General features: G+C 55.4%; 4 protein-coding genes and 3 long non-coding RNA genes across 8 annotated transcripts in view; 1 reads left to right on the forward strand and 6 right to left on the reverse strand.

Moving 5' to 3' along the window:
* LOC119095123 (protein-lysine N-methyltransferase EEF2KMT) overlaps positions 1-7 on the reverse strand; it is an 8,599-nt gene extending 8,592 nt beyond the window's left edge. The window contains exon 1 of the mRNA XM_037218010.1: positions 1-7. This exon is cut by the window's left edge and continues 41 nt beyond it. Coding sequence (XP_037073905.1) covers positions 1-7 — 7 coding nt within the window.
* Positions 8-3,229: 3,222 nt separating this feature from the next.
* LOC119094868 (uncharacterized) lies at positions 3,230-6,532 on the reverse strand. Its single transcript, XR_005093827.1, has 3 exons — positions 6,409-6,532; positions 6,219-6,278; positions 3,230-3,309 (listed from the first exon to the last, which is right to left on the reverse strand). It is a non-coding gene; the product is annotated as an uncharacterized LOC119094868 (long non-coding RNA).
* A 5,485-nt stretch (positions 6,533-12,017) lies between these two features.
* On the reverse strand, positions 12,018-16,328 carry LOC119094874 (uncharacterized). The gene is made up of 3 exons (XR_005093832.1): positions 16,258-16,328; positions 15,464-15,618; positions 12,018-12,051 (listed from the first exon to the last, which is right to left on the reverse strand). It is a non-coding gene; the product is annotated as an uncharacterized LOC119094874 (long non-coding RNA).
* Positions 16,329-16,332: 4 nt separating this feature from the next.
* On the reverse strand, positions 16,333-18,747 carry LOC119094875 (uncharacterized). The gene is made up of 3 exons (XR_005093833.1): positions 18,674-18,747; positions 17,955-18,155; positions 16,333-16,386 (listed from the first exon to the last, which is right to left on the reverse strand). It is a non-coding gene; the product is annotated as an uncharacterized LOC119094875 (long non-coding RNA).
* Positions 18,748-22,926: 4,179 nt separating this feature from the next.
* LOC119095124 (protein-lysine N-methyltransferase EEF2KMT-like) lies at positions 22,927-27,456 on the reverse strand. The gene is made up of 8 exons (XM_037218011.1): positions 27,412-27,456; positions 27,022-27,207; positions 26,149-26,242; positions 25,603-25,673; positions 24,836-25,106; positions 24,233-24,358; positions 23,419-23,588; positions 22,927-22,953 (listed from the first exon to the last, which is right to left on the reverse strand). The coding sequence occupies exons 1-8, from the start codon at positions 27,454-27,456 to the stop codon at positions 22,927-22,929; spliced, it is 990 nt and encodes a 329-aa protein (XP_037073906.1).
* A 3,623-nt stretch (positions 27,457-31,079) lies between these two features.
* Positions 31,080-41,234, forward strand: LOC119094864 (phospholipase ABHD3). Of its 2 annotated transcripts, none has more exons than XM_037217780.1 (9): positions 31,080-31,310; positions 34,568-34,737; positions 35,249-35,370; positions 36,766-36,872; positions 38,276-38,388; positions 38,883-39,062; positions 39,764-39,821; positions 40,178-40,343; positions 41,039-41,234. In XM_037217780.1, exons 1-9 carry the CDS (start codon positions 31,221-31,223, stop codon positions 41,212-41,214), a joined length of 1,182 nt encoding a protein of 393 aa, XP_037073675.1. In that variant the 5' UTR covers positions 31,080-31,220; the 3' UTR covers positions 41,215-41,234. The 2 variants fall into 2 exon arrangements, with proteins under 2 accessions (XP_037073675.1, XP_037073676.1); XM_037217781.1 differs by lacking the exon at positions 31,080-31,310 and adding an exon at positions 33,394-33,783.
* Positions 41,235-48,983: 7,749 nt separating this feature from the next.
* On the reverse strand, positions 48,984-56,305 carry LOC119094863 (lysophospholipid acyltransferase 7). The gene is made up of 8 exons (XM_037217779.1): positions 56,046-56,305; positions 55,143-55,266; positions 54,543-54,708; positions 53,882-54,033; positions 53,228-53,436; positions 52,303-52,485; positions 51,745-51,883; positions 48,984-49,764 (listed from the first exon to the last, which is right to left on the reverse strand). Exons 1-8 carry the CDS (start codon positions 56,273-56,275, stop codon positions 49,546-49,548), a joined length of 1,422 nt encoding a protein of 473 aa, XP_037073674.1. The 5' UTR covers positions 56,276-56,305; the 3' UTR covers positions 48,984-49,545.
* Positions 56,306-69,715: the final 13,410 nt, after the last annotated feature.

The following is a 69,715-nucleotide window of genomic DNA, read 5'->3' on the forward strand; positions in this document are numbered from 1 at the left end:
GCGTCATCAGGCGACGCTTGGTCTCGGCCGACAGATGCACGTAGGGAACTCGCGGCGCAGGTAGTCGAACACGTCCGCCTCTGTTGGACGACACGCCCGGCCGGGTCAGCCGTGCCGGGTCTGTCCCGACGCGCCACGAGCTGTGCCGCCGCCCAGCCGACCGCAGGACGCCATCCCCGGTTGACGTTGGCCGCGTCAGGTTTTAGATTTCAGAACAAATGAGATGTTCAGCACCGGTGTAAGGCGAAACTACATTCTGCTCCGTGCACTCTTGGGTAACAGTCATTCAATTGAAGAAAGAAAAAGAAACTTCTGACGGCTTACGAAGTTCCACAAGGACGCTCATCGTCGACACATTCTCTACCGGCGGAGGCGCTCGGCTGACCTTTGCCCTGACCTTGAGGTACGTGTCGTCGGCCCCGGACTCGAGCCAGTCGGTGACGCCATCACTGCACACGGACCGGCGCGACTTCTGCTTGGTGTACGACACTGAAACGTCAAAAAAAAAAAAACGCCGGCGGACGGTCAGGGGAGTGGCCATGGCGGCGCGGCTGTAGACGGCCGCCGTGGAGGCGCCGACCGCAACACATGGCAGCGGCGGCAACACCACTACCTGGCCCCAAATGTACTCAGTATACGTTTCAAGCACCCATGAACACGTCTGAAGACAATTCCCATCATGTATAGTAAAGTTCACTCAGCAACATACGGGCATGTTTACAAGAAATAGACTAAAGAGAGTCTCCTCGCGCCGGTCCGCCCGACTCGCTCTGTCGCGGTGGGGGGCGCTGCAGACCCTCCTCCGCCTGACCCACTCTGTCGGGGGTGGGGCGCGCTGCAGACCCTCCTCCGCCTGACTCGCTCTGTCGGGGGTGGCGCGCTGCAGACCCTCCTCCGCCTGACCCACTCTGTCGGGGTGGGGCGCGCTGCAGACCCTCCTCCACCTGACTCACTCTGTCGGGGTGGGGGCGCGCTGCTGACCCTCCTCCGCCTGACTCACTCTGTCGGAGGTGGGGCGCGCTGCAGACCCTCCTCCGCCTGACTCACTCTGTCGGGGTGGGGCGCGCTGCTGACCCTCCTCCGCCTGACTCACTCTGTCGGGGGTGGAGCGTGCTGCAGACCCTCCTCCGCCTTACTCCCGGTCGGGGTGGGGCGCGCTGCAGACCCTCCTCCGCCTGACTCACTCTGTCGGGGGTGGGGGCGCTGCAGACCCTCCTCCGCCTGACTCACTCTGTCGGGGGTGGCGCGTTGCAGACCCTCCTCCGCCTCACTCACTCTGTCGGGGGTGGGGCGCGCTGCAGAGCCCTCCTCCCCTCACTCACTCTGTCGGGGGTGGGGCGCGCTGCAGACCCCCTCCGCCTGACTCGGGCGCGCTGTGGACCCTCCTCCACCTCACTCACTCTGTCGGGGGTGGGGCGCGCTGCAGACCCTCCTCCGCCTGACTCGGGCGCGCTGTGGACCCTCCTCCACCTCACTCACTCTGTCGGGGGTGGGGCGCGCTGCAGACCCTCCTCCGCCTCACTCACTCTGTCGGGGGTGGGCGCGCTGCAGACCCTCCTCCACCTCACTCACTCTGTCGGGGGTGGGGCGCGCTGCTGACCCTCCCCACCTCACTCACTCTGTCGGGGGTGGGGCGCTGCAGACCCTCCTCCACCTCACTCACTCTGTCGGGGGTGGGGCGCGCTGCAGACCCTCCTCAGCCTCACTCACGCTGTCGGGGGTGGCGCGCTGCAGGCCTTCCTCCGCCTGACCCCCTCCGCCTGACTCACTCTGTCGGGGGTGGGCGCGCTGCAGACCTTCCCCGCCTGACCCTCCTCCGCCTGACTCACTCTGTCGGGGGTGGGGCGCGCTGCAGACCTTCCTGCGCACCTCGCGGCGCACCGTCTCCTTCTGCTGCAGCTGGTCGCCGGCCTCCTCCCGCGTCGTCTCCACGATCGCCCGCTCCTCGCCCGTTTCCCGGATCTGACCGGGCGCAGCGGCGGAGCGTTGGTCACGCGGACCCGGGTCGCGGCCGGTTACCGCCCGCTTCCGAGCGCACGTCGCCGTCCCCCGTTTAATCTGTTCCCGGCCGCGGAGTGCGGCTCTCAAGACTCGGACGAGTCCTTCCTTCCCGGCTTTTCGGGGGTTGACGACAGATCGGCGCGTTTAGTCAGAGCCGCGGCACTTCCAGTACCTTCCCCTACAGCCCTTCGACATGCTTTGTTAAAGTCGTAGCACGCGCTTGGGTGGTGGTGGGGTCAATTCGACCCCCAATATTTTTCCAGAGTACTTTCCCAAAGGCGCGGCACAGTCGTGTTAAACAGACAGGCATAATCCATAGTCTTCCTCAGGTCAGAGTAGGTCACTGACCTGACATGGCCCAGTTCAGCGTCATCTTTGATGCCACCGTAATGTTTGACGCTTATTCAAATTAAACAAAATTAAACAATCTCCTAGTATCCGGCCACCATGACCTTAAGGTCCAACAGGCCACTCACCTAGAATGAGAACCGATGGCCAACCAAATGGCCTTTTGCTTCAAACAAGCACCTACGTTTGGAGTTCGCAGGCGCCTAACCACCTAAGCGTTTATATGCATCATTTGAAACACCAATCTGAAGTTTGCCCTTCTCTAACATTATTTCATCCGAAGGTCATGACCTAGGAACCTCAAATGTTGACACAGATAAGTTCCCATACAGGCCAACCCACCCAGTGAATTGGTGCAATCAAGTCTCTTCGCTTTTGAAAACTCGGAGGTCACACTGACCCGCCACCGGCATATGGCAGTCAGCCGGTCACCCGGGCGCGTGCATAGATCCCATCAGGGCAATAGATATGCAACAGTTTAGCGAGTCTTCGAAGTCGCCGATATTTGGGTAACTTGCCCTCCTGGACTGTGCCTGCTAACACTCGGCGCCGAGCCCAGCCTCCGCCGCTGCACAGACACAGACAGGACCACAGACCACCCTGGCATAGAGTGCTGCCCGGACCGAACACACCAGCACAGACCGCTCTGCCCACACGGACCACGACAATCACAAGATTCAGACAGACCACGGACCACATCGGCACGGACCGCTGCCGGGACCAACCTCGGCGATGGTCTCGATGTTGCGCGGCGGCACGCGCGACACCCCGCGCCGGCCGATCGCCGGCTCGCTGGTGGTGCTGCGCTCGCTGGCGGAGCGGCACCGCGACGGCCGGCGCCGGGGCGCGCTCAGGTCGCGGCCGGCTGCCGCGCGCCATCGCCGCCTCCCACGTGCTGCGGCGCCGGCCGGCGTCGTCTCGCCGCTCGTCACGCGCCATCGAGGATGATGCTCCCGAGCGCTGCCGGCCAGCGGGCGCCACCGTCAGGTTTATGGTGTGGCGCGGGCTGGGTTGGAGCTGGGTCAGGTCACGGTGTAGGTCAGGTCAGAGACGAGGCCCAGTCAGGGTCAGGTGAGGTAGGGGCGGCAGAGGTCACGGTCGGGTCAGCTCAGGGTCAACCGGGGCTAAAATCAGTTCCGGTCACGGGGTCATGACAGGTCCACGGTCCGGGAGCGCCCAGGCTGGCGCAGGTCAGGTTGGACCGGCATGTGCGGAGAACGCCAGGCTCAGGGCCATCCCAGCCACCGATCCCCTTGACTATGACCTTGTTCGGACCCGACCCACAGCGGGACGATACTGGCACGAGGAATGAGGAGGCGGCACAGCACAGGGGGCTGGGGGCCAAGGGTCACGTCCAGCCGCCTATCCGTAACGGCAAAGAACATCGCGAACTATAGCCGGCCACAAAAAGCAGTATTTTCCTGTTAATTCCTGTAAACTTAAAAAACGCCACTCCAGGGATCACGTGCTTTTAAAGCTGCCAAATTCTAATAGTTTTCCATGTGACCTAGTCAGCTATTGTAAACACGGGGTTGGCGCACATAATAAACACGTCCATATTAAACACAGAAGCGGCATTGCATGTTAACTGTTAGACGTGAGTGCTGAAGACATCAGTAAAGGGGAGCAGAACCAAAACGAGTCAGAGTGCCATGAAATAAACGTCAGTCGATTTTGCGCAGCATGTGTACGTCAACAGTTTTTGGAGGAGCCTTGTCTTTCTTGATCATAGGTGTGTAACTGCATCCCTGATATTGCGGGGAGCAAACCAAGACTGGAAGGGTTCAAACGGGAATATAGAGGGAAACGCGGCCCTAACATGGCATTTCAAGTTTCAGTGAGTTCCAGAAGTACGGCTTCCTGAACATAAAGGGTACCCCTAACATAGAACAGGGGATTCCTAGGTCGTAGCCGGGGCCTCCCGACCCAGCGAAGAGGCTTCCTTGGCATAGCGTAGAACCTTCTAATCTAGAGTATGGTGCGCTTTATACACAAGGTGGCCTTATGGTCCAGACAAACGGTATCGCGGTTGTAAGAAATGATCTAAGTTCGATTTATTATTATCTGGCTCAGTTAAAGGGGCCTCCTTGAACCTCCTTTTGATTACCCACGGGACGCTACCTACCTTTGGTTGGGGAAAAGGGGTCTCCTAAAAATTTTTGAGGGGCCACAAAATACTATTGCCCCCTGCCAGCAAGTAAGTGGGGGGGGGGGGGGCAACTGCCCCCTCTACTCCCCCATTGCGTCGCCCCTGATAGCAGCGCTGTTTGGATACGGTAACCTTCCAGCCTTGGTATCCCATTTTGATACGGGCAGGAGCAGTGTTTAATGTTTTTTAAAAACCTTGCTGGCGTTCTCATTTCAAAAGCAGCGCGACCTTCGGCCCAAGGAAACCCATGTCATCTTCAGAGAGGGGGGGGGGGGCGGAAGCAGCATCCACAAATCCCCCTGGCTACACCACTGCCGGTCGCATACGTAATGTGATCAACGCCTAGGTATTAGGAAGTACACAACTACAGGGCTGGGCAGGGTTGGGCTGGGGCTGGGCTGGGCTGGGCTGGGCTGGGCTGGGCTGGGCTGGGCTAGGCAGGCTAGGCTAGGCTAGGCTAGGGCTAGGCTAGGGCTTAGGGCTAGGGCTAGGGCTAGGCTAGGGCTAGGGCTAGGGCTAGGGCTGCGACTAGGGCTAGAGCCAGGGCTGCGGCTAGGGCTAGGGTTAGGAATAGGCTAGGTCTAGGGCTGCGGCTAGGGCTGAGTCTATGGCTAGGCCTGGGGCTGGGGCTGGGGCTGGGTTTGGGGTAGGGCAGGACAGTGCAATTGCATCGCAGGGCATGAAATGACCCGGGGGAGCGGGCGGTGGGAGAATGGAGCAGAAAACATTAACCACCGCACCTCTGGACAACATCTAATATGGCAGCAAGCACATACTGCACCCGATGGTAAACATAAAGAACGGAGGATGGGAGGACGGGGGCATTGGGGGTCAGCCCCCCCCCCCTTCCCAATTCCAGCTCCAGCTCCCGAAATCTGAGAGGTGAGCTAGAGCCACGGATACATTCATCTCTCGCTTATTTAGAGCGTAGGTGTGGTCATTTCTCACTGGTCAGCCCACCCTACCCAACTCGTGTTGCTAAACGACATCCCTGCCCATTGCGGGCTTGCTTTTCACGAGTCATTTAGGAGTCGCCACGTGCGGCGTCTCCGCGCCACGTGCTGTGTCTCTGCGCCTGCTGTGTGTCTACTCTCGTCATTACTCATTACGATCAGTGCGAAGGCCGTGATAGGCCGGAATGAACACTTTTGTGTTCATTCCGGCCCTCCATTCCGGTGAACACTTAAACTCCGACTCGGTGTGCGGGTCCGGTGGTGGCAACCTGACCAGAGCCGTGCACTTATACGGACTTATGACCATGTCCATACCAATGACCATACACATAGTATGACCATGTAGTATGAACCATTCGCTCACCTTGCCAAGCATAGTTGCTTCTCGAGCTTGGGGTTGACAAGACCTATACCACTACGAGGCAACCCCGTCGCGCAGCCGCTGCGGCGTATGCTGTCTGCTTATATTTCGCGGGTCTAGCAGTTCACCGCTCCGCGAAAACTGTAGTTTGGTAGCTTTGTAACAGATTTTCTCCACGGGTGGGCATTTTTATCTACAGGAATATATTCGCTATCTGGACAGTTCGGGCTTTGGAACACCGGCGTGGACAGTCCAACCTCAAACTGAGTCAAGTTGCATCCTTTCTCTAAATCACATGGCGGGGCCACGTCTGGCCATGCCACTTATTCCGAAACACATTAATAAATTTCTTTCGACATACATAGCCGGACTATGTCTGGCCATGACACTACGTCGGGACACATACCGTTGAATCCAACTGTCTCGATAAAAAGCTTTCTCTCTTAGTGGCGCTGGGACGGCTCATCTGGATTGAGAGGGAAAAGGTTTTCGGTCACGAGGGTCATCACATACATCACTGCTTGCGTACACAAAAGCACTGGTTTCACATTTACTTTGCATCTAAGAAACCTCATTTCGGCACACGCACAACTTACCAAACAGTCGTGTCACAAAGGATATTGATGAGATTAATTACAATTGAAAGATAATTAATTTGTATTATTACGATAGCGATTTTCTTTCAACTAATGCAAAAAGGCAAGAAAGTGGAACACAACAAAAGAGGCATAAGGAACAGATAGAGTAGCAAACACGTAAAAACGCAAAAGGCTGAAGAAAATGAGCGTCCCACACGCGGACATTGTGTACGTATATCCCTCCCTAACGGAGGTACGTTAGTATACCGTGAAAAGTTGAGCAAGGGCTGCGCAGCACGTTCTCCGGGCCGATACCAAGCAGACGGGTATAACACCTAGGACCAATGTCATGGTGATGTACTAGCGACGCAGAAATGTTGCTTAAGCATGCGATTGACTTGCTCACCACCTCAGCAGTTGGATACTCACATCAGCATGAAAGGACAGGCACACACAATGAACTGACAGGAACGCAGCAACGTCAGCCGAAGAACCCTCGCGAAAAAGCGACAGGCCTCCCAATGATACAGGACAAACAGCCTCCTCCCAGATTTGTGAAGCAAGTGCCGTGGCTGCACCAAAAAATAATTCCCAACGAAGCGGATCCACCCACACCACTCCCAAGTGAAACCTCCCGTGAATCTTAAGCTGGGTCAATGAGGCAAAATTTTTTTCTAGAAATAAAGTGCCCGTTTACGTGCGTTTTTCATCGCGGATCCATCCGACCAGGGGATCAGACAGTACCAATAACCTTATTCCTCGAAGGAAAACCAGGAGAATAGACATATAGCCGCGTTTCTCGGCACAACAGGTTATTACTACCGTCTCATTTATGTGCACGTTCCCTGCAAATGCACTGAACAACTTACGATAATGGGATCGATCAATATGTACGAACGGGATTGATGTGTACATGGGATCGATAATGTACGAACGGTCAGCTGCGGCCAACAATTGTAACCAACCCGACCGCGCCCGAGTGCTATACGTTCAGAATTTTTAAGCCGAGCTGTCGACCTTTAAGACACCATAATTAGTGAATTCATTTAATCAGTGCCTCTTGATACCTTATGGGAGGTTGATAAGTCAGCATGGGAAATATGAATTCATAATGCTGAAAAGAGGAGCTAAAGGCCTTTCTTACTTATACTAACGGCGTGAATATTCTGTGTTCTACGAATTCTAGAGGGCCAGGTTTGTAACCCTGGACGCCGTCCACAAGCGTTTTCCGATCCTCACCCGTTTAGCTCCACACAAATGCACATTCCATAACGTTACAAGGCCTTACAGCACAGCAAGGTCGACAGCACTTCTGAAAGCGGGCCGCGCTTAAACCTTCGCATCAGTTCCGCAACTGATCAGTTAAGCAGCAAAACACCTGATAAAGCCATAAATATACCAGGGGTCGTCAAGTGGGTTACGTTGCATTTAGAGGCGCGAGGGGGAGGAGCAAAGCTGAGGCAGAGCAGTGAGGAGGAGAGAGGCTGGACAGCGAACATTGCCTCGGGCGTGAGTACAGACCGGGCAAAGATCTTCTTTTTTAATTCCAAACCTCAAAACCAAATGCCTTCTTTTCGTCTTACGCTACAACACGCGCGTGATTAGTTTCGCATTTTTAGCTTCATACGGACCATATGGACGTCCTCTTCACACAGCGTAGCTTGGGGAGGGGTTTTGCTATGCGCGGCCATAGAGTAACCAGGAGAGACTGGCAAAGGTCATCAAAGCTAAAATGCGCAACATTACCTGCGGACAGCCATCAATCAAGTAACGTAGCAAACGCATTCGCACTTGTACGGTGAATTAACTGTTCTATTTGTTCGTGCGTCGTACCAAGCAATTTGCCATTTGAACCATTACTCGAATCTATGCTATAATCGTTCCTAAATAAATAACTCTGACGAGAAGATCTATCGCTGCAGCATTTAAATCTCATGGCCACGACGTTGGCCACAACACCACGGGAGCGGCGCACATACTGGGACCGCCTGTCGGTGGACATCATGTGCGGACGGCTGTCAGTCGGCAGGCGAGCGCCGCCGCTCAGCTCCCCGCCGCGGCAGGGCCGAGCGCCGCGCGCCTCTGGCCGCCGGCGCGTCCCACCTTGGCACCGCTGGCTGCCGGCGCGTCCCACCTTGGCGCCGCTAGCCACCGGCGAAAGAACGCCAGCCGACTCGCGCGCTTGCTGCAGCTCTTCACTCAGCTGACGGCTGATGTCCACCCCGGCGTCTCCTCCTCCTCGTCGTCCTCAATCCTCCTCCTCCTCCTCGTCCGACTCGCACTCCTGGCTGTCCTCGTCGCCCCGGTAGTCCTCCCGACTCAGGTCCTCCTGGCCGGTGTCCTCGGTCCTCGTTGTTCGGTGTCAGCCAGGCTGCCGGTGGCCGCGTCCTCCTCGGCCGTCAGGCTCTGCATCGTCTGTCGGCCGCCACCGCCCGGTCTCTGGCCAACCTGTCCCGGCACGCTACGCCCGCCCGTCCCACCGGCAGCCGGCACCCGGCACAGCGGGGGTTAAGGGTGACGATCGTGAGACGCGGCCGGCGAGCAGGGGATGAGAGACAGGCGGTAGCGAAGGCAACACGGCTCCCCGCTTCCCTGCCAGGATCGGGACATGGCGAGGAACAATGCGGGATGCATTTGAATTCACAAATATTTGACTTGTGGGCCACAGATTATCAGGACGGACAAAGGGTGATCATAATGACAGGGCAGTTTCCTTCCCTCTGTGCAGAGATAAACTCTCACGAAGTCTGCCACCAACTAAGCAGAGTTCGCGGGCAGACCGAGCTTTCCACGGGCGTCCGTCCGGCGGCGGACGCGGGCCTGGGCGGCAGGCGAGCCGACCGACCTCCTCCTGTGTCGTCTGCTCGCTCGTCTCCTGCTCATCCTGCTCGTCCTCGTGCTCGTCCCCGTAGTAGCGTCCGCCGGCGGCGGGCGGCTCGTCCGTCATCTGGGGACGCGTCTCGCCTCAGGACCGCCTCCAGCACCGCCTCCCGTCCGCCGCGGCGCCGGACCGGCCGGGCGGCCGCCGCGCCGGCAGACGTTGCGCCCCGACCCCGTCCCACGCTGGGCGGCTGTCTACGGTCGAGGAAGCGATTACCACCACCGGTGTGAACTGACAATGAAGCCGGTGCCTGACGCCACACGTGCAACAGGGTGGAGCTTTGCTTCCCACCTGGTAAACAGCTGCAACCGACATGCGAAAGCCATCCCGCCGTCACCATGACGTTCGGACAGCCCGGTAAGACAGTCACACCAGCACCCGAAGCCGACGCTATGCACACACGGATACCCAGCGCGAACTGCCACTTATCCTACCTTCATCGTGCAGTGATGTACGGCCGCCGCCACCACCACTACCACCACCACAGAGCCCGTGACTCATACCTACCCCAGCCAGAACCAACAGCCATTGCCATAGCTTCCCAACAGGCGCCGACGTACCTCCGTGCCCTCGTCGTCGTCCTCCAGTTCACCCTCGTCCTCGTACTCGTCCTCATACTCGTACTCGTCCTCGCCCTCGCCGCCGTCCTCGTAGTGGTGGTAGTGGTGGTGGTCGATGCTGCCGGTGACGCGGACGCCGCCACCGCTGGCGCTGGGCCGCGCCGCCACCAGGCTGGGCCGCGCGGCTGAGGCGCGCCCCAGGTTGGCGAACTCGCCACCAGGGCCAGACGGCGCGCGCAGCGGCGAGCCGACGGCCCCCGACGACTCCGACTCGGCCACTGCGGGGATCACACGCCTGTCGACACCGGTCGTCCCAGTGCCGGCAGAGAACAGGCCTCTGCGCTCGGAAATCTGGAGCTACGCGTGCCGCGATCCGTCGTTAATGGGGCTTTCAGACGCACTCAGCTGCTGAGGCTACATGACGTTGCCTGCCTCTTACCCTGGCGGGAAGGGCGGACAACGCAGGGTATCGAACCCCGTACCTCTGGCTGCTCAGACGCGCGGTGGTTAACGCAGACGCGTTAATCACTACGCTATCGCCACCCCGATCCCGCTCCGTAACGCGTCATCTAAGTCAATGGGCCTGAGAGGTTACAGTGTACGTTAACTACGTGCAGCAACTCTACGTGCAGTAGGGAAGGCAACGAGCTATCACATAGTTTGTAAAAGATAAAACAACAGCACACAATCCGCAGTTCAGGCGCGTGCCTCGATTACGGATTCTGCCCCATAAGTGGCAACCAAACCACAAATACAGAACACCTTTACAACGCAACAACGTCCCAAACCCGAAAATGATTGGAATCCACGACCAAAAGAGCCCCCGTCGCAGCTCAAGCCTCCAGTCGAGCAGCAGATAGCCTCTCGCTGGCCGGTCGCCAGCCGGCTGCACTTACTGTCCGCGCCGACGTCCCCAGAACGGGAGGCCTTGGCGCTGGCGTGGCTGGAGCCGGCGCGCACGGCGCCCGAGCCGCTGCTGCCGGCGGCGCCGGCGGCGCCCCACCCGCCCGCTGGAGGAGCGCGCGGCGGCGGCCGGGCCCGACTCGCTACTGGGCAGCAGGGACGCCTCAGCCTCGGCGCCGGCCGAGGTGGCCGAGCTGGCCGGCATCGGGACCGGAGCCGCTCGACGTCTGCTTCAAGGAGGCCGCGCCAGCCGAGCCGACCTTGCCCACTCCCGAGCCGCTGGAGGGCACCCTGCCCACTCCCGAGCCGCTGGGAGGGCACCCTGCCCACCCCAGAGCCGCTGGAGGGCACCCTGCCCAACTCCCGAGCCGCTGGAAGGTACCTTGCCCACTCCAGAGCCGCTGGAGGGCACCCTGCCCACCCCCGAGCCACTGGAGGGCACCCTGCCCACTCCAGAGCCGCTGGAAGGTACCCTGCCCACTCCAGAGCGCTGGAGGGCACCCTGCCCACTCCCGAGCCGCTGGAGGGGAACCCTGCCCACCCCTGAGCCGCTGGAGGGCACCCTGCCCACTCCAGAGCCGCTGGAGGGAACCTTGCCCACTCCCGAGCCGCTGGAGGGGAACCCTGCCCACGCCCGAGCCGCTGGAGGCACCCTGCCCACTCCCGAGCCGCTGAGAAGGCACCCTGTCCACTCCAGAGCCGCTTGAGGGCACCCTGGCCACCCCAGAGCCACTGGAGGGGACCCTCGCTGCTGCTGACCCGCTGGAGGGCACTCTAGCCACCCCTGATCCGCTAGAAGGCACTCTCGCAGCCGAACCGCTGGACGGAACTTTGTCCACTCCGGATCCACCCGAAGGCACTCTGGCGGCTGATCCACTGGAAGGTACTTTAACCGCCCCAGAGCTAACGGATGGCATTCTCTCCACCCCTGATCCACTGGACGGAACTCTTGCAGCCGAACCGCTGGAAGGTACTCTGTCCACTCCCGCGTCACTGGATGGCACTCTTCCCGCTGATCCGCTGGAAGGCACTCTCGCTGCCGATCCACTGGAAGGCACTCTCGCCGCCGATCCACTGGATGGCACTCTTGGCACCGATCCACTGGAAGGCACTCCCGCCGCCGATCCGGAGGAGGGCACCCTCACGACGCCGGAGCTGGCGGCGGCGGGCGCGCCGCCCAGCGAGGCGGCGCTGGAGCGCACGCGCGCCACACCGGCGCCGTCGGACGGGACGGCGCCGGCCGCCGAGGCGCTGGTCGAGGCGCGCACGCCGGCGCCGCTGCCCGACGCACGGGCCGCCGCTGACAGCTGACGGGATCTGGCGGCACAGGGAAGACGATGATGACAGCGCTGCAAGCGCTGTTGGTTTTTCAGTCGTGAATAAGATACCGTGTCAGATCTGTGTGTGTCATTGGGGTTTTACGACGCACTGAGTGCTGAGGCTATATGGCGTCGCCTGCCTCTCACCCTGGCAGGAAGGGCGGGCACCGCGGGAGTCGAACTCTGGTTTCCTCTGGTTTCCCAGACGCGCAGCGGTTAACATGTCAGATTTGAGTCAAGGCGCTGCTTAGTCGCGAGATAACAAATGCTCACCTTGTGCTATCCAGCTGCCGTTCCCTGACCCCCGCCTCACCACCGGGATAACATCTACACAGACATGGTATCACGATTGGTGAAATACATCTGGGTTGAGACAGTGATAGGTCAAACATCGGACTCCTCGTCCACCGACAGGGCCATGTCGGCAGGGCCGTTACCGCCTCTGAGCAGATGTGGAAACTTTCTACTGAACGGTGGAACGGCACGGTTATAAACACCCAGTAAACTTGTATAGAAGTCTTTAGACACAAGAGGTACATTTGATCACTAAATTACATTCAGAGTACCTGGGGAATGACTAATGCTTACATTACGATATTGTTGAACGTCTTTGTCAATTAGCACTAGCTTCTCCTACTTACATGACGTAGTGGCACAAAAACTGACACGGCGACTTCCGAGGCCGATTGTGAGCAGGCCCTGCCCTCCCGACAGGAACCCATGCCAGGCTTCGGCCGTCCCAGCTCTGGCCGTCCCGGCTCCGGCCGTCCCAGCTCCGGCCGTCCCGGCTCCGGCCGTCCCAGCTCTGGCCGTCCCGGCTCCGGCCGTCCCAGCTCCGGCCGTCCCGGCTCCGGCCGTCCCGGCTCTGGCCGTCCCGGCCCGGCCGTCCCAGCTCTGGCCGTCCCAGCTCTGGCCGTCCCAGCTCTGGCCGTCCCGGCTCCGGCCGTCCTGGCTCCGGCCGTCCCGGCTCCGGCCGTTCCGGTCCCGGCCGTCTCAGCTCTGGCCGTCCCAGCCCCGGCCGTCCCAGCCCCGGCCGACCCAGCCCCGGCCGTCCCAGCCCCGGCCGTCCCAGCTCCGGCCGTCCCCACTCCGGCCGTCCCAGCTCCGAGCGTACCAGCTCCGACCGTACCAGCTCCGGCTGTTGCGGCTCCTCCGGCCGTCCCGGCTGCGGCCGTCCCGGCTCCGGCCGTCCCAGCTCCGTCCGTCCCGGCTCCGGCCGTCCCGCTCCGGCCGTCCCAGCTCCGTCCGTCCCGGCTCCAGCCGTCCCGGCCCCGGCCGTCCCGGCTCCGGCCGTCCTGGCTCCGACCGCGCGCAGGTGCGCGCCCCGCCGGCGGCCACGGTCACCACTCTGTCCACTAGCCAGCTCCACTTCGACGGACACTGCCTGCGGGCTGCCGCACTAACCATTCGCCGACGAACGACACCCGCTCTGTGTCAGCTATCATACAAATACGAGCCAGGACAAGTCGGTGCGGTGCTTTTGCCAGTTCGGCGTGCGGGGCCAGGCCGATAGCGCCCGGCGGCCGGGTCCAACACCGGGGCCCGCTCCGGCCCGGCAGCTCATACCGGTCGGGGCCGACTGAGCGGCGGTGGAACCCGAACTTGGCCCCGGGCAACCGGCCGGCCGCTCTGCCCCCGGCAGGGGCGCAGTCAGGGCGCGCCGGCGGCAGGCCTGCCCCGGCACCCTCGGCAGGGGCGCAGTCAGGGCGTGCCGGCGGCAGGCCCGCGCCGGCAGCCTCGGCAGGGGCGCAGTCAGGGCGCGCCGACGGCAGGCCTGCCCCGGCAGCCTCGGCAGGGGCGACGGCAGGCCCCAGCGGCGGCGGCAACTGTCACCGCGCCCGCCCTGCTACCAAGGACCAGCTCCATAGAGCGAGACCACAGCGTGGGTCTTCTTAACTTGCGCGGTAGCACTAACCAGTGCTCCTTGCTTTCACCGACTCTTCGTATGCAGCGGTGATACAATAATCGAAATATGCACGATTGTGCTTGCTTTCACAGGTTCGTCATATTCAGCGACAATAAAGCATCAAACTCTCTATGAAATAAAGCTATTCTCACTTATACGCTGTAAGATGTGATCTAAGGGCGGTGTGTCCAGGTTACCCCCAACAAATCGCAATACTGGTGGTGGCTTAACCCCCAATGCCGACACTTAGAGCCGAGTATTCGCAGCCTGTTGCGACTCCAATAGTGCGGTCCATGGATATGGATTCGGATTCTAATTCGAAATTCGAATAAATATAACCCACCACTCCTACTAAAACTCCTACTTTTAATTCGGGCTGTTCAGCCCGATGCGGCACCGCTATCTACAAGGTGTGTTTAACTGACCTTTCAACATTGCAGCCCGGGTTATACTTACCGTATTTGCCTGTACACCCAAATGGGGGTTTCAGGAGTTCGTGCACGTTTCAGGATTCGAATCTTGCTGTTCAGGGTTCCAATCGTCGGTCTTAAGACTTGAGAGTTCCCAAGATTTGAATAGATTTGAATCATTCTGAATGACCGCAAGTCCCAGTCATCGGTTCCAGAAAAGTCATTCATAACGGTAGTCGCGGCCGCACCTGGCCACTGGAGATGGCCGGGGTAGGACCGCATCTCACCACAAGAGACGGCCGGGATCGGACCGCACCTCGCGACCATAGGCGGTCGGGACTGGCAGCAGGTGAACAAAAAATGAACGACTTTTGTAAGAACTTCGTCCAAAGTACCGTAGCTTCCCCGTCGAGGCTGCTATCACAAATTTTCGCACTAACAGGCAAAAAGCTACAACTTTCCTCCCGGGAGGGTAATTTTCTCCGAACACTGGCGAGTTTGGACAGAGTTCCCGCAATAGTCCCCAGATCTAGTGTAAACCTCTCTGCTCATGAATTCCATGGCCCTGCAGTCCGTGACCACCTACGAGGAACCTGGACCAAGGTTCATAGTCAACAATCCATGTCCTCCCCTTCCCCTGGCAACTCCCTGCACACTGCACCACTTCAGCTTAACCCACCAGAGTAGCTTGAAGATGACTGATGTCACCGAAAGGCTGGCGGGAAAAGCACAACCTACACAGAGGCAGGTACTGATAACTTGCATTTCGATGAGCCTGATTCCCCGCATGCCCGACCCTTCCACCTACCCCACAGCATTACCTGACTACTGAGATCATCCCATCACACCTTGGTCCACGAGCCCGATACCAACCAGCTAACCTGCGTAGTGCATAACCGATCCGCACATCGTTACATAGTTGCCGTATGCGATTGTGAGAAGCCTGAAGTGCGCTGAACGCTCGATTGAGCTGAGGGACGGCGGAGGAAGTCAGGCTCCCTCTCACCGCATGGGCTGCGGTCAGGTCACGCGCCGCCCCCTCCCCTTGGCCCGACCCCTCCCCGCCCCACCCCGAAACGACCCCGCACGCTTACAGTGACACGACTGGCTCCTCGCCCTCCTCCTCTTCATCAAGTCCGGCCAGATCCGCGGCGTCCTCCCCAGCAGGAGGAGCGTCCTCAGAGGGAGGAGGATCGTCCTCAGAGGGAGGCAGACCGTCCTCAGAGGGAGGCGGCTGGTCCTCACTCTCCTGCAACACAAAGGCACCCGTCAGCCCAGGCTTGCCGGTAGTGGCTTAAGAGGCCCCTTTGAATGTGTGAGCTTGGCAAATAACTTCACGTACTAGCCTCCGCTGCTACATTCCACCACCAAAAGCACATCATTATTGCCTGCATTTTCTCGACTGCTTCGCGGCTACGTTCAGCAGAGTGCGTAGTTTGATAACGGAGAGGGTACTACATGTATCTTGCTACGAACAAAATAAATCTAAAAACGTCCAAGCAGCACAACTTAATCATAACACTAAAGAGTGTCTCTTGCGAGTGGACCAAAGCCGGCTTCGCACCAGGGACATCCGTTCACTGACAAGAATGTGACAATGCTAGCAGCAATAGCAGAGCACAAAAGGGTCATACGAGGGGGTTAGTGCCGTTACGTCATCAGGACAACTCGCTCACCGTCCTCCGTTCCGCACGTGGGCTGGACGTGGAGGAGCGCCTGTATGCCAGACATACCATTACATGCCAGAGCGCTTACACAGACCAGGTGCAGCCCGGCGTGGAACCTGATTAAATCAGTCAGTCCCTTTCTCCCTCTCTCCCTGACCTGCTCTGATGGCTGCTCCAGTTCTGACTGGCCCGCTCTGATGGCTCCTCCAGCTCCGACTGACCTGCTCTGATGGCTCCTCCAGCTCTGAGAGCTCCTCCTGGCCGGCGTCGGTAGTCACCTCGTCGGAGGAGGGCGCCACTGCTCAGCTCGTTGTCCGTCTCCGTCAGCGTCTCCTCCAGGTTCCATTGTCCTGGGCGACAACAGCGCGCGGCACCAGTCAGCGCTACTGGGCCGCCGATCCTTCACTGGCGCTTCTGATCGCTGATCTCCAACTCATGGATCGTCTTCTCGAACAGGAAGAGATCAGTGAAATTATTACATAAGATCTATACCTTGGGACTGCAGGAGCTAAGAGCAGAGAAGGTACCCCCCTAGCTAGCGCTTAGTTAGCTAAATAAAGTGCCTACAAGTACCACAGGGCTGTTGCGGTATGGTGATCATCTCGATCGCTCACGTGGCTAGAGCGGCTGCCTCCCGATCTACCCACCAGTGGCGGGCGGGTTGGTTGGGTCGTTTTCGGTGTTCGCTATTTGACCCCGACAGAAACGGCCCTGCGGTCGGTGGCAGCGCTCGTGCTAAAGGTCAGTTGACGTCCAAGGGCAGGACGCACCGTGCCGAGCATTGCGGAACGTTAAACTTTCGCCACCCAACTCTGTCCTTGACCTGGAATCGCGCGGTCGGATGGCGGGAGCCGGGGGCCCACACCAGCCTGTTCAGTTTGAGCTCTGATCCCGGAAATCCATCCGCTCAAAGACTTCGGATCAAATATTGTTAAAAAGTCGTTAAGATGCTGGGCCCTGACCCTCTCGTCGTCTCCAGTCCGAGCCCCTGCCACGCCACCTGCGCGTTCCGCGTAATGCGGAATACGGTGGTAAAAAGGCATCCGTCTCGAAATAGCCCTCGCAGTCGGTGAGACGTAAAGCCTCCCAGAAGAACTGTTCCCCGGGGATATCAGCACGCAGACGACTGATACCGTCAATGTACCCTGGCATTTTCCCGACAAGGCGCCATGTCCATGGAGGTGAAGACTGGCAAGCTCCTGTAAGGATCTCCCACAGCCAGTTGGCAAATACTTAGGACAGCGCCAGTCACTGCCACCTTAAAAACAAGCTGATGCATACCAGTGCGTGAGACAACAGCGTTACAGCTTAATGGAAGGATTAGGACGAGGCATCAATATCACGGATGGACTACATGCTCGGACTATTGTCCTCGTCTGGCCTGTCGGTTCACAACGTTTCGGCCAGTACCTCTCCGGCCATCGCCGTGTGTCACAGAGCCCTTAAAGGACTGGATGTTGTTTGGCTTTCCGTCAGGCGTCACAATCCCAACTCTCCCCTTGGAATTGCTCGGGTTCAAGCCAGGGATTTCTCAGCCCGAGTCCAGTTTTTCTACCAAACTGAGCTGACTGGGAAGGTTAGCTAACTAGGAAGGTAAGCTGGCTAACTGGGAAGGTCAGCTAGCTGACTGGAAGCGTTAGCTCAGTTAGCAGGTCACGGCCTTAAGAACGCCATGTCAGATCTATACAGCGATCTTGCTGGAGCTCGCTAACACTTACTTAGTTAAAGCAGAGAAATTCATCAACATGCACTTGGCTAACCTCATACGAGCTAACAAGAGCCAACTAAAGCCTTCTACACAAGTATCCAGCCAATAAAAACAAAACAGTCCACCACAACTTCACCGAAGGACACTGTCTGACTAGTCGTCTGTTTCCCCACATAAGGGCAGGGCCCGGCACGACTCGCCGCCACCCACCGATGGACGTGGAGCTGAGGTACTTGTGCAGGCCGCAGAAGATCTCCAGCAGGTTATAGATGGCGCGCGGATCGCCAGCGATGACGTCGGCGCCCGAGATGTGCGAGAGATCGATGTGGATCAGGTCGAGCGCCAGGTGGTTGATGATCGCCTGCACGTTGGCCACCTCCTCCTCGGTGTTGGTCGGCGTCTCGATGATGCCTGGCGGGTCAGGGACGCGGTCAGCACGGTCGGACGGCGCACGGCAAACACGCATTGACGTGATTACGTCAGCAGTCCTGCTTGCCGGCAACAGATGGCGCCACGGTCGACGGGCCAATCACACCTGTCACTGCTAGATGGCAGTGGCGGCGAGCAGTGATGTACCTGAGGTGGAACATCCCGATGCATTAAAACCCCGTTCGTACCCGGTAGCGCTCACTATTAGAAGACCGAGCGATGTATCATGCACACCTGCATACGTATCGGCCATGCATGCCCGCACCAGAGTGGCATGGCGCTTCACTTCAGCTACTGAGCACAGACAGCTGCCCCGAATACCGACGTGAGCGTGTTGGTACAGACCTTAGCTTTCCTTATTCAACCGCCCTGTTTACAGCGTGCGTCCTTCGGATCACGCAAGAGGATGTAGAATATCCCGTACACATGAGCTTAGGAGCCATGACTCGAGATAGCCGCGCAGCCTGCAAACAAGGAGTCGTGCGGGTTGTGAGCCTCACCTTCGGGTACCCGATGGTAGAGCACCTGCAGCAGGCTGGTGAACAGGTTGGAGCGGATGCCATCGATGCTGGTGGAAGCGGGGGATCGGCAACTCGCAACGTTCGATGATCTTGTTGGAGAGCTTGACGCAATCTTAGGAGGCACGCACGAGTGTCAGTGCCGTGTTTCGTAACTGGGATCTCTTAATTTTCTTAAGACCAGAGGAGCAAAGTACAGTATCCCTGAGGACCAGCATGGGCAATGAAAACTGGGCGATGAAACTGGGTATGGATAATTATTGATACTTCAAACATAGAAAATGTAACATGGTCTGTGTCTGATGCCTGCTGACATAGGTGGCTAATTTCTAAAAGCCACACATAATTCCAAAGGGAAGGTATGTGATAGTCCACCATATTACATTTCCTACCTATGCTTACCTACCACAACTGTTTTGGAAAAGGCAGTAATGGGATGAGCATTTGCAATCACCCAAGCCTGGTGTTATTTTATTTCAGCAGTCAAGTATTCCCTCAGACATCATGTGCATTGTCACATGTGAAGGCATGACTGGATTGGTGTCACTGGTTATGGTAGGTGCCAATGACAGGTTTGCCAATGCTTCCAAAAAATATAAAGCACACCACACCATTGTGCGGAAAAACGTTGCTTGGTTGACTACGTTTTAATGTGAGAAACTTAAACAGGTAATGAAACCAGGTGACACTGTGCATGGCCCCAATGACGCAAGTCACTTGCCAATACAACAGCACCAACATTCTGACTGCTGGACCACTGGGAAGGCAACTGCTAGTAATTGCTTGGATTCATGGTGAACAGAAGATAAAATACTCCTCTATGTTACTCACCTCTCTTCCTGATCTTCTTCTCAGCCATGACTACATCATAACAGGATCACTTATGATAAAAGATATAAATCTGGAAAATATCATGCCATGATGTGGTCATGGAGCATAAAAATACCAGCAAACTGAGTGAATGATGGACAGATTGTTGATCAAACACTTGGTGCAGGATAAATTTTGACAAGAGAAACACAGATAACACTGGTGTTTTAATTGTTATGTGCATCATCACATTTACGTCTAAAGCCAAAAATGTTCTTAACATTTAAGCTCAGTTACCATCAATTTCCATATTTAAACAAATCAAAGCAAATAATCTGGACCACAAACCAACTACCTTAAGTTACTTAACAGCTTTCGAACTTCACCAGATATGAAATGGAGGAAAGGATCTCAAACAGTCTGACATGTTCTGAGACAAAATCTAACATGGACCAAAAAGCAGAAAAACTGTTTTTTTTCAATATAGCTAATACTTGCTTGACAATAAAATTAAACCAGAACCTATTATTAGATGAAAGTCAAAACATTTTATCTTTGGGTATCATTGCTAGGACAGGAAAGACAAGGGCACTTGAGTGGGTTAGAGCACCCACCATATAGGTGGGTGGATTGGAAGGCAGGCTTTCTTACCAATTTAGCCATCAGAATAGGCCAATATGAGACAACCTATGTTAGCTCTTATCACATCATTTAAGTGTGTAGCCTTCCAACCAGGCTGCAAGAATACATGTCATGCAGAGCATGTATGGCATATCACCTGATATCACAGCAACCATTTCAGTGCATAGGCACCTGAGTGTGTGGACTGAACACCTAAAGTCTGGTGCATAATACACATACTTCGATAAAGAAACATCTTCAGCTCCTGACTTTTGACAGAGTTCAAGCTATGTTGAGCTTACAACTTTCAGTATACAGGGAGGTACTGGAAACAATCTTGCAGTAAATGAAACCAATAGGAAACATTTTAACAACATCACTATCTTGGATGCTGTCACCAGAGCAAGTTTTTTAGGCATGAAAATCTTTAAAACCCTAGTTCCTACAATGAGACTCAAAGATCCTTGAACAACATAAATTACTGGAGCTTATCATTATTAGTAACAGCATGAATGAGATGACTTAATTTCTACAAAACAATGATCCAAGCCAAATGCCCAAATGTTATGCAATTAAGCAGAAAGGTACCCAAACTGCAAATCCCGTGCCATAACAAGCAATACAAGAACCTGCATTTGAAAATCCCGCCCTTCTCTTTCAATTTCCACCCACATTCAGCGTACGAAATCGACTCCAGCGCAGGCCTGCACGTCCTCAGCCGTTACCCATTGAGAATTGAGAAAATTCCGAAACCACAACGGCGAATCAGATGATAAATGACTTGCTGTACCGACGGCCACTGACAAAAGTTGCTGACTGACGACCGGACTGAGGATGTCGTTAGCCTTGCCGAGGACAGTTTCTGAAACGACACATTTCTTGCGCGTTAGTTACATAACATGTATTTCCATGACAACCAACGACGCAGGGCTCAGGACATGTACTAAACGCTGCTGCCTCGAAATGATATCTGCATGGCGCGAGTGGCTCATCGAACAAGACCGCGTCTCCTTTCATCGGACAATATGCACGCTAAATATTGCCAAGCTGCGAAAGCTATCAACCCCTACGACACCTAACGCCTGTGAATGAACTGTTGCACTGTAACCATCCATCGTTCATCATGTCCGACCATCCCAACTGTGCGACTTTTGAAATTCGTGCCCGCTTACCACGCTCTGTTGCGGCAACAGAGCTGTCCGTGTTACAACTGAAAATGGTCTGTCTCCAAACTTTTTGAAAGCTGCTTTTCCCTGACTGCAGTTATAATAATCTAACCAGGTCTGCCCTCCTCTGGGCGAGTGCTCACAGGCGCTCTCAATCCACACAAAATGGCTTAAACCGCAGTCGTGTTCAAATCGCCCACCCAAGAGAAGAATGCGTGAGATAAGTGGCGAGCACACTACGACTTAATGTGAATGGTTTTCCACACGGCTTTCATAGGCACCGTGTTTGATTGTAGGCACTCGGGCCCAGTGTCGAACTTTCCCAAACGCCTGGAGGGTTCCACCCCTTGTTCGGCCTACAACTCCCATCTACCCAATTCCATACCATCCCACGTCTTTCCAAGTCCTATCAGCCTGCTAGGCTTACGCTTTTAGAGTATGCCGACGCAAGCATGTTTTCTTCCTTGACTCACGACGGCGGGTTCTCCCTTCGTTCTGTAGCAAGACGCGCCAGACAGCGACTGTTCGCTGCGCCGCCCCAGTGACGCGAAAGCCAGCGCCACCGCAACGGCACGTGCTCAGGAGGCGAATGTCCGCGGCGTACCCGTTCCAGTGGCGCAAGCGTAGCCGTATGCGGAGCGGAATAGTTTGAGCAAGTGACCGTTGTCCGCTGCGCCGTTCTAGCGGCCCATGAGGTTAAGTATTTGGGAGTATGATGTATGTATGAGTGTGATTATGAGGTTAACTATTTGACGGAAGGTCATTGTTGCTGGCGCACGATATGTGTAACAACAATATTTACAAATAACAAAAATACATGTATATAACTTTATGTAACTAACCCCCCTGTGTGTAATACGTATCATTATGAGTGTGTCAGCACGAGGTGAATCATCTCCCAGCAGACAATTGTGACCAGTGCCATAGCCCATATTTCAACATCATCTAGTCACTCAACTGTGTTGACATGTGTGCTTCTCTCCTTCGGGGGTAGATCACGATTGTGGTAATACCGCGATGAAAACAACAGATTCCAGAAGAACTGTTTGATATGCAGTTTTTTCATTATTGGGCAACACAGGATGAAAATTCCAGACGCACGCACGTGATGTCTTTCATTATCTCAGCACCAGCAATATGCAATACATTGCAAACACGCCACCAACGCTCAATAGCATTCACACAAGTGAGTGGAAAATTAACTAACGCATTGCACCACGTAACACATCGCTGCAGGGACTAGAGGCCCGCATCGTGGGAAGACCGTTTTAGTTGCAGGTTTCTGATACATATCAGACAGAGCATCCTTGTTTGTGGAGGACGGGGAGAAGGATTACATCACCAGCTTCGAGAGATGCCGTGGCCAAGAGCCTGTCGCACCATTGTTGCGCTAGTCAAGACGATAAAAGCACCAGCATTGAGCAAAACGCGTGCCCAGCTAGGTATCTGGCCAACACGTGGCCATACGGAGCAGCTGGAGAGAACCGGGGGCATGGGCGCTGACGTACAGCCTACAGCATCGGATGGCAGCGTCCAACATTCTAGTGTGTTAGGCAATGGTATCAACTGCCTGGTCCATCAAACAATGCTGTCCGACAGAACGGTCCGCCAGACAGTGATGACCAACAGTCCAGTCCGTCAGACGGTGGTACCCAACAGTCCAGTCTGTCAGACGGTGGTACCCAACAGTCCAGTCCGTCAGACGGTGGTCACCAACAGTCCAGTCCGTCAGATGGTGGTGGACAAAAGTCCGGTCTTTCAGACGGTGGTGACCAACGGTCCGGTCCGTCAGTCGGTGGTGACCAACAGTCCAGTGCGTCAGGCGATGGTGACCAACGGTGCAGTCCGTCAGACAGTAGTGACCAACAGCCCGGTCCATTAGATGGTGGTGACCAGCAATCCAGGGCATCAGACAGTGAACACCAACAGTCCAGTCCATCAGATGGTGGTGACCAACAGTTCGGTCCGTTAGACGCTGGTGACCAACAATCCGGCCCGTCAGCGACCAACAGTCCGGTCCGTCAGACGGTGGTGACCAACAGTCCAGTCCGTCAGATGGTGGTGACCAACAGCCCGGTCCATCAGACAGTGGTGGCTTGCAGTCCCGTCGGTCGGACGGTGGTGACCGACAGTCCGGTCCGTCAGACAGTGGTGACCAACAGTCCGGTCCGTCAGGCGGCCGGCAGATCCGGGATGCGGGTTGATCTGGAAGATCTTGACCTTGGAGACCTCATCCATGAGGAAGCTGGACTGATTGTTGGCTGGCGTGGCCAGCAGCCGCGGCTTCAGGCCTTGAACAGCTGGTGGCGACAAAAGCTGGTCGTCAATAACGCGCAACAATAACAATTGTCCGTAACAATAACACAACACATCGAACAATGAAACAAGCAGCTATTCCCATCCACCTTTGTTTAAATGATCCTGACAGGCACGGCTCGCGACGAATGACAGTGACCGCACTGAAAGTTAGCTGGCGTCGGAGGGCCCGATGGACCGTGCCGAGCATTGCGGCACGTTAAATCTTCGCCACCAAACTCTGCCGTTGATCTGGAAATGTACGACCCGATGGCAGTGGTCGGCTCTTACACAAGTTCTGATATGCTTTACTGTTGGTCACCACCGCCCGTCTTACAACGACTTTTTCTCCATATAAAAACATTTGCCGCGTTGTTTTTTTTGCACACATGACGTACCCCGCACATATAATATATAACATAGTCTAATTAGTTATTATTTGCTCCCAACCTTACAATACTAACATAACTTTTCCATTTGTTGAATATGTATCATATATATATATATATATATATATATATATATATATATATATATATAATAGATTGCCACCACAGCACAAGCACGGCTGCTTCCGGTCGGCTGCCATTTTCGGCGCCGGGCGGCCGAGTCGGCCAGGCGCGTCGCTGACCCAGCTCGGCCATCAGGCGGGCGGTGGTGCCCTCGTTCCGGTCGGTCAGCGCCATCAGCACCTCCGGCGGCCGCCGCACGTGATCCAGCAGCAGCCGCAGCGTGCGAACCAGCGGCTCGTGCAGTTCCGGGTTGTAGGTCACATCTGAAGCCAGTCGGATGGAGTCGGTGCTGTGGAGACATGACAGTGTAGTTCTGGGTTGTAGGTCACATCTGAATCAGTCAGATGGAGTCAATGCTGTGGAGACATGACAGTGTAGTTCCGGGTTGTAGGTCACATTTGAATCAGTCAGATGGAGTCAGTGCTGTGGAGACATGACGGTGCAGCTTCAGGTTGTAGGTCACACATGAAGCAGTGAGGTGGAGTCGGTGCTGTGGAGACATGACAGCGCAGCTCCAGGATGTAGGTCACCTCCTTGTTGACCCGAGACGCTCAGTTCTGAGGGGGGGGGGGGGGGGGGGGGCGTTACGTCGACACCGCACGAAATGTGGGAGAATAATGACACCATCATCATCAATGTAAATATCAAGTGTTATTGAATCCTTTTACTGAACAGTCATAAAGAATAATCTCTGCAATCATCGGCGTTATCACGACCATTCAGGTTCCCGTGCTACCCACCAGCAGTGAGCACCAGATCCACGTCCAGGTCACGAGCCTCCTCGGCGGTGAAGGTAAACCAGTCCAGGGTGCCGGCGCGCAGTTCCGTGCCGTCCAGGGCCATACGCAGATCGCCGACGCAGGTGGCGCCACCGTCAGCCGGACCGCCGCACGGTTTTAGCGGCGCGCTGGCCGGCGCGTCGGAGACAAACGCTGCGCACGCCGACTCGTCCACAACTGGCAAGTCGTCCTCCGCGAGTTCGAGATTTTTCAGGACGTTGTATTTCAGCATCTGAAATTATGAATGCACCATAAGCTATGCACAAAGTTAGCAATTACTCTGCGCAAGACTTCGGAATCGAAGATCCTCGGTGCAGATGCACCCCAGGATAACATGAAAGATGGTTGGAAATTCTGGAGTCCATTATTCAATTGTTAGGAATACTTTCTGCAAGCGGATCTAATTATCCCAATCACGAGAACAAAAGATACAGATACTTCAGATGTATCATGCATAACGCGTTGACCTCGGCATAGATCGACAACGATAACGATAACGAGAACGATAACAAATAACCGAAACCTAAGCTCAGTACCATAGATCCATGAGTGGTGATCAGGTGTGGTGATCAGGTGTGGTGATCAGGAGTGGTGATCGAGACAGTATCCGGAAGCAGTTAATAAATATCCAGCCAGTGCAGTACAGGACGTAGCAGCGCCGGAGGCGTCGGCGCCGCGCCCAGGCGTGCCACCCTGGCCCCCTGCGGTGACCGCGCCACTCCACTGACCTCCACTACCAGGGGATGGCCGTCCGTCACGTGGTAGGAGGCCGGTGAGCACGTCCTGCATAGCGCCAGACCTGCCGACGGTCGGACGGCGGGCGTCAGGTGGCGGCAGTGGTCGGGAGAGACAGGCACGCTCGCCGCTAGCGCCGCCCTCACGCCCCACTGCAGGGATGCGTGCGTGTGCACAAGCATGAACGGCGACCAGGTGAACGCAAGAGTAAGAAACATCACGTCGTCCAGCAGTTGCCAGCACTTGATTCAGGTTACCGACGCGCAGATTCCCGCCGACAGCACGACCTTCGTGCCCATGCATCACTGTTCGTTTGTGCGTGGCTATGCATGCTCGTTGCTATGCTCGTTGCTCGTTGCTATGCATGTTCGTTTGTGCGTGGCTGCACACACGTGTTGAATTGCGAGCATACACGTGCGCTGCTCTGGTATCTCGGCGCACATCGCACGCCTGCGTCAGCGTCTGCAACCCTGTGCTCGAGCGCGCGCGTCGGCGCGGTGCACCGGCGTGCCCGGGCGCGCGGCGGCGCCGGCACTGACCGGTCAGGCCGAGGCCGGCCCCCAGCTCGAGCACCCGCCTGCCCTGGATCGCCTCCGGCCGCAGCAGGTACCAGTCCAGCAGCGCTTTGCCCGCCTGTGGACGCCGCCGAGCGTCATGACGGCGCGGCCGGTGCGGGAGTGGCGTCACCGGCCAGCCGGAAGTGGAGATGCAGCCGAGGGCGCGCCATTTGGCTCAGGTAATTGGTGGCCAGTTAGAAAAGCTAAACATGTCGCCGATGATACCAAGAGATAGTTCACTGACCACCAACCAGTTAACAACACGACACATAAGACACATGTGAGCCTTATTGAAGCAATCACCGGCGACAGCTTGCTTGCGACAGCGTCGAGCACTGGTCGCGCTGTCCCGATGGCTGTTTGGCCGCGGCGCCGCTCTGTCGGCCCGTACCACCCTCACCTGCCACGTGCGCAGACCTGTAGTGTCGGCCGCGGCGCCGCTCTGCCGGCCGGTGCCACCCTCACCTGCCACGTGCGCAGGCCTGTAGTGTCGGCCGCGGCGCCGCTCTGTCGGCCCGTGCCACCCTCACCTGCCACGTGCGCAGGCCCGTAGTGTCGGCCGCGGCGCCGCTCTGCCGGCCGGTGCCACCCTCACCTGCCACGTGCGCAGGCCTGTAGTGTCGGCCGCGGCGCCGCTCTGCCGGCCGGTGCCACCCTCACCTGCCACGTGCGCAGACCCGTAGTGTCGGCCGCGGCGCCGCTCTGCCGGCCGGTGCCACCCTCACCTGCCACGTGCGCAGACCTGTAGTGTCGGCCGCGGCGCCGGTCTGTCGGCCGGTGCCACCCTCACCTGCCACGTGCGCAGGCCCGTAGTGTCGGCCGCGGCGCCGCTCTGTCGGCCGGTGCCACCCTCACCTGCCACGTGCGCAGGCCCGTAGTGTCGGCCGCCATCAGACGTCGGTCCTCCCAGAGCGCCACCACCGCCGTCTCGGTCATCTGATACACCACGTGGCCGTCGGTGCGGTCGGCGTCGGCCGCCGAGCTGAGCTGGCCGTGGATGTGGTACGCCAGCTCCGGTACCTCCCGGCCGCTGGCCTCCAGCTGCAAGCGCAAGCGGCCGACATGTTCTCGCAGGTGTCACACTATCACGACCAAGGTACAAGGTACACGGCGGTGCGGGCTTACGGGCTTCACCAAAGCACTGCACGTCTAACCTTCCTAGTAGACGAGTAAAAAAAGCTAGCATCTCTCGCATTATGTTAGACATCATGACAGCTCTTAGCTTTTCATCTCAGTGTCCTCAACATAGTACTGTATGGCCTTGACACACTTCCGAGTCCAGCAAATCATTCGAATAATATCCAACGATGAAACAACAAAAGCAACAAATATCCGAACTCATACACCTAGTCCAACATCTGCCGTGCATTCCTGCCACAGACAACCTTTTTAATGATATCGCCGATGATGCGAAAGCGGTATCTCGGAGGCGGCGGACAGCGCAGGGCGAAAGGCGACAGGAACAGGTGGAACAGCAGCCGGAGGACAGCATCGCGGAACTCGTCACCATCCAACCCGGCCACCAGCGACCCGACCTGCGGCAGCAGACCGCTGCATTACCGACAAGTATTGCAGTATGTCATCACATAACAAACCGAGTAATAAAGTAGGAAGTGCAATGAAATCGCAACACGTCATCATATACAACGTAATAAAGTAAAAAAAATATTTAACATAAAGTAGAAATGAAATCGAATACAGGTGTACAGACATGAAAGATTGAATGTTTGACTGCTGACAATAACTGACAACTGACTATGCACTTTTGACTGGTCACCTCAACTGATCCCGCTAACCCATTTGGCCCGTGGCCACCATGACCCGGCATTCCAATGGCGTGGCATGCATGATGAGATTCCAAAAGCATGGGTTAATTTATTGGAAGCGAATTTTCAACTCCTGGGTTCAGTCACGTTCCGTTGCCACCCTCGTCCTTCAACAAGCCCACTGTCGCTAAGGCATATTCCAGACCGCCGCATACCCCACGCATACGCATGGCCGAGACTGTACATCCGCTTTGCTCGTAACTCCATCTGAGACTGTACGACTATAGCTACACTTCAATTCCCCCACTCGGAAGTAAACAAACAGGACACTACACTTCCAAGTGAACTGAGCAAACAACCAATCACCGCGCTGACGGGGGGCCCGCGCGCCGTGCTGAGAACGCCGAAGGAGCGGGTTAGAAGACAGGGGCAGAAAACTCCCCACTCTCCGCCCCCCCCCCCCCCCATCCCCGGGGGTGCAGGATTAACACAGGAACAGGGGACAGGGAGCGACCGCAGGCACGGGTCGGCAGATACACTCCGGATCGGTGTTCGTGACGGTCGCAGGCGACGGTGGGACGTCCAGCACGGACGAGACCGACGGCAGGACGCGTCAGCCAGCTCGGACGCGGTGCCGACCCCAGTGTGCCGACGCGAGCTTGTCATCATAACATACAGGATAGTTTTTGGCTGACCTGTCTGGAAACTCGAGACAGGAGGGATTTTCATTGCTCTGTCTTTTAATGCATGCTACCAAAATGGGTTGTGCCTACATCCTGCCTGATCATTTACCACTTAAATTGAATTATAATGCCTTTTTTAAAGGCGAAGCCTGAACCTTTTCAATGGATAGAGTTGTGGGATCAGTGCTCATATTAGATAGCTTGTAGAAGACTCCCGCACTAAAGAGAGTGTTCCACATTCGTATTGGGGTTTTGAACTGAAAACGCCACACTGAACACCATTTGATGCAACTAGCAACCATACCCTTTTCAAGGCCTAAAACCCTCTGGTTTCTGAGCTTGCCGGCCACAAAGTTGCGGGAGAGTGTTTCAAGGTTGCTTTTGGCATTCATGACATCATAACAATGTCATTGAAATCCCGCCATTTCATAAGCCATGCAATTATCAAGGGCAACAAAGACACAATGGTTGAGTCATTCATATCTGGCATTCTGAGCCACATTTCCAGAGATAATGGTCATCAATTGTCTCTCAATCAATATTATGTAATGTATGATAGCTTAATCAAACAATGGCTTGTCAAGAACTATATTTACTACACACAGAAATTATGCTGTATAGAGCATACTCTTCCACCAAAAAATGTGAATATCTATAAGTGAGCTTGCTTTATCATATCTGTTATGTGCTGCAATATCTTCAGATTTGTAATATTCCCTTCAAGCAGTTCTTGTTGTGTGAGCACTTAACCCTACAGATATTCTTCAAGTACTTCACCTTTTTAAGAAGGACAAAAATCTCCACTGCAAGTGAATAAAGCTTGAAGAATACCTGGCATGGTGAATCCTGCTCAACATGACCTGATCTTTAGTGTGGCTGCCGCAGACCAAGCTAACATGACGTGTGGGTGGGGGGTGTAGGTGAACTTTCCTACCTAAGGTTAGACAAAATAATTGTACACCATTCATCTTGTTTAATGGGAACATATCATAAATAATCTCAAAACAGGTTTTCTGCATTGCCGTTGCGTAATTACAATATTTCTGCTTACCAAGAATATAAAAAATGTATGGGACCAAGGTAACAATAACAATGCAATGAAAATTGTTTCTTATTGCATTTAGGTACGTTTATGAAATGCACAAGCCAGAATAGTCCAGAACATAGCCTAACCTGACCTGACCTGACCTCTGACCTGACCTGACCTGACCTGACCTGACCTGACCTGACCTGACCTGACCTGACCTAACCTAACCTAACCTAACCTAACCTAACCTAACCTAACCTAACCTAACCTAACCTAACCTAACCTAACCTAACCTCCCCACCCTATATCCCCCTCAACCCAGCATCCCATTGGCATCCATGTTCCATGCCATATATAGGTACCATATAGTGAGCTTTTATTTAGCTGCCAGTCCTGTTGATGTCAAGGATCAAATTTCATGGATTCTTGTTACCTTGGCCCCCTACATTTTATGGTTCTTGATGCTGCTTGATACGCAGTAATGTTGTGACCGCATGCAGTAATGGAGCCGGTGTCACGGTTGCTGTGTGTTTGCTGCGGTCAGGTGTTCAGTATTGTAATTAGTTAAGTTCCAAGGTAAGAGTATAGATGGTCTGTTTTATGATTAATTATGATATGTTCTGCCCTAAAAACAATGATTGATGTACAATGCTCTTTTGTAATATGAGGTAGGAAAGTACACCCTGACTGGGTGGGGTGAATGAAGGGTGGATTTGAAGCAAGACACTCACAATCTAAGCCACAGGGACAGCCATTAGGACATCAGGTGGGTGGATTGGAAGGCAGGCACTCACACAATCTAAGCCCTACAGACAGACAGGACAAATATTTCATTACCTGCCAGGTACTGAAATATCAATCACTTCATTCCACATCAGCTCACTTTGCTTATAACATCCTGCCTTGGGTAGTTCTCAAAATAAAGTTGAATAGGATCTTTGTCGGCGTGCTGAGAATGCATTGGTTACTGTTTGCGATCCAGCGGTACCTAGCTGTGCAAATATACAGCATTCCTGTGTCCACAGCAACAGCTCAATTTCACTAGCATTGAAGCGCATTAATTTTTAATCATCTATCACAGCACGAACATTAACGCATGATAACCAACCTAAAACTACCAAACAAGATTCAACCACGATTCGCGTTTCAATAAAATCTTGCATGAGGCTCCTATTAAAAAATAAACACTTACGTCACCTGTTTAATAGTAATAAAAAGCAGCTAAAGCTAGCATTCCATTGGTTCTCAGGTCCAACTTGTCAGTTTTCATTGGGCAACAATTTTTATAGTGATGCAAGTACATCTGAGCGATCAGACCACAGAAGCACAGGTTTTATTCATATATAGCGCCATAGTGACATTGATTTTTGTGCGGTCATGCCAGCATAGCATTAATTACTCTGGGCAAGCGTATCGTGGTTCATTCCGCAGGGGCGTGTACTCCGGGGTCGTTGTGCGGGTAGGGTGGGAGTGAAGTTTTGGTTTTGGGATATAATTTACTTCCCAGCCTTTATCTGCATTCACAGCTATTCTTCTGTCTGAGCGCTAAGCCACCAACCTCGCTAGCATTCCTCAGCAATGTTCTATTTTTTCGGTGTGCCTGGTGGGGCTTGGGTGGCTTTATCTGCTGCTGGATTTATCACTTACTATTTTTCCAAATGTGTGAAGGTAAATCACTGATGCCTCTAAGCATGCCCACGGGACTGTGTGTGCACCACGACTTTTGAATTGTCCCTAGATTGTTAGTCTAAGGTAGCCTGTGACTGTGACATGCATGCATGAGGGTTGAGCATGCATATTTTGGATTTTTACATGATTGTGAATGCACTTTATTCCTTGATGCCAGTGATCAAAGGAGGGCACAGTTTCCTGATATTTTTTTACATTTGGGCATTCAGACTTGCTTTTGCACTGCCCAGGTGCAGAATAATGGGTGCTGCATGACTAGGGCAGTGATTGTGCTGTAAAGCCCAATTAATCCTCATAGCAGCACTATCCAGAATTATGAGAAAAAACTGGATGCATGGGCTAGATGAATCACTCTTCATAATAAGATGGCATTACATTGAAGACATTGCATAACATTCATTCATAATTACTCAAATTCTGTTATTGATTGTCTTTTCTGCTGTGGATGGAACATTCACAAAGTTGTTTTAACATGCTCTTTTGTTGTTTAGTATGCAGAAAACAGAAATTTAGTGCTATGGCTTAAATCAAGTGTGCACAATTCAGACAATTTTGATAATATGTTATATTTTGGTACAATTTAACACACACTCAGGTGGGGCATCAAATTGCCCCTTGATGGTTTTTAGGAACGGTTTCCAAATGGGCCAGCATAGCTGTGCCAAATTTTGCATAGTTGTAGAAAATTAAATAGCAGATTGTTTGATGTTAAAATTTTAGGTGTACCTTGTAAGGCTGCTGATCTATTGCAGGTCAAAGTAAGGCCATGGTTTCAGCAAGGCAATTTCTAGGGAATCATTCAATCTGATGCAACAGTAGAGCATTAGATGAAGCCATATATCTGAGATGCTTGCTTAGACAACAGAAAGATGGAATGAGCAAATTGCATTAACATAATATCAGGTATGAATGTCATATCAGGGTCAAAACCAACCTCTTTTAATACTCTAGTTTCTGGTACTCATTTTGCATTTATTGATACCAGGAACTGCATTATAATCTTCCATGGACTTTTTAGAGGTCAGAATAGGTCAATGACCTAAAAGGACTCAGGTCAACACTTTGTTTTTAGAAACATACTGTCTAGCATAATCTTTGTGACTTATCAAATGCAAAACTTAAAGCAGTCTTGTATGATTTTAGTCACCATAACCTTCAAAAGGTCAAACAAGGTCACTGACCTTGAATGAGCATATTAAATTTTGCTTAAAACAGTTATCTAGGTTTTGCATTCACTTTGGGAACCAGCCTGGAATTTGACCTTGTTTGACCTTATTTGACCCAAAGGTCATGCCCAAGAAACCTCAGACTTTGACCTAGTGAGTTCACATACAGGTCAGCACGCCCTGTGAATTTGGTGTCTCTAGCTCACTTAGTTTCTGATATCTCAGGGAGGTCAAATTGACCCCCACCCATAGGAAGGGTATCCAACTGGCCACCAGGGCATGTGTTGATACCTTCTATGTATTAGTGTTGGGAGTATGTTCACATGCATCATTTTTCTAAAAGCATATTGTGCTTCATGGTGTTAGGAAATATGCTAAGTAAACTGCACATGCAAAAAAGCTACAGTTCTGTGTTCAGAGTTTTTTTTTAGGCGTAGCTTGAGCCCATGACTTGCAGAGAGATACACCCCAGAATATGCAACATTCTCTTGGAATGTGTGGTATGCTGATATGATTACTGGCAGATGGTATCCATGGCCCAACACCTTTTCTATACCAAGTCATGCTGCCTGCCTGGTTGAGTCATGTGGTGATCATTGCTGATTACAGTTGTATGTGATATTGATGGAGATCGATAGTCCCAGGAGCATGAACATGGAATTTAGCCTGCTCAGATAAATTCAGTTAAACAAGTGTTAATAAGTAGCAATGAAGTACAATGGTGTTAAGCTAATTATGAAGTATCCAGCTTTCAGGTATCGTGTGATCATTACCAATTTGTAACTAAGAGCCAAAAACTGTAATACAGAATGTACACAGTGTCATCGGATGTAGCTGACAGTCCAACATTTTGTTGGAGAAAGCATATCTTTTAAGGTGCTTTGCCCCAAGATGATCTCTATTGATGAAGATCATTGTTCATATCCTCCTAAAAAAGATGCATGCAAACAGCAGCAACTGTGCTTATCTGGTTTTAGACAACAATATCAAGGCAACAGTGCTAGTCATATGGCATGACTGCCTAGTAATTATTTAATGTATGGTGGTTGGAAAACAATTATATTGTGCTGTTTTTCACAAGTTTTGATATTGGTTTTCAGGGATTATTCAGTGCTTTTGATGTAATCTAGAAGATAATGTGAGAATGGCGATCAGGGACCATGGATTTCTGGCTGCAGACATTGCATAAATGCTCATGAAAATACTTTTCATTAAATGATTTGGGCATTATTGGTTACAAATGTAGTATGAAATACAGGAAGTATCATCCATACTGCACAAGAATGGTAACTGCCTGCCATGGACTTCAGTGTTATCTTCATGGGTCTCAGTAAGGGTTAAAGGGTCGCAGGAAAATTTTGTAATTTGGGGCTGATCTAATGTAATGAATTTAATATTTCTGATATATATATATATATATATATATATATATATATATATATATATATATATATATATATATATATGTGTATATATATATATATATATATATATATATATATATATATATATATATATATATATATATATATATATATATGGCATTGATGGTCTATTGGTGAGGATCAAGTCATTCTGCGTCGGAATGATAAACCATTGCTGTAAAAATAGTAGATTCAAAGCTTTTTACCAGCTGTGCTTAAGTTCCTTCCCATAGTTGAGGTTATTGTTGTGGTGCTGATGATAATAGGAATGAATGCATCATGAAGTAAACCAATAGATATTTAGCACCTTCATGTGTCTTGTAATAATTGGAAAATTTGCATGTTCAACTCCCATCATTTCATTGGATGTGACATTGAAAGCTATTGAATTATGCATGCATGTATGTATATATTTTGCATTTGCATGCATGCATGTATGTATATATTTTTCAGTTGCATGCATGCATATGTATACTAGTATCTCGACATTCCTGCAACTTATGTAACACATGATACAATTTATTCTGAATACCCAAAAATCATCAAAGCAGCCCATGCTCTAAGACCCACCCATGGGTCCAGTGTCTCACTGAGCCCTGCACAGCAGCCTGGCCCTACATGCCAGCTGGCCTCTGCGCTGCCCCAGGTGCCGGTGACGGCGGTAAAGGCGGACAGCAAGTTCGGCCGCTTCCTGGAGTCGCACCTGTCCATCCTGCAGGAGAAGTACTGGCCGACGCCCTGGTGTCTGGAGGCGCGCCTGCAGACCATCCTGGGCAGCCTGTTCCGCAGTCAGCTGCCGGTCATCGACTATGAGAGGTGAGCGGCCTGGGACGCAGCGTTTGGGGGGTCGCGGAGGCCGGAGACCGCGGCAAGGGGTCGACGTACACCGGCAGGAATGACGCCGGGCTGGCAGGTGGCAGCCAGTTGGCGTGGATGACACCCATTTTTGTTTTTAAGCAGTGCAGGACTCACAGTTTTGTGGACTGCGAGAATTGGTGTGCAGCAACATGTCTGGACAGTTGTGCTTGCGGGTCTGCGATAAGTGTCCGCGATTGCTTGTATGCCAGATCTGACACGAAACTTGGTAACTGTGTGTTCTGAATGTGTCTGGGACATTGACACCTGACAACCAATCTTCAGTGAGAACCAAAGCGACGCAAAATTGCTTGTATGCCCATTATCTCCCGTATGATTTGTGACTACGTATCATTGCTACAATGTGAAGACACTCATGCTCAGATATGCCCGTGCGGACCACGATGCTGCTGACTTCTTCCAACACTTCCCGCCGCCGGCCTCTCGCTGACCGGCCGGCCGTCGCCGCCAGGGAGCTGGTGGACCTGCCGGACGGCGGCGTCGTGGCGCTGGACTGGCACCGGAGCGCCTTCAGGGCGACCCGGGGCCGCGAGGACGCCCACCCGATCGTGTTGCTGGTGCCCGGACTGACAGGTGGGCGAGCCGGCAGCGGCCCGCGGGCGGCCCGGTCGTGGCGGCGGGGGCGTTGCTCGTCTGCCGCCGGGTCACCGTGCCCGGTGCGTCTCTTGTGAAGAGCGGTCTCAGTCCGAGGTGGACAGTGTGGTGGTGTGATGACCGCCTGTGTGGCGGTGTGATGACCAGCTGTGTGGTGGTGTGATGACCAGCTGTGTGGCGATGTGATGACCAGCTGTGTGGTGGTGTGATGACCAGCTGTGTGGTGGTGTGATGACCAGCTGTGTGGCGATGTGATAACCGGCCTGTGTGGCAGTGTGATGACCGCCTGTGTGGCGGTGTGATGACCACCTGTGTGGTGGTGTGGTGACCGCCTGTGTGGCGGTGTGATGACCGCCTGTTTGGCAGTGTGATAACCGCCTGTGTGGCAGTGTGATGACCGCCGGTGTGGCGGTGTGATGACCGGACTGTGTGGCAGTGTGATGACAGGCCTGTGTGGCCGTGTGATGACCGGCGTGTGTGGCGGTGTGATGACCACCTGTGTGGTGGTGTGGTGACCGCCTGTGTGGCGGTGTGATGACCGCCTGTTTGGCAGTGTGATGACCGCCTGTGTGCAGTGTGATGACCGCCGGTGTGGCGGTGTGATGACCGGACTGTGTGGCAGTGTGATGACAGGCCTGTGTGGCCGTGTGATGACCGGCGTGTGTGGCATTGTGATGACCGCCTGTGTGGCGGTGTGATGACCACCTGTGTGGCAGTGTGATGACTGCCTGTGGGGCAGTGTGATGACCACCTGTGTGGCGGTGTGATGACCGGCCGCGGGGATTGGGACGGTGTGATGACCGGCTGCGGGAGGCCGGTGGTCGGGCGGTGTGGGCCGGGCGCTGCTGCAGCGCGGTGCCGTGTCTGACATCTGCCACTTCCGTCCCACCGGCCGAACGGGCCACATGTCGCGGTAATTGTTCTGTCACCTGTCCATCGAGCATTCCGGCCCCGACCTCTGACAGAGGCCCGACAAGTGTGGCCCTGCTCTCTGGGTGCGCTTTTTGTGTGCTGTTGGACAGGTAACGGTCAGGGTGCCGGGCTTGGTTTCGTTCTGTCGTTCTGTCGTTTCGTTCTTGGTTTCGTTCTGAGGATGCTGTCGGTATGCTACTCCACGGGTGGTGAGTCGGTGTGGACCATTCTCTGAGCGTATCTTCGGTGTGCTGCTCCACAGTCATTGTGGCCCGTTCTCTGAGTGTGTTTTCGGTATGCTGCCCCACAGACAGTGGGTCATTGTGGCCCGTTCTCTGAGCCTGTCTGCGGTGTGCTGCTCCACAGTTAGTGTGGTCCGTTCTCTGAGCGTGTCTTCGGTGTGCTGCTCCACAGTCAGTGTGGTCCGTTCTCTGAGCGTGTCTTCTGTGCACCGCTCCGCAGGCAGCAGTCAGTCGGACTACATCCGCAGCCTGATCCTGGTGTCGGAGCGCATCGGAGCCAGCTGTGTGGTGCTGAACCAGCGGGGACGCGGCGGCGTCCAGCTGAAGGTACCGCATCGGCGCCGCCCGGCCGACCCCCACCGCACCCGCCCGCTCGCTCCGTGTTGTTGTTGAGTCGCGACAGACTGAGGGTCTGTGTTCACCGGAGTAGTTCCTAACTGCGTATCGATGTGAAGTAATCCGCTTAAACTCACGAAACCGGTTTGCGTGTTTTCGGACGTCTTCCATTCGAATCACACATTCGCCTTTGTCGGGAATTCTCGCCTTGTGGGTGACTGCCGCCGGTCGGCTGCACGGCGTTGGCCCGTCTTGTCCGTCTGGGACTGATTCAGCCGTGGCTGAAACTAGGCCGGTGCGGAGTGTTTAATTAAACGTCAAATTATGGACCCAGTGCTGCTCCTGGAAGCCAGCGCCATTGGTGCACTTTGAAACCGGCAGAGCGCCCGTACAAACGTGACATCGCGTGACAAACGTGATTCAGATTTGAGTCTGGGCTGACTATGCACGCCCCGAACCCAGAACCATCGGATTCTCAAGATTCCGGCCAAAGGTCAACATGGCTGAATGACTCGCGCCTCGCGTGTGTTACTCGGCCTTTGCTTGCCTAGGTGGTTGTGTCATACACGTATCACTAAGATAGTCCTTTCGAGGCCACGACGCCACATACGGTGGCCGAACGACGGACGCTTTCTCGTATCTGAAACAGCTGATGATGGTGCGCCGAATGCACGTGCGTCATATGACACGTTTTACTAACCCGATAGTCCCATTTGATCCTTGCACCAAGTGGCGGTCTCCTCCGGTGGCGCAGTGATGAAAATTGGTTAGATACGGGCTGTCTGCGCCCGGTACAGAAGTAGTATATTTCGGCCGGCTGTTGTGACTTATAAGTTGTCGGGACCCGCTCACTAACGACAGCCTTAGGGGCCAGTGCACTGTGGACTTAAATAGACGAGTATGACTTATTATCTGCTGTATTTTTTAATAAATACAGGCATACATATATATATATATATATATATATATATATATATATATATATATATATGCCGGAGTATATTTCGTATCTCCATTTGAACAGACGTTCACACCTCGTAAATGTCAGTTGACTTGTCATGCTTAACATGCTTTGCTGTGTTTGGTGCCGTGCGTCCGCGGCGAACCCACGGTGTGGTTTTTTTCGGCTGGCCCTGTTGTTTCAGTGCCGTGTTATCAGCTAGTGTCGCCCGAGGTATGCGCTGTTCGGGCCGCTCCGACCTCGCCTGATGACGGAGGGGACCGAGCGCCGCTGGGCCCCCCCCCCCTCCCCCCCCCGCCGCCGCCCGCCGCGTGTGTTGCCCGGGCCGCTCCGACCTCGCCTGACTGGCAGGGCGGGCCGAGTGCCGCTAACCCCTCCTCGTCTCCGCCGCCGCCGCTAACGCCTTCCCTCTACGCCGCCGCTGTGTGTGCAGACGCCGCGGACGTACTGCGCGGCCAACAGCGATGACCTGGGATACGTGATCGACCGCCTGCACAGCGCGCACCCACGCGCCAGGATTGTGCTCACCGGCATCTCCCTCGGAGGGTAACCGTTCCCCGCCCCCCCCCCCCCCAATTACCAACCCAATAAGGTTAAAGTAAATGTTAAGGACTTGATATATAAATATATAAATATATAAATATATATATATATATATATATATATATATGTATGTATATATTATGGAGTGATAAGTTTATAAAAGTTTACAACCCGTCCGCCGTGTGTGCCGTGTGCGTAGTTATGTCACGTAGGAACTTCGCGGAGAAATTAAAACGTGGCATCGCGCTGTTACGTAACGACGGTTTATTAGGCGGCTTGTTTGGAGCCAGCCGCGTGTGTCCCACACACACTCGGCTCACTGCGACTGAAGATCTCAGCGAGATGTCAGCTTGTCAGGCTGCCGACCGCGCTTCTTGCCAGCAGTATTGTCATCGCCAAGCAGGCTGATCCTAGGGGACAACTATCCCGCGTAGCCTCCACATCACCGCGTTGAGCTGACTGTGGGGTCATCGCGTCTAACAGCTGACGCTCGCCAGGATGATCGTGGGCAACTACCTGCAGCAGCAGTCGGCTGCGGCCGTCGACAAGGTGCTGGCCGCCATGATCATCTCGGTGCCCTGGAACGTGTTCGTCGGCACCGCCAGTCTGGAGACGCCCGTCATCAATCTGATGCTCAACAAGCACCTGGCCGAGTGCCTGGTGGACTCGGTCAAACTGTGAGTCCGCCCTGTCCGTCATCTCCTGAGAGGTTTGTGTGCCGGGTTAAACCGTGCTGGTTCGTGGTGACTGGTAAACCGTACTGGTTCACGGTGGCGGATTAAACCGTGCTGGTTTGTGGTGGCTGGTTAAACTGTGCTGGTCCGCGATGGCGGCTGGAAGATCTCGCTGGTCCACGGTCATTGGTTAAACCGTGCTGGATTTTTTTCAGTTGGGGAGAGCTGTCATGCTCAACGATGTGGGTTGTGCGATGTTTGGTGCGCGATGTGGATAAGTTTGTGTCGAGCTAGCCAAGCTGCTGATGTGCCGGCGATTCTGAGGTCTGGCAAAACCGGTGGAGGCGTAAATACGCGACGAAGCCGGTGGTCTCCGGTCGCTCTTGTCAAACAAGGCCATGGCGAATGTCACACAAAGTACCAAAGTCAGCGAGATGTTTCGCCCGGCCTTTGAACCTCCCGATGACTCATAGCTCCGCGGTCCCGCTAACATGTACGCTGCCTCGACGGATTGCGCTGTACAGTTTATGTGTTGTGCGTCTGATCAGATCCAGAAATGACTGCATGAAACAAACACTGCCGTTGTTGGAATACCGCCATAAAAAGGCATTGATCTGGGCCATGATCCGCATGGTGACATTTCACTGGTTGCTGTAGGTTGTAACCGGACCTTTGTCAAGGTACGCTGCGTCCCTTCGTTTCAGGCATGAGAAAGTCATCAACACTGCTGGAGTACCGTGGGATTTCCAGGAGGTGGTGAAGGTGAGCCTGGGATACACAGGAAATATTTTAAGGTGCGATGACATGGTTCACGTCGTGCATCATTCTGAAGTGTGTTGGGGGTGCCTCGGCGTCGTGCAGTATGCGTTGAACGCTGCCATCGCCGCGGTGCGGGCGGGAGTTCGGCAAGTGCGCCGTCTCACGTCTGAGCTCCGTGATAAGAGGATCACACAGGCTGACCTGTCACCTGAAGCTTTGTGCAGCCCTGGGCTCATCGCAGCGCCACCACAGCCTCTGTTAGCGCCAGACGTTTGCCCGGCCTCGCGCTGGTGGGTCGCGCACTCCCGCCACGCCCGAACGCGCTGACGGACCTCTGACCCCCCGCCCCCGTCGGCCAGTCGCGCACGATCCGCGAGTTCGACGCGTCGTTCGTGGTGAAGCAGTTCGGCTTCCGCGACGTGGAGGACTACTACTCGGCGGCGACGCTGACCGACAAGCTGCACCGCATCAAGGTGCCGCTGCTCGGGCTCAACGCCGCCGACGACCCCTTCATCCCGTGCTCCGGTCAGTGGCGGCGGGCTCGGACGGCGCAGCGGCCGGACGGTGCCGCGCGAGGTCGGGCGCGGACGCGCAGCGCCTGGGGAATGGTTCCGTGCTGGGGTGTTGACGGAGCCGTCCTTCCATTGGCTTTGGTGACGCGGGTCGGCGTGCGTCGACATTAATGCCGTTGGTTTGGCGTCACCTGTGCGGAAATAGGCGCCGCATCTAACAGAGTCGATATTAGTTTACATGCGAAATGGATATTTTTATGCATGTATGTCAGCTTTGTCAATCAAGACCAGCTTTTAATTGAGACAGCATCATGTCCGCACCACAGTTCGTCGTCGCTACCAGCGTCACAATGAACCAGGGGGTTCCAATATGGTGTGATAACAGTGAATGGTGGCAGATTGGAGATTGTGTGTGTGGGTGTGGGTGTGGGTGTGGGTGTGTGCGCGTGTGTGCGTGTGTGCGTGCGTGTACGTGTGCGTGTGCGTGTGCGTGTGTGGCGTCTCCGTTCTTGGCACGGCTGCATCATACATCATGGGATGGCTTTGGAACATGGCGACCTCGCTCCGGGCTGTCATTGGGCGCTTGAGAGAATCTCCATGATGTGACGGTTGGCAGGCTCTGTTCGCGTGCTGTCGGGTTGGCGCCGGTGCGTCGTGTCCTTCCAGAGGAGCTGCTGGCCGCCTGTCACAGCCGTGCCCGCTCCGCAGGAGTACCCCTGGAGGCCGTGCAGAAGACGTCGCACGTGGCCATCGTGCTGACGTCGCACGGCGGCCATATCGGCTTCATGGAGGGCATGCTGCCGTTCGGACAGAACTACATCGATCGCATATTCGCGGAGTACTGCCGCGCCGCGCTGGCCAACCCGGAGCTGATCCAGCAGTAGAGTACTGCCGCGCCGCGCTGGCCAACCGGAGCTGATCCAGCAGTAGAGTGCTGCCGCGCGCGGGGCCAACCCGGAGCTGATCCAGCAGTAGAGTACTGCCGCGCCGCGCTGGCCAACCCGGAGCTGATCCAGCAGTAAGTAGCTGCCGCGCCGCGCTGGCCAACCCGGAGCTGATCCAGCAGTAGAGTGCTGCCGCGCCGCGCTGGGCCAACCCGGAGCTGATCCAGCAGTAGAGTGCTGCCGCGCCGCGCTGGCCAACCCGGAGCTGATCCAGCAGTAGAGTACTGCCGCGCCGCGCTGGCCAACCCGGAGCTGATCCAGCAGTAGAGTGCTGCCGCGCCGCGCTGGCCAACCCGGAGCTGATCCAGCAGTAGAGTACTGCCGCGCCGCGCTGGCCAACCCGGAGCTGATCCAGCAGTAGGGCACTGCCGCGCCGCGCTGGCCAACCCGGAGCTGGTCCAGCAGTAGAGTGCTGCCGCGCCGCGCTGGCCAATCCGCAGCTGATCCAGCTGAACCAGCAGCAGACTCGGCGCCCACAGCTGAACCAGCTGAATAAGCAGCAGACCCGGCGCCCGCAGCTGAACCAGCTGAACCAGCAGCAGACCCGGCGCCAGCAGGTGAACCAGCGGTGGGTCTTTCAGATGGACGCCCGGCTCCGTTCTCATCTTTGCCATTTGGTTGTGGCAGGGTATGCAGACGGAATGGGCAGGGTGGCCCATCAGCAGGCCCTGTCGTTGGTTTACACGGCGCTGATTAAGCGACAGACTGGTGACCCGAACCGTTAGAAATTATTGTTGCTATTAAGCAGGGCATTTAAGTAGTCAGCTTTATAGATCCGGTCTGTGCGAGGAGATTAGGCAGAGGGCCGTGTTCGGAGCTCCCCGAGGTGGCCCGGGGCTACACTGGCCGTTCGGTGAGCCGGACAGCCCGCCTGGACCCAGTCGGGGGTGTCTGGGGTGACGCGGGCGCGGGCTGAGTCAACGCCTGCGCAGACCCGCCTCTGTCTGGGTCAGACTAGCGCCTGCACAGACCCGCCTCTGTCTTGGTCAGCGCCGGTGCAGACCCGCCTCTGTCTGGGTTAGCGCCGGTGCAGACCCGCCTCTCTCTCTTGGTCAGCGCCGCTGCAGACCCGCCTCTGTCTTGGTCAGCGCTGGTGCAGCCGGCCTCTGTCTGGGTCAGCGCTGACGTAGACCCGCCTCTGCCCGGGTCAGCGCTGGTGCAGACCGGCCTCTGTCTGGGCCAGACTAGCGCCTGCGCAGACCCGCCTCTGTCCGGGTCAGCGCCGGTGCAGACCCGCCTCTGTCTGGGTCAGCGCCGGTGCAGACCCTCCTTTGTCTGGGTCAGACTAGCGCCTGCGCAGACCCGCCTCTGTCTGGGTCAGCGCTGGTGCAGACCCGCCTCTGTCTTGGTCAGCGCTGGTGCAGCCGGCCTCTGTCTAGGTCAGCGCCGGCGTAGACCCGCCTCTGCCCGAGTCAGCGCTGGTGCAGACCCGCCTCTGTCTGGGCCGGACTAGCGCCTGCGCAGATCCGCCTCTGTCCGGGTCAGCGCCGGTGCAGACCCGCCTCTGTCTAGGTCAGACTAGCGTCTGCGCAGACCCGCCTCTGTCCATGCGGCCTCTTGCACTCTCTTTCCTCACGCCCCGGCCGTTATCAGTCGCTTGAGGACGGCCGCAGCGCCCGTTACAGTCCACTCTTTGCAGTTTCTAGCTAGTTCACTTGTTCGCCGCGGCCGTCCCATCGGCAGGCCTTTGCGAGTTACTTGTAGTCCGCTGTTACGGAATGCGTTTTAAATGACTTGGATGCGTTGGTGTTGGGCGCGACTGGGGGTGGTTCCGGTTTTGCGTAACGCCGTCAGTCAGCCGGGAGTCCCCTTGCCTGTGTCGGCGCGTGCAACTGCGTGTGATAGAACTTAGTCAGGCCCCAGTGATATGCGTGTGATTTGAATGCGTGCGGTGCCCTGCTGTGCACCGAGATGAAAACAGATTCCAGTCAGGTGATGGGAAGTGACGTGTGCGACTGTGTTCCATGATCGTCTTACAGTGCACGAGCCGGGTACTTTGACTCATCACGGGCTGGACCCTCTGAGTTTCCCACGTGTTCGTCTGGTGGTGAGCCAGTTGACTAGACATGTGTTGTCTGCAGATCCTGCCGCCTGTCGTTGATGACTGTTCTGTGGGTCTGACGGCGAACAAGCTCAACACGTATTCAGGGGGGTGCCTCCCGGTGATTCCGCGATCTGCATTGTGCGTGCGCGAATAACGTGTTCTCTCGAGAGCCATCACGCACAACCGGAAGCCCGTATCATGGCAAACAGCCGAACTCAGGTACGCGTCAGCTCGACAACACCCCTCCGCTCGCGGTCGACACCTGATGGTGTCCGTCTCGTGTTCCTGTCGCTCGTATCCCGTGACGCCCGGAGGGCTCGCCGCCGGCCGGACCTCGGCCGCACGTGACGTGTCTGGATGCAGCGGCCCTCGATGGGCCATCTGGGCACTCCGCAAGGTCGGGTCCACGCCTGCTGCAGTCCGACGCCGGGCGAGCGTGAGGTCGCTTGTTGACCCTGGCGGACGCCGCCAAACCGCGGCAGAACAAACCGGCCGCCGCCGCCCGGACACCGGCGAGCGTTACAAAGGGACGTGTTCACGTCTGCTCAATATTGTTGATCCGGACTTTGCGCATGCGTGGGAGCGCCCCCAGCGCCGCAGTGAGAGCGTGCTGTATGACGTACTGATCCTGACCCCGCGGTAGGATGGGGAGGGGGGGGATTGCGTTAATTAGGTTGGGGGTGGTGCGGTAGTTTTGCGTCGTACCCACGGAAGCTGGTCGTGGAGTCGGCCAATGGGTGCGATTATTTGAATTACTTTGGGACGTTGTAGGAGGTGCTTTCCAAGGACTGAGTTCGGTTCTGTCCGTGGTAGGTATGGACCTTTAAATCTGGATTACACTTACATTTAAGGCTGTTCTTGCACATTGACAAAAAAAAGTTGGCAGCTCTCTCCTCCCTGATATTGGAAGTCGGATGATGATGTCGGAAGGAGACGTATTATGGTGATTTTAAACTAGTGCGCACTGAACAGATGCATTGCAAGCGTTTGTGAGCATGTGAAGCCGTGACAGTGTAGTGTAGTTACATCGAAATACTTTTGACTTATTCACTGTAGTGACAATATGCCAATAGGTGCCAGTAGGTCCGACTCGTTCACCCGGCAAACAGCGCATGCGCCTCTGTGGCGCGCCTCTGGTCCCGGTGCCGCCTCCGCTGTATTGCCACTCGTCCGCGAGGCGCTCACATTCCCTTCGCTTTGATCAGGTCAGCGCTAAAGGTGTGGTTAGAGAGTGTCTCGCGAGCCCGCGGCCTGGCAGCTCAGAGGTGCGCTGGCGGGGCTGGTGTCACTGTCAGAGGTGCGCTGGCGGGGCTCGTGTCACCGTCAGAGGTGCCCGGCGGGGCTCGTGTCAGCGGCAGAGGTGCCCGGCGGGGCTCGTGTCACCGTCAGAGGTGCCCGGCGGGGCTCGTGTCAGCGGCAGAGGTGCCCGGCGGGGCTCGTGTCACTGTCAGAGGTGCCCGGCGGGGCTCGTGTCAGCGGCAGAGGTGCCCTGGCGGGGCTCGTGTCACCGTCAGAGGTGCCCGGCGGGGCTCGTGTCACCGTCAGAGGTGCCCTGGCGGGGCTCGTGTCACCGTCAGAGGTGCCCTGGCGGGGCTCGTGTCAGCGGCAGAGGTGCCCTGGCGGGGCTCGTGTCACCGTCAGAGGTGCCCTGGCGGGGCTCGTGTCACCGTCAGAGGTGCTCTGGCGGAGCTCGTGTCAGCGGCAGAGGAGCCCTGGCGGGGCTCGTGTCACCGTCAGAGGTGTCCGGCGGGGCTCGTGTCACCGTCAGAGGTGCCCTGGCGGGGCTCGTGTCACCGTCAGAGGTGCTCTGGCGGGGCTCGTGTCACCGTCAGAGGTGCCCTGGCGGGGCTCGTGTCACCGTCAGAGGTGCCCTGGCGGGGCTCGTGTCACCGTCAGAGGTGCCCTGGCGGGGCTCGTGTCAGCGGCAGAGGTGCCCTGGCGGGGCTTGTGTCACCGTCAGAGGTGCCCGGCGGGGCTCGTGTCAGCGGCAGAGGTGCCCGGCGGGGCTCGTGTCACCGTAAGAGGTGCTCTGGCGGGGCTCGTGTCACCGTCAGAGGTGCCCTGGCGGGGCTCGTGTCACCGTCAGAGGTGCCCGGCGGGGCTCGTGTCACCGTCAGAGGTGCCCTGGCGGGGCTCGTGTCACCGTCAGAGGTGCTCTGGCAAGGCTCGTGTCACCGTCAGAGGTGCCCTGGCGGGGCTCGTGTCACCGTCAGAGGTGCTCTGGCGGGGCTCGTGTCAGCGTCAGAGGTGCTCTGGCGGGGCTCGTGTCAGCGTCAGAGGTGCCCTGGCGGGGCTCGTGTCAGCGTCAGAGGTGCTCTGGCAAGGCTCGTGTCAGCGTTAGAAGTTTCTCTGGCCTCTGGCGAGTTTGCTGTTACCGCAAAAGGTCGCCTGGCTCTGCCGCTGTCTCCACCGGGCTAGGATGAGTGGCTGTTGGAACCGCGTAGTGGGACGGCGTAAAGAGCATACGTCTGCCTGTGATGTTGATCAAACCCGGCATCCTCCCTCGCATGACGTATATGCATTCCCTCTCAAATACGATACGACCGAAAGCTGGCGATCGCGGCTGCCAGCTCTTCTCCGTTTTTTTTTTTCAGTGACGGCCACGCTAGGGAACACAGACAGCTAGCCTGTGGGTGCTGTAGCAACTGCCTGTCACTAGTCTGTTAGTTTAGATAGCCGGCCGCACGTCTTCAGAACAAATAGATTACTTAATCAGAGCTTTATTAGAAACTGGCGGTATTGTATTACGGGTGCTGACGAACACTCCATACGGTTGCGTGCGATGTGTCGTTCCCTCCCAGCCGGCGCTGTCTGCCCAGGCTCGTCCAGCTCCGTGCCCAGAGCGGCTGTCCGCAGACACCGTGCTGGTGCCCCATGAGAGCCGACATTCCCCGCGTCGGTTTAGCAGTTATAAGGCGCGATGGTCAGTCCTTCCCTGTATCCTAGCCGTAGTCCGGTAGTGCCATCCGCTAGTCAGGAGTGAACAGCGTTATTTCATGGGAACTCGGACATTAGAAGCCGTCGGGCCCGGTCGCGTCAGCTATGATTACGTGGTGCCATCGAGCGCTGTACACGCAATAAACGCTTTAACCAGTCGCTGCGTGTGATGAACCCGTGCCTTTCCGCTACCCCTGATGGAGGGAGGGCGACTGCCGCCACCTTTAATCAAGAAAACGGTGGAACTGGCGAACTGCCACCGTGCCGAACCCCTCGCTCAACTGACGACAGCAGGAACCATCGGATAATCAGCAGCAAAACACCGCCCACGCCCGTTTACCGCACCATACTGCTCGCTGGTCAGACGGCGTCGCCGATATCTATAAAATACAGCCACGACACTGATGCACGGTTATGTCTATTGCCACACAGCGACAGCACACCTACCGTCATGGAAGATATTTAACGAGACGTGCTCAGAATGATGCGCAGACCACGACGCGAGCTGTCAGACAGAAAGCAGCGCGCTATGTTCCACACGTGGCATTGCGAGCAGCTCGCAGGATATTGCGTGTGATGGCACATGCGATCCTCGACACCTAATGATTCGGACGGCTGAGAGGTCGTGACGCTACGGTCAAGCCCAGAGTACAGCCGGCTCCGCACATAGCCTGTGGCGCCGGGTCCTGAGGGGCTGCCCGCCGGCGGACGGGGACAGGTTGGGGGCCTTTGCGGAAAGCCTGACCTGCCGCTGCCCGCCGGCGGGCGGGGACAGGTGTGGGGGCCTCCGCGGGCAGCCTGACCTGCCGCTGCCCGCCGGCGGACAGGGACAGGTGTGGGGGCCTCCGTGGACAGCCTGATCTGCCGCTGCCCGCCGGCGGACGGGGACGGGTGTGGGGGCCTCCGCGGACAGCCTGACCTGCCGCTGCCTACCGGCGGACGGGGACAGGTGTGGGGGCCTCCGCGGACAGCCTGACCTGCCGCTGCCCACCGGCGGACGGGGACAGGTTGGGGGCCTCCGCGGACAGCCTGACCTGCCGCTGCCCGCCGGTGCGCGTGGACAGGTGCCGGGGTGTGGGGGAGACCCGTCCGCACACATCCTGACCTGCCACTGCCCGCCGGCGGCCGGCCGTGCAATGCTGGTCGGGAGCGTAGCCCGCGCCGCGCCGCCCGGTCTGACCGGGCGTGGGCGCCAGGTCCGGCGCGCTCCCGTGGTGCGCCAGGGGAGCGCCGAGCCAGAGATCCAATCGCCATCTGCCAACGGGGTCGGTCTCCGCGGCCGGCCACGGCGCCCCGCTCCCGTCAGCGCGTGGCAAGTCTGAACTCCCCGCACCACGCATCAACCGACAGGTGACAGGCGCTCCCCTGGGCCTCAGCGCTTGCCCTGCCGGTGCGGCCGGGGAGCGCGGAACCGGACACAGAGAGAAGCCGGCTGCCGCGGCCTGCCTGGAAGTGTGACAATCAAAGCTCGATACGCGCCTCCACCCTATGCGACGGGCCCAATCACCATGACGCAGCGGTCGAGGCGCCGCTGTGGATCACTTACCCTGCCGTCCGATACATGTTGGTCCAAGACAAGTGACAGGCGCGAGAGGCTATCGTCTGTTCGTGGCCCGACCAGACCTGAAGCCGCGAGATCAGACGGCAGCGCGGGCTGCCCGGGCCTAGCCGCCATCTCAAACCATCACTAAACTGCGCACATGACACTGACACGGCTGACACGACAATGACACGACAATGAACAGGCCTGGTCACAGTCGGCAGTCCGGGGTTTCCCAGCCGAGCCTGGTGCAGGCGGACGGGGCGAGGTCCCCCGCAGCGCGCGAGGGCATCGCCATCGCACGGCCCCGATTCGGTGGCGATTCGGCGAGCACGGGCCAATGAGGGGCACGCGAGCTGACTATGCTCCGTCCTGGTTCTATTCGGCACGGTAGACTGGCTGAACCGTGCTGCTATATTCATTCAGGATCGCTGGGTGTTCGCGAAAACAGACGATGCGTTTTGTAATGCGGCTGAAGCTGCTCCTATCGACCCCATAGCTGACACTGTGTCCACAGTAAGCAGGGCGCAACGGAACAGAAACCCACGTGGTGTCCATGCACCATAGAAAACACTCGTGGGATTGCGAATAGGGTACGGCAGCTGACCGCGGCGCCCACAGACATAGAATTCGGATCAGTTCAAAGCTCGGTGCAGCCGCGGGTCCGTCTGGACGTCACGTCCCACGTCTCACGTCTCGCCGGTCGACGTGGCGGCTCCAGCGCTCGGTCTCACACCTCGCCGGTCGACGTGGCGGCTCCAGCGCTCGGTCTCACACCTCACCGGTCGACGTGGCGGCTCCAGCGCTCGGTCTCACACCTCGCCGGTCGACGTGGCGGCTCCAGCGCTCGGTCTCACACCTCACCGGTCGACGTGGCGGCTCCAGCGCTCGGTCTCACACCTCGCCGGTCGACGTGGCGGCTCCAGCGCTCGGTCTCACACCTCGCCGGTCGACGTGGCGGCTCCAGCGCTCGGTCTCACACCTCGCCGGTCGACGTGGCGACTCCAGCGCTCGGTCTCACACCTCGCCGGTCGACGTGGCGGCTCCAGCGCTCGGTCTCACACCTCGCCGGTCGACGTGGCGGCTCCAGCGCTCGGTCTCACACCTCACCGGTCGACGTGGCGGCTCCAGCGCTCGGTCTCACACCTCGCCGGTCGACGTGGCGGCTCCAGCGCTCGGTCTCACACCTCGCCGGTCGACGTGGCGGCTCCAGCGCTCGGTCTCACACCTCGCCGGTCGACGTGGCGACTCCAGCGCTCGGTCTCACACCTCGCCGGTCGACGTGGTGGCTCCAGCACTCGGTCTCACACCTCACCGGCCGACGTGGCGACTCCAGCGCTCGGTCTCACACCTCGCCGGTTGACGTGGCGGCTCCAGCACCCGGTCTCACACCTCGTCGGTCGACGTGGCGGCTCCAGCGCTCGGTCTCACATCTCGCCGGCCGACGTGGTGGCTCCAGCGCTCGGTCTCACACCTCACCGGTCGTCGTGGCGCCTCCAGCGCTCGGTCTCACACCTCGCCGGTCGACGTGGCGGCTCCAGCGCTCGGTCTCACACCTCGCCGGCCGACGTGGTGGCTCCAGCGCTTGGTGTCACGTCACCGGCCGATGTGGCGGCTCCAGCGCTCGGTCTCACACCTCGCCGGTCGACGTGGCGGCTCCAGCGCTCGGTCTCACACCTCGGCGGCCGACGTGGTGACTCCGGCGCTCGGTCCGGCCGGAGTGTGGCCGAGCGGCGGCGCCGCGGCCGGCTCAGTCGACCTTGCCGCGCTGCGAGCGGACCGGTCCGAACACCCAGGCCAGCCCCAGGCCGACAGCGTACAGGGCGGCGCCGCCCGCGTGGCCGCACCAGAACACCGAGCGCCAGTAGGCCAGCGTCGGCTCGGCGCCCAGCAGCAGGAAGCCCATGCTCAGGTAGCTGAACATGGAGACGCGCAGCAGCCAGGTGACGGCGTCGTACAGCCAGACGCGCTGTCGGCGCCGGGCGGCAGTCAGCGCGGACCAGCGCGCGAGCATCCCGGGACGGACCGGCGCAGGGACCGGCACTGGCCAGCTCACACAGCTGGCACCAGCACGGCGCTGTGACCAGCACAGCGGCGGCGCGGCCGGTCACGGCCTGGTTGAGCGGCCGACTTCCAACCGCATCGGGGAGCGAAATGGCGGCGTGGGATCGGAGCAATTGCCGAGTGCTTGGCATGCGTTATAACACGTCCAAGCACGCACATAGAAAACCACCATGCCGAAGGCATGTCCAGGTCCCGGAGCAAGCTCAGTGTGAACACAAGTTATGATAATGCACTCCACAAAGACTCCACTGTTACACCGTGAGCCGTGTTGCATTACGACGTCTGTGGTCAACTTAGCCCGAAGAGCCGTTGCCAGAGACGTCACATGCTGCAGGAGTGGCTCCCAGCAATACTATGTACCAAGGAAGCGGCTGCGAGACACCCCAATCGAAACGGGGGTCACCCCCAAAGTTCTCATCCCGGATCAGGGCGGCTCTGAGGGGCGGGGAGGGGGTTCGCCTAAGATCGCGGCCGCTATAAGGGCTCTCGCCTCAGACCGGAGTCACTCTCTAGACCCTAACCACCGACGAGAGGCGTTCCCACAGATCCCACCCGGGACAGGAGCCGCTCTCTGGCATCCCGCCGGAGACGAGAGGCACTCCCACAGGTCCCACCCGAGACAGGAGCCGCTCTCTGGCATCCCACCGGAGATGAGAGGCACTCCCACAGGTCCCACCCGAGACAGGAGCCGCTCTCTGGCATCCCACCAGAGACGAGAGGCACTCCCACAGATCCCACCCGAGACAGGAGCCGCTCTCTGGCATCCCACCGGAGATGAGAGGCGCTCCCACAGATCCCACCCGGGACAGGAGCCGCTCTCTGGCATCCCACCGGGGACGAGAGGCACTCCCATAGATCCCACCCGAGATAGGAGCCGCTCTCTGGCATCCCACCAGAGACGAGAGGCACTCCCACAGGTCCCACCCGAGACAGGAGCCGCTCTCTGGCATCCCACCGGAGATGAGAGGCGCTCCCACAGATCCCACCCGGGACAGGAGCCGCTCTCTGGTATCCCACCGGGGACGAGAGGCACTCCCATAGATCCCACCCGAGATAGGAGCCGCTCTCTGGCATCCCACCAGAGACGAGAGGCACTCCCACAGGTCCCACCCGAGACAGGAGCCGCTCTCTGGCATCCCACCGGAGATGAGAGGCGCTCCCACAGATCCCACCCGGGACAGGAGCCGCTCTCTGGTATCCCACCGGGGACGAGAGGCACTCCCATAGATCCCACCCGAGATAGGAGCCGCTCTCTGGCATCCCACCAGAGACGAGAGGCACTCCCATAGATCCCACCCGAGACAGGAGCCGCTCCTGGCATCCCACCGGAGATGAGAGGCACTCCCACAGATCCCACCCGAGACAGGAGCCGCTCTCTGGCATCCCACCAGAGACGAGAGGCACTCCCATAGATCCCACCCGAGACAGGAGCCGCTCTCTGGCATCCCACCGGAGATGAGAGGCACTCCCACAGGTCCCATCCGAGACAGGAGCCGCTCTCTGGCATCCCACCGGAGACGAGAGGCACTCCCATAGATCCCACCCGAGATAGGAGCCGCCCTCTGGCATCCCACCAGAGACGAGAGGCACTCCCATAGATCCCACCCGAGACAGGAGCCGCTCTCTGGCATCCCACCGGAGATGAGAGGCACCCCCACAGATCCCACCCGGGACAGGAGCCGCTCTCTGCATCCCACCAGAGACGAGAGGCACTCCCATAGATCCCACCCGAGACAGGAGCCGCTCTCTGCATCCCACCGGAGATGAGAGGCGCTCCCACAGATCCCACCCGGGACAGGAGCCGCTCTCTGCATCCCACCAGAGACGAGAGGCACTCCCATAGATCCCACCCGAGACAGGAGCCGCTTGCTCTGCGAGATCTTACCTGAGGCGACAGCCGCCGGCGCAGCAGACGGTCCCACACATCCTCGACGGCCATGTACAGGGGGCAGACCAGCAGCGACAGGTAGTACCCGGACCGGATGCCGTGCCAGAACGCCGACACCAGCATCGTCAGCGATGCCCTGGGGTCACGCCAGGCCCGGCCGGGGTCACAGGGCAGCGGGGTCAGTGGAGCGTGGGTCATTATCAGTGACGCGTTGTAGGTAACTCAGGTTGAAAAGGTGTGAATAGAAAATAGGAATGAAATAACACGTCAAGAAATGGCATGTCGCTACTGATGCGATAGCATGCGAAATATCGCAAGTCGTGTACGAGAGCAAGACATTTGTTCGATACGGACATCAGCTCCAAACATAGGCGTGGGAACGGAGGAACGCGGGTGCCCTGGTATCCCCACTTCCCTGCTGCTCTCTGGTCCCTATCTCAGAACGTATTTGTCTGTCCCTGCTCTACTTCCACTTCCATTTAAATCTAATACCTTGTTGCCCTGCCCTGCCCTGCCATCATCCTCAGCTCTCCAGCCTCGCTCTGGCCGCCTCACCTGACCACCTTGGAGCCGGGCACGCTGCGGTACACCACCGTGTACAGCCAGTACTGCACCGTGGTGTTCCACTGCTTCAGCACGGACGTCATGGTCACGTCCAGCTCCACCCTGTCCTCCCGGATGTTGTGCACCGTCTCGAAGTCGTACCGGGCCGCCGCCAGCGCCGCGCGGTCCTCCATGCTGCCGGCGACCGGGCGCCGTCAGACGACAGGCGTCACGTCACGTCACGTCACGTCACGGCACGGCACGGCACGTCACGTCACGGCACGGCACGGCACGGCACGGCACGGCACGGCACGGCACGGCACGGCACGGCACGGCACCGGCACGGCACGGCACGGCACGGCACGGCACGGCACGGCACGGCACGGCACGGCACGGCACGGCACGGCACGGCACGGCACGGCACGGCACGGCACGGCACGGCACGGCACGGCACGGCACGGCACGGCACGGCACGGCACGGCACGGCACGGCACGGCACGGCACGGCACGGCACGGCACGTCACGTCACGTCCCGTCACATCAGGTCACGTCAAGTCACGTCATGGCACAGCACGGCACGTCACGGCACGTCGCGTCACGTGCCATGGAAGAAAGTGGGCCATAGGGAACATAGCCTTTCTATTGTTGTCTATAGAACAGAATCTTTCACAATTACAGAGTGGATCATGGAAAACATGGCCCTTTTATCGTGTCTATAGAAAAAAATCTATCACGATTACACGCATTAGTAATTATAGCAGCGCGAGCAGTGTCGACGTCAGCAACATGAGCAAAGCCGTCACAATCATCAGCGTCAAGACATCCGTCACCACCACTGGCACCTAATCCATACATCGATCATTCTATACCGTACTACTTCGACATGATCCTTCAGCAAAGTACATCGCGTTACATAGTGTCAAGTGCATACACTCACAGCTGAAGCAGAGCCGCGTGTCGAGTCGGTCCCCGGCCGGGCCGGGCCTCGCTGGCCGCCGGGAACGCGCCCAGTCCGTGCGCCATGCACGCGAGCTCCGAGAGCACGAACCCGATGTACATGCGCATGCGGAAGTGTGCGAACACCGGATACATGTACCAGACGCGGTACCAGACGGGGCGGGCGGCCATGGCGTCCGAGCTGACGTACTGCCGGCGAGAGGCGGCAGGCGGGTCAGCGCGCACCGCCGCCGCGGCCCCACCGCGCACGCGCGCGCCGGCCGGGAGCCGCGGCGCGCGGCGCAGCACGCCAGGGCGAGGAGTGTCGCAGAAGCTGCCATCGCCGATGACGAGGGCGCTAAAATACGGTCTCTGGCAGTCGAGGCGCCCGCCAAACATCATCACTGTCATCACCACACACCCTCTCACCACACACAATCATGGCCCCGCACCATCACACGACACGACGGACCGCAAACGGACGGTCCAGACGGCAAATCTGACAGCCGCCCCGCCGTATCAGACTGGTACCGCCTGCACCACTTGTGACTGTCCGACTAACGCAACCATTGCGACTGTCATTATGACTACCGCGCCGGTCAGCCGCAGCGCGCCGGCCGGAGCCGGAGCCGGAGCCGGAGCCGGGCCGCCTCACCTCGATGGCCCAGAGGTGACCCAGTAGGAGGAAGAGCGCCGCGTACAGCGGCAGCAGGCGGGCGCGCCGCAGCGCCGGCCGCCAGCAGTCGGCGAACGGCCAGAACGTGCCGGCCACACAGTGGCGATACGTCACGAACGTGTAGTACGGGCCTGCGGCACGGCAGACGCGCGTGTGGTGCGGCCTCGCGGCGCTGCGAACGCAGCTCGAGTGGACCACATGGAGAGCACACCCGTGCTTTAATGCAGATCTGCGGCACAGCCGACCCCCGTGCCACGGTGGGACACGTACGCTTTCGCCCCGAGGAACAAGGTAACAGAACAGATCTTGCTGGCTTTTCCGCACGTGCCTTGGTGACGGATTTGGTAGCGAGCTGGGGATGCGGGGGACTCGTGATATTTCATCGCCACGTGTCCCTGATGCGCACCCAGTCATCACGCGGGAGGGCCACAGGCGCGGCAATTTCATGGCTATCTGAAGCAACATTTGCTGCATCGTGGTTCTGTTGGATAACGCCAAAGTCTGTCGAAATCAGCGATGGTTAGAATGTGAACAGATACCGGGTCGCGGCGTTTGCACAAAACCAAACCGACGATGGCATTGCTTACAACGCGCAGAGAAGGCGGCAGACGACTATAACACGCTCGGACAGTGCGCCCACCAGTCATGATGCCCACGTAGAAGAACGTGTAGTACAGCTGGTCGGCGGCAGACGGCGCCACCGCCGTGAAGGTCATCTCAGCTCGGGCCTCGTCCGAGAGGTCGGGCCTCTTGGCCTCGCGGGCCAGCCGCCAGCTGTTGTGCACCTCGAAGGCCAGTCCCACCAGCTGGGGCACGCGCAGCGGCTCGGTTGGACGGAGGCAGTCCGCGCGCGTGTGACGGCACAAGGAAAGCGGCGCCACTCAGCAAGCCAATCGACATGCTCCAAAAATGTGCACTCGACGAAAAACACTGTCAATGTGTACGATATTTAGTGTTAGTTCCTTGCATTTGCCGAAACTTTTCTGGAAAGAATGCGCCAAGGGAGCGCACTCCATGACTAGTTGTTCGCTTCAGACTTTCATCACCATCGCCAGCCCAGGCGCGGCTACATTCCAACACTGAATACATCTTAGAATACCTGCACTGCTCATAATTCACTACACTACCCGACCGCAAACAACGGTGACATCAAAACCTCACAGAATTGCGGAGCGGGCAGGACCAGCATGACGCCAGACGAAGGGTCGGAGGTCCAGCCGAGCCCAGGCAGCTCACTCACCCGGAGACTGGTGAGCATCTGGACCAGGTTCAGGAGCGGCGACACGGGGTGGACGAAGGCGTCCAGCAGGCGCACAAACGCCAGGTAGCCAAAGCAGAAGCAGAAGCTCATCAGGTGAACATACCTGAAGAATGGACAAGTGGTTGGCAGAGGTGCTGCTTTGCTACTGAAGGCTCTGCCTGAAACCTGCAGCTGTTCTTCAGCTGGCGTCAAAATAGTGGATCATGGAATAGTCAGCAAATGGAAGAATATGTATTAATACACCTTGTTAGACATCATACACATGGACATACATGCATACATGCCCACCAATACATATAAAAACACTTCCATACACACACATGCAAAGATATGCACAACTTAATGACACAACTTAAGTGCAGAGTCCCCCAGATTCATGTGGGCACTCAGAGAAAGCCAACTATGGTGAGCGGTGTGGATGCGTAGCTGCGGGTGAACAGATGAAGATTCCCACCTGATCAAAAGGATTGAGTCACCAGTGACTGGGGTGAGTTCTTTTAGACAGTAGACAGCTTAAGCAGTCAGATGTGACCAGGGAGAGACCCGTCACAATGAACAGTCACAGATGAGCGCCCACGGGTAAACAGTCATTGCAGGCGGCAAGTCAGAGGCGAGTAGCCAGCTCACGTGTGGCTAACCAGCCACAGCTGCTGGTTCACCTCTAGCTGACCAGCTGCAGCTGCCATCTCACCTGTGGCTGACCAGCTACACAGCAGGCTCCCCTGCAGCTGACCAGCCACAGCCCCTGTCTGACCTGTGGCTGACCAGCTGCAGCCACCATCTCACCTGTGGCTGACCAGCTGAATTCACCATCTCACCTGTGGCTGACCAGCTGCAGCCACCATCTCACCTGTGGCTGACCAGCTGCAGCCACCATCTCACCTGTGGCTGACCAGCCGCAGCAGCAGCACGTTGCCGAGCGCCGCCACCACCGGGTGCAGGGCGCCTTCGCGGCAGGTGAGCGCCAGCAGCGTCAGGCCGAACAGGGCCCCGAGCCGGCGCCGCACGTCGGCGGAGGGCAGCCGGCGAAAGAGCGGCCCGGCTGCCGCCGTCACCGCCAGCCAGCTCACGTAGGCAGCGTCCGGCGACCAGAGCACCTCTGGCCACCACATGGTGGTGCTGCCCCCAGCCGGCCTTGGCAAGCTCGCTGGGAAGGCGCAAACTGTCAGGTGGGCCGGGTCAGGACCATAATTTCATGCAGAGGATGCTGAATGGTTGTTCAAAGTTTGGTGCTGTGATGTGAAACAACACATCTACTGATCACAGACCAGTGATCAAGGACCAAAGGCTCAGTTCAGCAAGGCTGGAGTGGGTCACAGGCGGCATATCATGTAACACAGCATAATCTGATACCCTCACAATGGTTGTGATCTGTGGTTGGCAACACGAGAAACATGCTGCAACAGGACTGGTGCACATAAACATTCACAACATAAGCTGTTTTAAACATGAGGAGGTGCCAAAATATCTCGTATCTTCCAGGTCCTCTCCATGCCCTTTCCCTGAGCAATGTTTGAAAACAATGCAAGACATGCTAAAAAAAATTGCCATGCCCATAAAAGTACTTGCATCAATACCTGTCAGTTCTATACTGGCTCTGACTACTAATATCCCAATTCTATCAAAATCTCAATGTTATATAACACCAATCCTTCCCACATTGCTGGATATCCCACCTTTTCCCCACTATCTAGTTCACACCAATCAACATCTAAATGACTTTATGTCAATATGCCAACCCTACCCCTTAATGATCATTCCAATTAGGGGTATGGTGTACTAATGTCCGCTCTCACAGCCCGACCAAACACTAAGTCAGGTGTTTCCGTGAGTATTTGCCCAACACCTCCAAATAACAACAATAGCGATCATATAATGTGGGAGGCAACCCAACATATCATGCCCCTGTCACCACCCCAGGCCAATTCTCTGATGTGACTACCACCCGCCTGGCACGTAGGCACCCTAAACAACCGCCATATGCCACATGTGGCCACAATTTTTTTAGTTGGGGATTGCACAAATGTTAAAGGGCCTCCCAAATTACATAGGGACTTCCTACAGGGGCCTCCTGGACAGTGTTATGTTCAAAAAAGGGGGGCTACCAAGGGCATGTGCTCCTTCGTCAAACTGTTTACTTCATCATATCCATGTTAGGTTTGTCAACAATTAAAAACACACAATTGGAGCCTTCTAACCATCCACCAAACAATTCAAATGACAAACACTGCCTCCTGATGCAAAGAAGGGCCTCCTATACCAGAATGGCATGCCACCCCATTCATGAAGGGGTCTTCACATCTAGCCAAGGGGCCTAGATATCACAAAACAGGGCATCCTGATGCAGAGCTGCAGCCATCTAAGGCACAAAATGGGGCCTCATACTCCAGAAACGAGGCCTCCTAAATATAGAGGGCGCTTCCTAACCCAGTGCAGCGCATCCCAGTTCACTACAAGGGATTCCCGAGCCATCAGTTGCCTCCTTAAAACAACAATGGACCTCCTGACATACATAAAACAGGTCTCTTGCTGTAGAACAAGTTCTCCCGAGCCTAACTACTGTCTAGCCCGGCTATGGGACCTCCTTTACCTGGACTCGTGTAACCCAAGAGGGTGCTTCCCAAGCAGACGTCTCACTTTTCTGGTATCAAAAAATGGGTCCTAATCACACCATTTCTTCATATCTGGACGATATGTTATTTCAAGAGTAGTGCGTCGGAAAACATGCTGCTCATACCGCAAGTCCGTTCATTTGCTGGTATAAATCGGTAATGCAATCGCCTGTCCCGGGGCCCCCCTCCTCACCGGCAGTGCTGTTGATATTTGCGGCAGGTCTTCTCGAGGAAGTATGACTAGCGCATGTACGCGCCAGCTGTTGATGACGTCATTGTTGAGCGAACTGGGTTTCTGTACCCTTTATCGTGTGGTATCTGAATTGAACACGTAGGTGTCACATTTTCATTTGTCTGTTTGATCGGATGGCCGGCCGGCCCCGCCTCTCATAACCTGCGGCGTGGACGCCCGGCCGAGGTCGGCCGAGCAGAGGCGGTGCCAGGCACCGCGTTGTGACATCCGCCATCTCGGATTCTTACAAGTTCATGAAGCGCCTGAGCAAAACACAACTGCAAAGGGACAACGCACCCGGCCTCCATAACAAACGTGACATGCTACCCGGTGCAATGCAATATTAAATACGTGAGAACACCGCACCCTGCCCGACTGACCCAACGTTTCCTGCTGGCGCGGGATGTAACGCGATACACGCGGGGGATCACCAGAGGCTGGTCGCGCGTTCACCGAAGCATCGGTCGCTTCTGGGTCCGATTGGCTGACAATGTGTGGTGGTACCTTAACTTCAGTTACATCTAGGCGAGGACGCATATGGTCCAGATAGCGAAAACAGATTATCCATCTCTACCATGTTCTCAAAATTATTCGGAATTCTCCCCCGCTTCGCAAAATTATCGGGGACAATTTTCCGCGTCAGAATTGCCGAATATCATTCCGGGAAATTTTCCAACATTCCGGATAATTTTCCAAGATTTTCTGCGGCCCGAACGCGTCCAAATGAACGAGTTTCGCCACGATGTCTGTCATGATGCAACTTCAGAATTTTTCCCCTTTCCTGAGGTGGACAACCGGGCGAGATCGCCACGAAGGCGGCGATCCTGGACATCCAGCTCAGACAATCGATATTTACATGGCCGAAAAGACGGCGACAGCGCGTCGCTGGTTGTCGGCCAGCCATTTCTGACATGCTGCACCACAACTGGCGGGAAAGAATCACGAGAGGTCCAGTGGCGAATCTGATCTGCTATAACTGGAGGAGTATCCAGGAAGCCCATCAGACGGACCGTCTCAGCAGGCATGGGGCGCGATGGGCTAGCCGGCCGGCACCGAAAACGGCCGGCCGGCCGGATAGGTATGGGGCTTTTAATTCCTGCCCTCACTGCTAAGCCTTCTTTGTCAGCCTGACGATAGTGCTTCTCGGTTTGATTCAGCGAACGCGAGTAAAAAGCCACCGGCCGCTTCCCTGCCTCGTTTGCCGGCTAGGAACACAGCTCAGCCCGGCTAAGCTAGCGTCACAGGCCAAAGTGAGCCAGGACGGACGGATTCGTGAGAAGACGCTTTGCATCCTCAAATGCCTTCTGCGGTCGTCCATTGCCACGGTGGTTCTTCTGGGGTAATACCTACAACGGTGAGAGCGTGGTTGCCAGCCTGTGCAAAAATTTGCCATAGTTGTTGGTTAGCCCCAACTAGCAACAAAGTTCGGGGCACCTCGCGGCTCTGGAGCACCCATTATGGCCGCGACCTTATCATCCGTGGTCTCCACACCTCTCCCACTGACTTCGTGACCCAAGTATGTCACACTTTCGATCCGAAAGCAATATTTTCTTCTGTTTGCCTTGAGACCTGCATCACTCAGCCGGCGCAAAACATGACGCAACGCCACATCGTGTTTTTCCAGCGTCTTGCCCGCTACAACCACGTCATCCAAGAACACGCAGACGCCAGCCATGTCTGTTAACAGCGTGCCCACAGTTCTCTGAAATGGAGACGGCGCTGAGGCGTTGCCGAGGCTTAGGTGCTTGGGCTGCGGCAGACCTTTCGACGTGTTTGACGCCAAGTACTCACATGACTTTTCATCCAGCCGTCTGATCGTAAGCGGATTTTAGGACAAGCTTAGAGAACACTGCCCCCAGCTAATCCGGATAGCAGCTCTTCGACACACGGTAACGGATGTGCTCAACTTTGGCGACCGTGTTCACCTTGAACCTGTGGTCGCCACGCAAGCGAATCTTGCCCTGGGGTTTGGGTACGGCAACTTAAGGAGCCACCCAACTACTGTACTCCACGGGCCCGCAAAGCCCGTGCTGGTTCTGTTTGTTCAGCCTCACTTCCACCTAGTCGCAGTAGGCCAGTGGAACATCGCGAGCCTTGGAGAAAGTCGGTTTTATGTTCGGGTCCACAGAAATGCTTACCTCTGCTCCCTGGTAACGGCCTAAACCCCCGCTGAAAACTTCTGGAAACTTGGTCAAGACGTTCTCGGTCTGACAGTGACTTGTCAGCCAACATATGAACACCCAATCAGGCTTCAAATGTGACCCCCAGTTACGACCAAACAGAAACGGGCCTTCGCCCTTGACCACAATCAACGGCAGCTGTGCGCGCTGCTTCCGATAACAGACATCAACCATCATCTAGCCGCACAACAACACTTCCCCGTTAAAGTTTTAAGAGTTTTGTCACCTGGCTTAATGTCGAATTCACTCAGCGGTCATACGAGCTTAAACTCCTGCTCAGATCAAACGGACAGCTCCGCCCCCGTGTCCAACTCCGTCTGTATAAGCTGACCGTCAAGCACCACGTTAACCATCAAAGGCGGTTTACGATCACCACCCGCCTGGACTGGCCGAGCTCTAAACAGGGAATACGGATCTCTCTCACCACCACGATTGTCCGCACCGTCGGCAGGGTGCCCCTCAGCAGCCGCGGCAGCAGCAGACTGCAACAGCTCCTCTTCCTCCATCACTTTCCTGATGCGGTGAAGGCCGGCCCGACGGCTGCAGGCCACTCTCGCATGGCCGGAGGCGCCGCACTAGAAACAGCTCCGCGAGAGGAACGGACAAGCCGTCGAGAGGCGTCGCCGGCAAGGTAAATGCATTCAATTTTTAACATACATTGCATATGTGACCGAAATTCCGTTAAAATTTCAACGAAAGCGGAATGTGGTACTACATAGGTAAATGTAGAGGAGTCCATCCGGTGGTATACATTAAGCTTATGTTATCTCTTAATGAGGTGCAAGCAGTGACGTGTAACATTTCCTAAAGAATCTATCCCACTGTAGCGGTGGACCATGCCCCGGGACAGTGAGTCAGCATGTAAGGCGAGTGGGGCGGTGACTCATGTCTGAGGGAGGAGAATAATCACGGCTCGGGGCGGTGCGTCACGGTGGCGCCGGCCAGTCGCTCGCAGATCGTGTTGCGGGTATGAGCCTTGGAAGCAGTATAACAGGTGCTGCTCGGGCGCGTAGGTTGAGTCTCTCCCTGTCGGCGTCGTGCGCGGCAGTTAACCGCTGCATGTAAGGCAGTCCGTCCGAGAATTCTTTTAATCATCGAATGCATCGACACTTCGTAAAACCTGTTGCCCATATCACGTGGACACCAATGGGGTTTCCCAACCCGCAGTCCTCTAGCCCACACCAACCCGTCACCCATTCCTATTCAGTTCTACCTACGCCCTACATACCCGTTTGATTGTTTTCCTGTACGTAACCTCTACATTATGGGACAGATATAGGAAAGCTTCCGCCCATCCTGATAGCTCACTTGGTTTTAGCTCCACCTTTTGACTCGTTCATCAGCGGCGAGTTGGGCTTGAGCCACTTTAAGCACGTGCCGTTTGCCTCTAACTGGGATGTCCTGTGGCATGTGGCAGCAGCGGCGCTTAAGTTCTAGTGACGTCGGAGGACAGGACTGAGCATGCCGGGTGTTGCGGCACGTACAATTTTTTTCCGCATGTATGTTTCAAGTACGCTTCAAGCATATACGTTCCACAGCCTTGGAAAGCTCTTTGGTAGGAGAAATGGAATGACAGGAAGGACATGCATTGCTTTATGAAGGAAAGTCGCAACTGCAGTGAACTATTCAACATGACGAAGCCGAAGACAGCAGCTCGAAATCGCATAAAGCTGGAGCTATCAGGGGTGCAGGCGGTTTTCATCCTATCCTACCTACCTACCTACCTACCTACCTACCTACCTACCTACCTACCTACATACATATGCTATCCTATTACGGACCTATCGGGGGTAGGTCGGGTTTTAAGCTAGGCCCATAATTCGAACAACACTCAGAGTCAAAGTCAAATCGGGATCTTAGAAATGACACAAGTCGAAGCCGAACTCGAAGCCACTGAAGAAAAACTGCGGATCGGCAAAGCCGAAGCTGGAGCCGGGCTTATCCCCATGCATTCCCCGATTCCACATAACCCGACGTTGCAAATCGAACGTGAATGTTGATCGTAATCTAAAGCGCGTGCATGGCGCGGAGCATTCGGTTGCTGTCACTTTAGGTACAACGCCTCAATACCACCTAGTTACCAGGAAGATTTGGAAGCACTTTATGGCGAAAAGAAAACCTATGTAAGAACAAAAAACTTAACAACCTCTCAAAACGCAAGTGCGACAAGTGATACAAGGTTTGCAATTTATAACAAGCTTGGCATGACCCAAGTGCTGAATCCAACGTTTTCCGTCACGATTGTTACAGATCTACGCACAAGGAAGGGTTCCATCCAATCGTCGTACAGCCCCTACACCTTAATTACGGGGGCTGCACGGAACGAGGCGGGGGGGGGGGGGGGGGGGGGGGGGAGGAGCACATCTAGGGGATGCACAGACAACCAGCGTGCCAGCCTGGTTGTCTGTACACATACCAAACATGGTCTTCTGCAAGAGATAGAAGGCAGCGGGTTTGAATGAAATAGATACTTACGTTAAGCCTGACATTCTTCAATTATATTTCAAATCAAAGTTTGAACATCATTTTCGATGTGTCGTTCACGTGACAGCATACGTTAATGTTTATTTCGATGATTGCGTTCGTGTCCACTTGGAGGTCAAGACAGCCACACTATGTATGGTCTTGCATGCCAATTGCAGTTTTTGCTTAATGCGTTAAAGGGAATAGGCCATCTTTTTTTTGTACTTTTCTCCCATAGTAAGATTAGATGCATCCCACTTGCTTGGTTGCGCTAGATTTCTTGAATCCCTCCCGAATAGCTAGGAATGTTGGATTGAAGCATCCCCTCCGGCATCCCCTCCGCAACGGTAGGAATGCTATTGAGCTCTCTGCTCATCACCACGCAGGTAATGCTACTTATTTCCTTTTCTTTTCCAAAGGTTGTCTCACGTAATGTCCACAGTGTGCTGGTTGGCCAAAATGCTTGTGCGGATAGTCACGTCAGAGCTAAAAACGCTTAAAATTATAAAGCAAATGTTGAGAAATTAAGCTAAAAGAAAACAGCTTAAGGTCTGTTAAGGTCTAAAACAGCTTAAGGTCTAATAAGGTCGTTATCACACGAAATCAACGGTTTCGCTGCTCCGTGGATGACCGCTGACTGCTGCACCGCTCTCTGGTGACGTGATAACGCCCAGCACCGGCCGCCTCTGGACTGATATCTATCTTAAGTACCTTCGTGACGCCAGAGCTGCAAGGCACGACGATAAAGGTCAAGGGACAGAGGCGCAGCAGCAAGACCGTGGACGGCGCCGCACGCCGTCGGGCTCCAGGCATGGGTCACCCTATGGACGCTCAACCGAGTTTGGCCTGCCTAAGCATGGCCAAGCCCCTGGCCAGCCCATCCCGAATAATCCGCGTCTTGTTTGATCCTGTCATTACGCCCGCGAGCATACGGACGGCGCGTGACTGACGGATGTAGCTGGCTAGCAGGCCAAGGTGTATCATGCAACTTCTACCAGTCATTTATAAATAGTGCACAATTATGGGAGAGGTGCACCCTTGCCTGTCACGATCAGCATGTGTGGCTGTTACGATCAGCATGTGTACCTGTCCAGGTGACATGAGCGGGCCAGGAGGGCTGGGGTTGACTGCGGTCCCAGCAGGTGACGTGAGCAGGCCAGGAAGGCTGGGGTTGACTGCGGTCCCAGCAGGTGACGTGAGCAGGCCAGGAGGGCTGGGGTTGACTGCACCCACAGCAGGTGACATGAGCGGGTCAGGAGGGCTGGGGTTGACCCCGGCCGCAGCAGGTGACGTGAGCAGGCCAGGAGGGCTGGAGTTGACTCCGGCCGCAGCAGGTGACATGAGCGGGTCAGGAGGGCTGGGGTTGACTGCACCCACAGCAGGTGCTACGGCACTTAGGGAGTGTCAACCAAACGGGTTTGGCTTTTGATGGACAACTTATAACGCGGAGTGTCCTAAAAATCCGAAATATTCCGGAAATACCGAGAAAGCATGACAAGAAGCACGGCAGGGGTCCCAGAAAAAAGCATGGGCTTTTCAGCATAATGAGCTTAAAGTTCTTGTGCTAGGTATTATTGGGCGCCAGGATGCGAGAACCTGAATTCCTGGGACGTCCATGAGGCTCGAGCAATGTTTGTGGTGGCGTGCAATCATGACAATTAGACTTCTAGTCCGATTCTCGGTATAGGTTATCGCAGCCTTCCGGCTTACCCGTCTGTGTTTCGTGCATAAACAGCGTCTTTTATTAAATTGTCTACACCTATGCAAAATTTGGCGCCGGTACGCCGCGCCGTTCGGAAGCCATTCCGGAAAAAACTTAGGAGTGTGGGGGGGGGGGGGGCGGTCAATTTGACCCCTCCACCCGAGCGGGTGTCAAGGATCATTACGACGTAGGTCCTGCGTCGCAGTAACCTCGGCATCTGAGAGGAGGGTCCTGGGGAACGACATAAATCACTCACTGTATTGGTTCCAATACAACCAACACAATGGCGATATGTACTTTCATACAAACCAGGTTAGTCAGAAGGGAAAGCTGATTCTTATGGCCAGTCGGAGGGCCGCAGATTCATATGCTCAAGGTCACAGATTGATCAGATATCATGTGGTTGCCAATGATCAGGGGTGGTAAACATGATCTTGTATCGCCAACCGAATTTTTGCGTCCAAAATTGTCGCCAGCAGCTTAACGCAATCCACATGTATGACAAGAAATGACAATGACGTACAGGCCCAGCAGCGTAATTAGAATTTGACGCATCACCGAGGGCTTCTTTTGCCACCGCAGTTTGCAACATCATACACAGAACCGAAACGTTCATTTATACAATATCATTCAACTAATACTAGGACATCTGCTGTTGTGAAGAATGCAGGCACACCGACTCTACGGCGTGGCACAGTACTGCGGGTAGTGGTGTTGCTGGCAGTGGTGGTTTTGCTGGGGGTGATGGTGGTGGGGGTGGTGTTGCTGGCAGTGGTGGTGGTAGTGGTGGTGGTGGTGGTGGTGGTGGTGGTGTTGCTGGCGGTGATGGTGTTGCTGGCGGTGATGGTGTTGCTGGAGGTGGTGGTATTGCTGGTGGTGGCGTTGCTGGTGGTAGTGTTGCTGGCAGTGGTGGTTTTGCTGGAGTTGATGGTGGTGGGGATGGTGTTGCTGGCGGTGGTGGTGGCGGTGGTGATGGTGGTGGTGTTGCTGGCGGTGGTGTTGCTGGCGGTGATGGTGTTGCTGGTGGTGGTGTTGCTGGCGGTGGTGGTTTTGCTGTGTTTGCAGCACGAGTCATCTCTGGGCGTTGGAAATATGATCATGTGAGCGATGTTTTACGAGATCTCGAGTGGATGTCTGCTGACAACATGTTCTTATATCATACACTGACACTTCTGAAACGTATCCTGGAAAGATCCTAGCCGGAGTCGCCATGTGATCACCTTATCCATAGACGCCATGTTCACCATCGCACAACGGGGCAGTATGATATGTTACATGTGCCGGTGATCAGATCCAAATCGGGAAAGCGGCGTTTTGTTTACTCCACCGTGACCGCCTACAACACATTACCGCAGAATATCCGCGAGCTGAGCCTTCCACAGTTCAAACGCGAGTTGCGTAGTTGTATCCTGCAGCGGCAGATCAATAACGGATAGCGGCACCTACTTCAAATGACTAGCGAATGTGAGAGTGCGTTCTGCGTATGTGTGCCTGCGTGTGTACGTGTTTGCGCGGGCCTCCCTAACCTACAGTGTTTTATTTCCATGACACGGGCTCCGTAATAGCCACATTATGAGTGGAGTGAACTTATAACGTATGCTAAATAAATAAATAAATAAACCAACTGGTCGCCGTGATATCCGCAAACCATGCCCATGAACGCGAGATGTGAACGCCCTGATCATCATATTTTTTATCGGGCCTGACCACAGCATGGCTTATAGAATGGTAGGATCTGGATGGCATTAATATGACGTCATAAATGGCAAGGTGATCTTTAAACACTCTCCCGGAAACATTTTCCCCATTTTCGCGGGCGCATAGCTCAGAAACCAGAGGGGCTTAGATCTTAAGAATGCCAAGATTGTGAACAGCACCGAAAGGACTTCAAGATGGCTATTTCAGTTCAAAGCCCCATAGTAATGCGGAACGCTTCGTTCAACAGTGGTAGCCTGATAGTGTACGCTTGATGCGAGTCTGTCTGCATAGTTAGGCTCACATGATGTACACCTGTGCAGGCAATTGGTTACTAGAGAGCTGCATTCCGGTGTTGAATTGATGATACCCCTGCTGCATGGCACGTATCTGTGAATATCACCTTGTGAGGGATATAATCAGAGTTCACTCAAGGAGCCGATCACTTCTTTTGGGCCAAAACTACTGCTAAGGGTGACCATATTGTCGGTGTTGGGTTGGCGCCTTCTGAACGTCGCTCAAAGCCCATCATGTTGTCCCACCCATCACATTCAATTAATCTGCAAGCTAACAGTGATGTCGGTTGTTTCAATACTTGGATGTCCAGAAAGTGTTTAACTATGAATAGCATGGGGTTGATGTCAGATTTAAAAATGGGATGTCTTCAGGCTTTATGTGCGGGCATGAAATGCCTACCCATGTTTTCATCAAATGACCTGTACTAGATTTCTTTAAAGGGAATGTTTTACATTTGAAGATATTGAAGCAACCATCATATGTGATGAAACAAGCTCACTTATAACTATAGGTATGCTTTTAAGTAAGGAAAGACTGCTCTAGACAGCACAAGTATATGTTAAGTAAATATGCTCCTCAATGTCATAGTTTGATCAACGTCATCGTACCTTGCACAACGATGAAAGCCAATTGGCGGCAGCTGCATTTGGAAATCGCGCTTACTAACGCCAATTATGAACTCCTCGACAAATGTATTTTGTTGGCTTAGATCACCGCATGGTTTATGGAATGACAGGATTTGAATGTCGTTATTATGGAATCATGAATGTCAAAGTGACGTTGAAATACTCTTCCCGATATACCTTTTCCCATTTTCGCGGGTGTGTAGCTCAGAAACTAGATGGGCTCAGATCTTAAGAATGGCAGGATTGTGAACAGCACCGAAAGATCCTCAAGATGGCTAGTTAAGTTCAACATCCCATACCAATGTGGAACACTCCCTTCAGTACATCACGTTTGCTTCCATTGTCAGAATAATCAGATGAAGCCTACATAAGTAAAAATGGCTGCATGATGAAAAGTAGTACGTTGGTCTTGACTAGATCTCGCAACTTGCAAGAAATTATGTGATCCCAGGTTAAAATAGGCTACGGTTCAAATTTCCCTGAAAATGGAACGCGTGCAGTTCCGAGCTGCTATGTGAGATACCATGCCCCGCACTGACACAAAGTTAAGAGAGGTGTGTTCCTTTCTTAATCAGGAGTACAATGATGTGTAGTTTCAGGTGCTTTTAACATCCATTTATTACGTAGGGCTCCGTTGATATAACAGCACGGCCCCGCCGCTCGCACCTCTCGTTGGTCGCCGAGCAGTGTTTCCAAAAAACATCGCTTCTCAAAAACAGGAAAGCTTCGTACAAGTTTTTGGTGTCGAAGTGCGCACCACAGATACCTCTGAGAGTGTCGTCTGGGGCATTCATTGCGCGTGTTTTGGTGAGAAAAAATATGCGTCTGGCATTTCTGCTTTCTGAGGAGCTACTGACTTCTAGGAACACTGCACGGCGACATATGGCTGACGCGGGCGACAGGTAGGAACCGATGGTGCGCGTGACACCGTTACCTTGGCGGATGACTACATAATTGATTGATTCATGCAACTGATTTCCCAGCTAATAGTGATGTTGGATGTATTTGATGCCTTGTAGCCAGACAATGTTTACCTATGAATAGCATGGGGAGGATTTCAGGGTTTAAAGGTGGGGTCCAGGCTTTCAGGGACTGACTCCTTAAAGGGAGTGTTCCATCTTTATATGGGGTTTTGAACTGAAATAGTCATCTTGAGAACCTTTTGATGCAGTTCATACCCATGCCCTTTAAGACCTAAAATTATTTGGTTCCTGGGTTACACGCCCGCAAAAATGGGAAAAAGTTTGTTGAGAGGCTACTACAAAGTCACCTTGGCGTTGGTGTCGTCATACAGGCGTTATAGATCGCCGTTATATTACAGGCTGTTTTCTGTTTATGGTCAAAACAGTGTGGCCACTGATACATTCGCAAAAACGGTGATGCGGCAAGTATGATACAATCCGTAGAAGATGATAAGCTGTTAAAAAAAATTTCGCTGCTGAATGCGTGTCGCGAACGTAAGCGTGAGCACTTTCGGGTTGTGCGGCACTACTCGCCAATGAGGATTTTTCCTTAGTTCCAGGCCATATGTCAATATTATAGAAAAGAACGCCAGCGTCTGCAAAAAAATTATGGCGCCGAAAAAAAGAACGACACTCTGCCGAATGTTATAAAAAGGAACACGCGGCAGCAAATCTGACTTTTTTCTCCTGCTGGCGTTTTTCTTCTACTACTGACGTCTGTACGTTACAGACAGCTCGACTGACGCCTTGTGCACCGGAGCATAGAAAATTGCACCGGTTTATGGGTTTGCAAGTTATTATAAAACCGGGAAAATAATACATTTATTTTATATTCATACTTTACTAAATAGTTAGCACACATCGTACGGCAAACGTAAATTTTGAACATAAGAAATTAACATAAAAAACTTTTTAAAAAATTGGCAAAAACAAAACAAAAACAGTGTGATCACTGGTGATGCGTGCCAGTGGCTTGTATTGATCTTGATGTGATGGAGAGTGTGCGTGCGAGGTTTGTACTTCTGAGAGGGAATTTGGTATTATTTGAATCTATCGACTCTTAATAAAATGTGATATATTTATACCTGCCTCTATCTGTAGGTTTGCGTTTGAACATGACAAGGTAGTGATGTTGGCAAACTGAAAGAAACACTAACGCCCATGGTGCAGGGGTGTTCAAAGGCAATCTTATTCTTCCATATGATGTGGCCAACATTTTGGACCTATTGAGGCATTACAGCATGTAATTAGCCCATTGCCTGTCATTACATTAGCAATTTATTCCGGCAGTACTGACAGGTCCGCACAGCTCATTAATACACATGCTTGGTATAAGCTCGCATGATACGGCTTCGCAAAATCGTCTCTCCCTAAAGAATTCTGAAAATACTGTGTTGTATTATTATGGATGCACATACTATGGTCTTCAAAAATGTTGTATACAGGCAAGCATTGCTTGTGAATCACCAGGGCCATAGTCACTGCAGCTGTACGAGATGCTGGGTGCTGAGAAAGGTGGAAGGTACTGTTGTTAGTTTCTTGGATAGCACTTTATAACATTTTATCACAAGCCTTGTGTGCACTGGCAGCTTCATCCCTTCCTTGCACTTCGTCCATTTAACCATAACTACATGCACTTGTCAAGCCTCTAGCCTCGTGCAAGGTCCGCAGGTTTGCAGTGTCATTTCACTTCATGTAATATTTTCTTGTTATGCCTGTGTTGTTACTTGGGTGAACAATATTTTTGGGTGAAGCAGCCTGATGACGTAATGGGGCGCATTTT

The sequence above is a fragment of the Pollicipes pollicipes genome, unplaced genomic scaffold, assembly GCF_011947565.3.
Source record: "Pollicipes pollicipes isolate AB1234 unplaced genomic scaffold, Ppol_2.1 Scaffold_4219;HRSCAF=4965_pilon_pilon_pilon, whole genome shotgun sequence".
Classification (NCBI taxonomy): Eukaryota; Metazoa; Arthropoda; class Thecostraca; order Pollicipedomorpha; family Pollicipedidae; genus Pollicipes; species Pollicipes pollicipes.

Coding starts and splice junctions, on each gene's coding strand:
- LOC119095124 (XM_037218011.1), bottom strand. CDS start 27,456: ATGATTTGCTGGACTCGGAAGTGTGTCAAGGCCATACAGTACTAT. Junction 26,243..27,021: donor CGGGCCTGCGCACGTGGCAG/GTGAGGGTGGCA, acceptor CGGCGTCCACAG/GCGGGCAAAGCGCTGCTGGA. Junction 23,589..24,232: donor GAACGAGGGCACCACCGCCC/GCCTGATGGCCG, acceptor TGTCGCCACCAG/CTGTTCAAGGCCTGAAGCCG.
- LOC119094863 (XM_037217779.1), bottom strand. CDS start 56,275: ATGTGGTGGCCAGAGGTGCTCTGGTCGCCGGACGCTGCCTACGTGAGC. Junction 52,486..53,227: donor CACGCGGCTCTGCTTCAGCT/GTGAGTGTATGC, acceptor GGTCGCCGGCAG/CATGGAGGACCGCGCGGCGC. Junction 51,884..52,302: donor CCCGGCTCCAAGGTGGTCAG/GTGAGGCGGCCA, acceptor GCGTGACCCCAG/GGCATCGCTGACGATGCTGG.
- LOC119094864 (XM_037217780.1), top strand. CDS start 31,221: ATGTTCTATTTTTTCGGTGTGCCTGGTGGGGCTTGGGTGGCTTTATCT. Junction 34,738..35,248: donor CCGGTCATCGACTATGAGAG/GTGAGCGGCCTG, acceptor CGTCGCCGCCAG/GGAGCTGGTGGACCTGCCGG. Junction 39,063..39,763: donor CTGGTGGACTCGGTCAAACT/GTGAGTCCGCCC, acceptor CCTTCGTTTCAG/GCATGAGAAAGTCATCAACA.